Source organism: Nansenia antarctica (assembly GCF_963989245.1).
Source record: "Nansenia antarctica genome assembly, chromosome: 18".
NCBI classification, from domain to species: Eukaryota; Metazoa; Chordata; class Actinopteri; order Argentiniformes; family Microstomatidae; genus Nansenia; species Nansenia antarctica.
The window spans coordinates 16022120-16094208 of NC_137691.1; the positions used below are offsets into that span (position 1 = coordinate 16022120).

The 72089-nt window shown below is 44.7% G+C and overlaps 4 protein-coding genes and 2 long non-coding RNA genes across 8 annotated transcripts; 1 reads left to right on the plus strand and 5 right to left on the minus strand.

Annotated features, from left to right (window-relative positions):
- Positions 1-4109: 4109 nt before the first annotated feature.
- Positions 4110-10540, plus strand: LOC308173266 (elastase-1-like; the record flags this gene model as incomplete). Its single annotated transcript, XM_080548268.1, has 7 exons — positions 4110-4149; positions 4625-4725; positions 6293-6393; positions 7363-7488; positions 8021-8157; positions 9280-9422; positions 10197-10540. 7 exons carry the CDS (start codon positions 4110-4112, stop codon positions 10371-10373), a joined length of 825 nt encoding a protein of 274 aa, XP_080404394.1. The 3' UTR covers positions 10374-10540.
- A 451-nt stretch (positions 10541-10991) lies between these two features.
- On the minus strand, positions 10992-32236 carry LOC308173609 (glutaminase liver isoform, mitochondrial-like). Of its 3 annotated transcripts, XM_080548639.1 has the most exons (18): positions 31902-32236; positions 31324-31423; positions 30613-30737; positions 28483-28612; positions 27731-27810; positions 26956-27119; positions 25610-25668; positions 19427-19459; positions 18707-18765; positions 18498-18564; positions 18090-18140; positions 17680-17856; positions 17063-17194; positions 16395-16487; positions 15461-15522; positions 14827-14903; positions 13957-14020; positions 10992-13488 (listed from the first exon to the last, which is right to left on the minus strand). In XM_080548639.1, the coding sequence occupies exons 1-18, from the start codon at positions 32138-32140 to the stop codon at positions 13338-13340; spliced, it is 1863 nt and encodes a 620-aa protein (XP_080404765.1). In that variant the 5' UTR covers positions 32141-32236; the 3' UTR covers positions 10992-13337. The 3 variants fall into 3 exon arrangements, with proteins under 3 accessions (XP_080404765.1, XP_080404766.1, XP_080404767.1); XM_080548640.1 differs by lacking the exons at positions 31324-31423; positions 31902-32236 and adding an exon at positions 30963-31192; XM_080548641.1 differs by lacking the exons at positions 27731-27810; positions 28483-28612; positions 30613-30737; positions 31324-31423; positions 31902-32236 and having other exon boundaries at positions 26952-27089.
- A 964-nt stretch (positions 32237-33200) lies between these two features.
- On the minus strand, positions 33201-36547 carry rdh5 (retinol dehydrogenase 5 (11-cis/9-cis); the record flags this gene model as incomplete). Its single annotated transcript, XM_080547985.1, has 4 exons — positions 33201-33421; positions 33728-33891; positions 34075-34333; positions 36199-36547. The coding sequence occupies 4 exons, from the start codon at positions 36545-36547 to the stop codon at positions 33201-33203; spliced, it is 993 nt and encodes a 330-aa protein (XP_080404111.1).
- Positions 36548-39028: 2481 nt separating this feature from the next.
- On the minus strand, positions 39029-44675 carry bloc1s1 (biogenesis of lysosomal organelles complex-1, subunit 1). The gene is made up of 4 exons (XM_080548748.1): positions 44517-44675; positions 43962-44034; positions 42647-42779; positions 39029-40113 (listed from the first exon to the last, which is right to left on the minus strand). Exons 1-4 carry the CDS (start codon positions 44575-44577, stop codon positions 40003-40005), a joined length of 378 nt encoding a protein of 125 aa, XP_080404874.1. The 5' UTR covers positions 44578-44675; the 3' UTR covers positions 39029-40002.
- Positions 44676-50175: 5500 nt separating this feature from the next.
- On the minus strand, positions 50176-52514 carry LOC308173260. Its single transcript, XR_013937881.1, has 3 exons — positions 52355-52514; positions 51770-51842; positions 50176-50255 (listed from the first exon to the last, which is right to left on the minus strand). It is a non-coding gene; the product is annotated as an uncharacterized lncRNA (long non-coding RNA).
- A 15069-nt stretch (positions 52515-67583) lies between these two features.
- On the minus strand, positions 67584-70467 carry LOC308173591. The gene is made up of 3 exons (XR_013937897.1): positions 70306-70467; positions 69719-69791; positions 67584-67971 (listed from the first exon to the last, which is right to left on the minus strand). It is a non-coding gene; the product is annotated as an uncharacterized lncRNA (long non-coding RNA).
- Between the last annotated feature and the right edge of the window lie 1622 nt (positions 70468-72089).

Genomic DNA, 72089 nt, shown 5'->3' on the forward strand with positions numbered 1-72089 from the left:
AAAGAGGGATCAGATGAGACAGTTTCAGACTCTGCTGTAATGAATTCCAAGAGGAAGGGGCTGCAAATGAGAACGCCCTTTTGCCTTTCATGGTCCGGACCAAGGGGATGGAGTATGTGATGATGTCCTGTGTGCGAAGGCCGTAGACGGATTGCTTGCGTGACAGGTGGTTAGAAAGGTAGGAGGGGAGCAGAGCAAGGATGGATTTGTAAATGAAAGTATACCAGTGAAGGGTTCGGCGGATAGAGATGTCTGCCTCCACTAGCCTCCCTTGGGAAACATGCCTTCTGCACTCAGAATTTACACATTGGCAAGAAAACCAAAATCAAACCTTTGATATGCTGTGACTGTCCGTGAACACGGTCCTGATAATGCTCTCTTCCTCCGTTCCTCTTCTAAGGTGACTCTGGCGGCCCCTCCGAACTGTCAGGTCGGAGGTCAAGTACGTCGTCCGTGGTCTGGTCTGGCCAGCTTCCTGTTTCAGCCTCTGGTTGGAATACCGAGCGGATACCCACTGTCTTCACCCACGCTCCTGCCTACATCAGCTGGATGATCAGTATTGTAGACACACTGTGCGTGGGGGCGGGGGATGGGGGGGGGGGGGTAGTATTGGGGGGGGCGTAGTATTGGGGGGGTGTAGTATTGGGGGGGGCATAGTATTGGGGGGGGCGTAGTATTGGGGGGAGGGTTAGTATTGGGGGAGGGTCAGTATTGGGGGGGGTTAGTATTGGGGGGAGGGTTAGTATTGGGGGGGTCAGTATTGGGGGTGGGCACGGTGGGTGGTTGAAGGATTGAGGATTGAAGTGAAGAGGAAGTCCTTGGAACTGGAGAAAACTTCTTCTGTCATAATATTGACAATATTTTGTATTTTCATAGTTTATGTTTTAGTATGTGCTGGATGCAGTTGTTGTTGTATTCCAGTACATTTCGTCGGTGTTGCACAGAATGTCTTCCCAACAACCTTGAGGCAATGTAAATAATGAATCAATAGCCAACTCTTTTCTTCATCTTACTGTTTCAGATCATGGGTTGAACATTATCTTTGCAGAGGCAGTAGTCCAGACTGCAGGATATTCCTCCAACTTCCCACAGCTTCCCCATTCTGACATCTTTGGTTGCTTTGTAATTCAGCAACAATAAACTGTATCAATCTACTCTGGGCTCAACCTTTTCACACATTTACCCTCACTTGTTTAATTCAGTTGGACAATCTTATCACGACTACAAGGAAACGTAGAGAGAGTTCTGTTATTTTATGATAACGGGAATTCATAGTATTCGCAGTGTCTACAGAGAGCAGAGCATGTCGTGCATAGTATCAATAGAATGAAGTCTAGACTGATAACATGAGAATGTGGAAGGCGGCAGACTTAGAGATTATCATTGTCTTACATCAGGTTTCGTCATCCTAGCGTGACCCAGATTCGTCTGAAGTACTGTCACATTATGCAAGGATTCGGATTCCAGAATCCACACAAAATACAACCTAGTTGAACACACAGTAGTCAGTGCAGCAACAGATCAGGCGTTCCATTCTAACAATGTTGCCTTTGGGAGGAGTGTTAGCCTTGTGTTTCACTAGCAGTAGCATCACATCGATATCTAGTAATCCATTTTACAAGCTCGTTGTCAATGTCAAGGAAGCTGAAGAATCAGTGGAGCGCAGCACTAACAGAGAGAGGAGTTAAATTATATATAATTTATAATTTCCCTGGGGGTGGAAAATAAACAGTTCCATACTAAAACTACGCTAGGGACACATGCAGCCATTTAAAATAGGCTCCCTTTCCCCCTCACAATACATGGAATTACAAGTAAGATGTTTTGGGACTTCACAAAGTTATCCTCTTTCACGAGGATTATGTACTGTAACTCTCATAAGAAGGTACTTTTGTTGTGGTAATGGTACTGGCTGCATACCATACTGTATATTACAGGTATTCCTCACATCCAGACTATTTCCTACAGATCTTCTATCAGTCTCTAGGGATGCGCTGTGGGCCGTGTTCTGCCTGGTGCTGACTACACACAACTGTCCTGAAGAGTTCCAGTGAGAGATCCCTTTCATCCTCATGTCATTACAATAAGCCCCCCCCCTTCCCCCCGGCCAACCGAAGCATGCGCTGACCTCATTCACCTCACCTTCTTGTTCTATAAACTAAGGTATTTTATAACATATAAAAGTATCGAGTGAGTCCAAGTTACACAAATATGAGTGATATGAAATAAACATATGGTACTCTGTGTTCATTAAGGAGACTACAGTTTGAGTATGAGAGTAAAACACAACGTGTACAGTAGATGCTGGTCTGAGGAAAGCGTGAGACTGAAACAGCAGCTGTGTGTGAGCAGTGTGTGTTCTGTGTGGCAAGTTTTATAGTCCTAGTTGAGCCCCCTTTCTCCCCTCTATGTTTCAACCTGGGATGTAGCCTGTGTGTCTTGTTCTGATATACTCCATACACTCTCGATGAGTCAGCATCGCTTCAGCAGAACTGTGCTACACACACACTCACACACACACACACACACACACACACACACACACATACTGTACACACAAATACACACACACACACATTACATGATCCTGGTTCCTCTCACAAAATGAATGTGAAAAAGAATAGCTAGGTAGACAGCACAGGTTAGACGGTACATTCTCACATCTCGTTCTCCACACCTTGAGATTTGATTTGATTTGATATGATTTCATAGTCATCCTAGTTGAGAATCTGTTTCCCCTTTCCATTTGTCAAGCTGGGCTGTAGTGCGTTCTAATGTACTCCATGCAGTCTGAGTCAGCATCGCCTCAGCAGATCAGAGATCCACACATGAATGTATAACTGTAGATTAAATACTGTAGAGCAGTTTATTTATTTATTTTGATTTATTTGTTTTGTATTATTTTATTCAAATTTTTCACTAAAATTACAATGTCACACGATATGGCCACACAATAATGTTATAAAACAGATTATTATGATAATACAGTTATTTACTTGATAGATTAACAACTTAAGAACAACTTTGCTTGACTCAGTGGCGTGGGTGAGTACTCCTCCTTGGTGCTGTTTCCTCTACACGCATTGCAGTTTAGATTAGAAGGATATGATTCATATTTCGAAAGAACACTTATGGAATTATATAGTGAACAAAAAGTGTTAAACAAACCAGAATATGCTTTATATTTGAAATTCTTCAAAGTAGCCACCTTTTGCTTTTGTAGTGGTTTTCTCCCACATATTCTAAAGAAGAGAATGTTGGGCAGTGTTCACAGTTTCTTTTCCATTGACACACACACACACACACACACACACACACACACACACACACACACACACACACACACAACAAGCTGATTGAGACAATACCAAGAGTGTCCAAAGCTATCATCAAAGCTAAAGGTGGCTACTTTGAAGAATTTAAAATATAAAACATATCCTGGTTTGTTTAACACTTTTTTGTTTACTACATAATTCCATATGTGTTCTTTCATCATGTTGATGTCTTCAGGATTAATCTACAATGTAGATTTTTTTTTTTTTAAATAAAGAAGAACCATTGAATGAGAAGGTGTGTCCAAACGTTTGACAGGTACTGTACATTCCTACTGTATAGCCTAACACACACAGGAGGTTAAAGGTCGACCTGGGTCACAGTAGATAAGTGTGAGAGGAAACACACCTGACTTACACATTCTACCACCTTCTTACGCACTACGGGCCGTGCTCTGCCTCGCGTCGACTACACACAGCTGTCCTAAAGAGTTCCAGTGGGAGAGCTGTCATTCATGTCAAGTGTATTCCCAACCGACAGTATAGCCTAACCCCCACCCACCTGATGATAACGCTTGGCCTTGGTCTCAGTAGATAAGTGTGAGAGAAAACACACCTGGGTAACAGGTAAAGGAACCCTCAGCTACTGTAGCGTTACACAACATACATATTACACCACAGAGAGGGAGTGGCTAAGAGGGGCCAAGCCTCCTCGGCTACACGCCTTTGACTAAGATGGACCAGCCTCCCCTGCTTACAGGCCTAGACTATATAAACCAGGCCGAGATGCATCATCACCAACAGCCTCCTGTCACTCTGCCGCCCAAAACTACAGACATGCTGAGGATTCTCCTACTGACGGCCCTCGCGGCTCTGGGTAAGCTCTGTTCTGTTCTGTTCTGGTCTGCTCTGTTCTGTCTCTGCCATTCCTCAGGTTCATCCCTCAGACAGAGATTTGGAAGAGACCTTTCTTGAGGGCAGCAGACATTGTCATAAGTGACAATGGCGGGTAGGACTTTAGAAAATGTCATGCAGATTTTTTTACTCCAAAAAAGGAAGAAGCTATACTTATTGTAATCCTAGTTCACTCACTAGGCTGGCTGGATGGCTGGAGCGCTCACTCAGTCATAATGTGATATGTTATTTTAGGAGATACCTTTAGCAGAAATGACTTAGAGTACAGTGCATACTTTTTTCTTCTGATGGTTCCCACGGGAATCGAACCCTCATGCACGACCACTCACTGACCTGCTTTTGTCGCTGTCTGTCTGTATGGTGTGTCTGTATGGTGTGTCTGTATGGTGTGTCTGTATGGTGTGTCTGTATGGTGTGTCTGTATGGTGTGTCCGTAGCGCTCGCCGAGGTGGATGCTCAGCCTCGCTACCTAGAGGACATGGAGGAGACGAGAGTCGTAGGCGGCCAAGTGGCCACACCCAACTCCTGGCGTTGGCAGGTAAGACCAGATCAAACCAGATCAAACCCTTTCACTGTTTCACACACAGGGCCCAACATCTATGGTCTGATCATCACATAGAGACAGTTTCTGGGATCTAGATCATGCTCCTGGACTGAGAAGCATGATGAGGAGGATGATGATGATGACGATGATGATTCGGTTCGATTGTCATTTCCACAGTTCATACATTTCCCAAAAGCAGTATCCGCACACTCAAATCTGTGTACAAATCGTCGTTTATTTGCGAGCTTTCGGTCATAGACCGACCGAAAGCTCGATTTCTTTTTTCTTCCCAGATCTGAGTGTGCGGATGCTGCTTTTTTGCACTCTATTTGATAGCTCCAGCACCTCAGCTGTACGTCTGAACACGGATGAGCGGTGGTATTTTCACTATTTTCACAGCTCATTCATTCATTGACATAAAGAGAGCAGCAAACACATAACCTAGACTTGACATTTACAGGCTTCCATACTTTCATACTCTCAAGACTAACAGATAAATAGGTGACAGAGACAGCACATGACACAGTGATAGGTAGGGAGTCTATTCAGCTGTTGAAGATGTTGTTGTTGTTGTTGTTCAGCGAAGGCTGGCGGAGGTAGAAATCGGAGGACGGGCTCATTGTAATGCACTGAATGGAATAAGGACCAGAGACAGAGAGAGAGAGAGAGGGGGGGGGGGTGAGAGAGAGGGGGAGAGGGAGAGAGAGAGACAGAGACAGAGACAGAGAGGGAGAGTGTGTTTGATTGCTCATACTGTTCTATGCATTAAAATGAGTCTCTCCTCCATTTTCGACCTCCACCAGCCTTCACTGAACCTAGTGTCTCTCTTAGTGTACAGTACGCTACCTCTGGATCCAAGAAGATATTATGAATAGATGCATATGCATAGATTCAGTACTGTATGCATATGAGCAGGGGTGAGAATTTAATGAGTTCATTAGAGGAACCCTGGGTGGTTCTGGGGCAAATTGAATGTGGGAATTGGAATGATTCATTCATTCATTAAAATGTAAATAGTATTTACATTTTTAATACGAGGACACCCGCGCCTATTTCACCTACTCTTAGCGCCACCTCGGGGGGCAAGTGTCCATAGTCTTTAGAATGGGAAGCTGCTACTTACACACAAAGACCACTAGTTGGCGTGTCTTGTAAATTAGCCTGCCTCCTACACAGAAAATGCACTGCAAAATAGCTTTATACTAGCTTATCCTGAGAAAATAATCCTGAGAAAATGTAAGGATACTGGGTGGTAGAACGCACATATCTAGGAAATGTCATGAAAGGAGGGTCCTGAAATTTGATCGAGAGCAAAGGTAAACATTTTCTTTTTACTGTTTTGGTCAAATGACCCCACCCATGGCTGTTCTAATGTTAATGTTCACTGCAGGAACCGGGTTCTCATGTGTTTCCCCCTATTTCCACCGCTGCATATGAGATACTCCTGGATGAGGTAGCCAATGGCATTACAAGAACCCGCATTAGCTGCCAAGCTAGTTCTTGTTTGGGACATGGTTGAGTTCAGGATAAACAGGCGTGTTCCCTCCTCTGCTCTGCTCAGGTCTCTCTCCAGTACAAGTCTGGCAGCTCCTTCTACCACACCTGCGGAGGCAGTCTGATCAGGAGAGGATGGGTGATGACGGCTGCTCACTGCGTGGACAGGTAACGGCGACAGTAGGGGAGAGACTAAGCCCCGACACCTAGTGGAAGCTGTTTAATACTAGGATGTTTTGACGTATCCCTGGTGTGAAACAGTGACCCTGAACGGCTGTTGGGGCGACGAGAGACCTGCAGGCGTGGGAGATTTGCGTGATACAGGATTAGTGGCGGTGGTGTGAATGAATTGATGTTGTTGGTTTAGTGAAGGAGGAATGTGTGACGTGACTGACAGGCAGACATGAATGAAGACTTACACAGAGGAAATAATTTCCTGTTTTGGTTAGGACAAAAAAAATGACTGTTCACCGATGTGTGTGTATGTGTGTGTGTGCGTGTGTGTGTGTGTGTGTGTGTGTGTGAATGAATGATATTTATTGTCATTGTAATGGGTACAACAACATTTAAATGCAAACCCCAGGTGCTAACAATCAACTCAGGCATAAATCGGGGGGAATATAAATAGGGGGATAAGTGATCGGTAGGAATCTGAGAATGTGTCTATTATGTAAACTTATATACTTACACTTATGGCCTATTCACAGGGGAGTATATAGACCTGTGTACTTTTATAATATATAAACATATGAACTAGTAACTTATATACATATTATAACCCTAACCCTAAACATATTGCATATTTTATAGAACATTGCACTATTCCCTTGTGTGTGTGTGTGTGTGTGTGTGTTTGCATGTGCTTCCATGTGCTTCTGTGTATGTGTGTGTGTATGTATGTGTGCATGCATGTGCGTGTATATGTGGGCGTGTATGTGTGTATGTGTGTGTGTGTGTGTGTGTTTGCATGTGCGTCTGTTTGCTTCCGTTTGTGTGTGTGTGTGTGTGTGTGTGTGTGTGTGTGTGTGTGTTTGCTTGTGCATCTGTGTGCTTCCGTGTGTGTGTGTATGTGTGCGTGCATGCATGTGCACTTCTGTGTGTATATGTGTGTGTGTGCGTGTGTATGTGTGTGTACAGGCAGAGGACGTGGCGTGTGGTCCTCGGGGATCACAACATCTCTCAGAATGAGGGGAAGGAGCAGTACATCTCCGTCAGCAAGGTGTACGTCCACTCCAACTGGAACTCCAACAGCATTGGGAGCGGGTCAGTGGAAGAAACATCCCATTTAGCTGTGTTTAACTAACCAGTTAGTTGATTCGTTTACAGTATAATCAATCAACTGGAATCATCTAATTCATCAGCGGGATCATTAATTAATCAGTCAATTGATTAATGCACAATGATTAATCAATTAACAATCGCATGTATGGGCCGGTCAGTGGAAAAACCTGTAATGTTTGGTGAGTTAACTGATTAGCCAAGGTCATTGTATGTTTTTCCCAATATTCCCCTAAAAGGAGGTTATAGAGAACGCTCCCTGTCTAATAGACCTCGAGCCTAATTACAATCCATTTTCACAATTTGCTATGCCTGATTAATCACATTTGTCTATTAAAAAAACGTGAACCTCTGAATTAAGTCTGTTCCCTTGAGTGGATGACAAATTAATGCCAAAAAATATCGCTTTAATTATTATATTCTTCTCCTCAAGGTCTGTGGGAGCCAGAGGAGGGTTATTATTTTGGGTGTATCATCCTCATCTCATTTGAATGTCATCTCTATAACCGCTCCTCAGGTACGACATCGCCCTGCTGCGTCTGTCTTCGGAGGCCAGCCTCAACTCCTACGTCCAGCTGGCCTCTCTGCCCCCCTCGGGTCAGGTCCTGCCTCACAACAACCGCTGCTTCATCACCGGCTGGGGACGCACCCAGAGTGAGACACATACTAACTTCTACTGGACTACAGCTTTAGTTTTTTGTTTATTTAACCTAGATTTAACCAGGAGATTAAAATCTATTTTTTCGAGGGAGACCTGGCCAAGAAAGCAGTACAGATACAGATAAGTTACAAAATTGGCGAATGAAACATAATACTGTAATAACAGACAAGAGATAGCAGATAAATATTATTTAAAAAAACACAATTTCCAATCAGAGCTTTGAACTCACTCAGGGAGACAAGGTTATTAAGCTTCAGTGTGTTCTGGAGGTTATTCCATGAACAGGGTGCAAAATAGTACTATATAGTACAATATAGCAATATAGTACACTAGAATGCTGCATCTACTCAACTCTGGAGTAGTACCCAGAATGCCTCACCTACTGTACTATAGTACCCGGGATGCTACACCTACTGAACTACACTCTCCAAACACTTTATTAGCAACACTATACTAATAATGGGTAGGGCCTCCCTTTGCTGTCAAAACAGCCTCAATTATTTGTGGCATTGATTCCGGAAGATGAAACATTCCTTTGAGATTCTGATCCATGGTGACATGATTGCATCATGCAGTTCCTGCAGATCTTTCAAGTTGTGAATCTCTGTTCTACTACATACCAAAGGTGTTCTATTGGATTCAGATCCAGTGACTGGGAAGGCCACTGAAAATTACTGAACTCATTATCATATTCATGGAACCTGTTTGAGACGACCTTTGCTTTATGACATGGTGCATTATCATGCTGGAAGTAGCCATTAGAGTAAACTGTGGCCACGAAGGGATGCACATGGTCAGCAACAATACCCAAATAGGTTGTGGCATTCAAGCGATGATTTATTGGTATTAACGGGCCCAAAGTGTGCCAAGAAAATAATCCCCCACAATATTACACCACTTGAATGAATCAGGTACGGGTGTTCCTAATAAAGTGTTCAGTAAATGTATAGTATTATTAGTTATATACAGTTATAAACACAAGTGGATACAATCCTTTAAATGAACTGTGATTACACACTAAAACAGTACTGACCCATAAAGGGAGTGGGTAGTACTGCAGGTCATTTAATGATCCGAAAAGACCCATGACAAACCTATAATTTCCTTCCTTCCAGCTGGGGGTCAGCTGTCTGCCAACCTGAAGGAGGCCTACCTGCCCGTGGTCGACCACAAGACCTGCTCCCAGGGCGGCTGGTGGGGCAGCTACGTCAAGAACACCATGGTCTGCGCCGGTGGCGGCAGTCTCTCTGGGTGTCAGGTAAGCCTTTAACCACCCCCCTCCGTCGGGCTGCTCACTGATCGAATGACTTTACTTTGTAGAATACAGTTTTCCTCAACCGTTTTGAGTACAACAACAGACACATTGTTACACACACACACACACACACACACACACACACACACACACACACACACACCCTATGAGTGAGTGAGTGAACGCATCGAGTTCTATGGTCATACTTTGCCCCCTGGTGGAGGTTAGGGATGATTAACACTAGAACAGCCGTGCCTTTTTACCTATTATTATAAGAGCCGCCTCGGGGGTGAAATGACAATAGTCTTTACAATGCTAAGCTGCTACTTACACACATTGACCACTGGTTGACCGTCTTGTAAATTAGCTTGCCTCCTACACAGAAAAACTGCAAAATAGCTTCATACTAGCTTATCCTGATGTGATTTAGAAAATGTAAGGATACTGGGTGGTAGAACGCACATATCTAGGAAAAGTCATGAAAGGAGGGTTCTGAAATTTGATGGAGTGCAAAGATATAGAACTCTTTTTTTACTCACAGGTTGGCGTCAGTGTTAAACAGGAATCAGCAGTCTGAGAGTGATTACAGTGAAATGTTCCCTAAGACACTGGATGGGTTGATTCTAAGGGGATGACATTAGAACTTACTTATGGTTAAAGTTGGGGTTAGGCTAGTTCTCACCACTGTGTACCCCCCCCTACTCCCCTCCTGTGCAAGGTTAGGGTTAGGCTAGTTCTCACCACAGTGTACCCACCCTCTACTCCCCTTCTGTGCAGGGTGACTCCGGTGGCCCCCTGAACTGCGAGGTGGGTGGGAAGTACTACGTCCACGGGGTGACCAGCTTTGTGTCCGGCTCCGGCTGTAACACCCAGAGGAAGCCCACTGTCTTCACCCGCGTGTCTGCCTACATCAGCTGGATGAACGGGGTCAGTACACAGCCCTGGGGCTCCTGAGAGCCAGAGCCCCCCTGTTAACAGGTTTCCTTTCCAGTGAATGAAGGCCTACTACTAACTGAACAGCTCCTAAAGGTCTGCTGTATTAAGACTGGTATATGTGTGAATTCCTAACTGATGTGGTGTCATCCAAATAATCTAAAAGGATATGTGTGTGTGTGTGTGTGTGTGTGCGTTCAACGGTCATCTTGTGCTCTGCTCAGTAGTAATCGCTCATGTACCTGTTGCTAATCAAAGCTCTCCTCCTATCACAGATCATGGGTTGAGAAGCAGCCAATCAGACTGCAGCGGTGGCTGTCTCACGCCAACAGAGACTGACTGCTCTCCTCTCCACATAGGATCAATTGTTTCAACTTTTTTAAACGTTATAATAAACATGTTTCAATGAACCAGTGTCTACCGACTATAGTTTGATGTTATGCCTAACACCATTGCTATACATTTGAAATTTGAAAATCCAATTTCAGATTTATTTGATTTTTTCCATTATTTTCTGAGTGGGGCAGTCCCACTCATATATTTAATTGTATTGGATAGATATAGTGGAGATAGACAGGAAAGAAAGGAGGAGAGGGTATAGGCCAGATTTGAACCCATGCCAACATGGGCGTGTGTGGACTGTAGACCACAGTGCTAGACCACTGGACCACCCCATATAAGATTATTATCACAACACAATCACCATGTGAGGGAAAAAATATATAGTGCACAGTGAATGAAAACAAAACAAAATGTAATTTTGGACAATCTCTTCAAACAATTTCGACATATTCAGAGTCATAACATAAAAAATCACTTAAGTGAATTTGAAGTAATGAAGAATAACTTAAACGGTACACACAATCTTAGGTAGAGAATCTCTTATCATAAAATATTCAGGGAAAAAAGGAAACATACTTTCTTATTTACATTTGAGCGATACAGTATTTACAGTAAGTAAGCAGACGTCCCCTAGAAAGATGAACAGTCAGCTGTAATGTACAGTAATGTACAGTTTCCCATCACACTCCTCGATCAAGAGTTTGGCCGCTGAGGTGACTGAATCCTACTGGCACATAAAGCACGTCATTAGAATCATACTTAACCGCAAATATGGATCTTTGGTTGCCGATTAAACAAAACCCCCATAAAGTCAGAGGTGTCCAGAGACTTAGGACAACTCTCAGGGGGGGAGTATTCCATCAATGTCGTTAAAGGACTTTTTGATAAGTCTCACGAGCCTTATAAGCCTGGTTACAGTAAGATGACTGTATGCATCTCTTGTGGATGTTAGTTCAGAGCTATGGGGGCATTCAATATAGCCTAATGCTTGTTTATTTATTTTATTTTATTGAAATCCCGTCATTTATATATACATACATATATATTCCCCCCCCCCATTGGCAATAGGTGTTTGGTTGATGGGTGGGTGGATACATAGGGAAAAAGAAAAAATAGAAGGACCTTCATTCCTTATTTGTGTACCCATAAGTGTTGTACTGTGTTCCACTTCCTTCTAATAATACATTATTTTAAAAAGTCTGGATTTTTGTATAAATAAGCGAGATTTTCCGTTAGCGATGTTGATGGAATACCCCCCAGGTCTTCCCTTGGTCCTTGTGTCCTCTATCCTCGCCTCCTCCCAAACCCATTGGAGTATAATAGTGTTGTGTTCCTCCCCTCAGACCTTCTCCTCCAATGGGCTTTGAGAAAGACATGAGGACGTGAGGAGGAACCAGGGAAAGGCTTTTGAGATGTGACTTTATAGTGTGTTGTAGTCCCCTTGACTGAGTCAATACAGCATCATGAGGATCTAAATTAAGTTTTGTTGCAAAACGCGATCTCCTCCATTTAAAATATATATATAAAAATATATATCAACTTTCTCTATAGAAAACTTGACTGCTGTCATGACATGTATGTTTGCATGCTGTATGTATGATACATTTTGAAAGGACAGTAAGATGTGTTACTTACATAATAATAATATTCTTGAAATTGTAATGAATCTTGATTATTACAGTTTTGTATGGTAAATGTAACATTTACAACCAGTGGCGGACTCAGGCTGTTTGAAGGGAAAGGGCGAAAAGGAAAAAAGGGCACCTACTGCACAACATGGGACCCCATCAGTGCACATGGTCAAGTTTAGACCATTGGAAGGGCAGCCAATAGGGCACATCCTCAAATTTTGACACCCAAAAGGGCATTTTAGTGCAACGTTTTTCAACTGTGGGCGCACATGGTCAAGTTTAGACCATTGGAGGGGCACCAATAGGGCACATCCTCTAATTTTCGCCACTCAAAATGGCATTTTTGCCACTCAAAAGGGCACTTAAGGAGACGTTTTTCAACGGTGGGGGCACCAGGAGGGGCGGTCGCCCCCCCTGCCCCCCCCCTGAGTCCGCCAGTGTTTACAACCATTTATCCAATGTAATGCATCACCTAAGCACAGCGAAGTCAGAGCTTCCCTAATGTGATCCACATAATCACCCACATCATCGAGGTGAACAGTTAAGTTGTTTTCGTCCATCCACCTAATTTCATGACATCAATCAATCTTTTTTGTCTCGCTTTACTGCGAGCAGATACATAGAATTTCTCCCACGGACCACACAGAAGCATCCTGGGAGTTTGAATTCCCCCCTGTCTACTGTCGGTGAAGAGGAGGGTGTAAATACTGTATGAGAGAAAAGCTCAGGAAAATGTCATAAGACATGCACACTGTACATCTTTGTACATCCATACTGTACATCAAGGCCTTGTTTCCTTACATACGGCAAGGGATCGAAACCTAACCGAGGGTCAGACACGTCATCCGACCCTGAACTAATGCCACATCTCAACCAAACTCCCATTCCCAATCTGGCTCCGAATGCGGCATTAGTTTGGGGTTTATGACGTAACTGATCCTTCCGTCAGTTTAGATCCCTGTGGTAGTAGTGGTGGTGGTGGTGGTGGTGGTGGTGGTACGGTGGTGACAGCTCACACCATGCTCTCCACAGTCTCCAGCTTGGGGGGCTCTACCTCCGGCACCCTCTCGATCTCGTTGCACAGCAGCTGGTACTCCTGGAGGAGCTTCACCACCTCGTCGTGGCCAAACTGCATAGCGTCATCCAGGGGAACGCTGCCCCACCTGGGGAGAGGAGAGGGGGAAGGGGGGAGGGAGGAGAGGAGGAGAGGAGAGGAGAGGAGAGGAAAAGAGAGGGGGAAGGGGGGAGGGATGAGAGGAGAGGATGGGGAGAGGAGAGGGGAAAGGGGGGAGGGATGAGAGGAGGAGAGGAGAGGATGGGGAGAGGAGAGGGGAAAGGAGGGAGGGATGAGATGAGGAAAGGAGAGGATGGAGTATAGTATAGGTAGTATCGTACCGTAAAAAGGTACACACTTGTTTTCCTACGACTGCAAATAAGATATTCTCTCAATGGAAAAATATTGTATATTATCCACTTCCACAAAGGAGGACAGAGTGAAGGAGCATCTGACAACTGACAACGGAAAGAACGAGGGAGCGAGAGAGAGAAATGGAATTGACAGTGAATGAAAGCGTTCAAGGTGAGGTAGTGAGAGAGCGGGGGGGATGGTGGAAGACGGGGTTTTCTCTTACCTGTCTTTCACAAAAGGGTTGACTTTGCAGACGGCAGTCAGGAAGCGAACAACCTCCACATGACCTGAACACAACCACAAAATCACTTTATAGACTCTGATGAATGAACACAAACAGAATAATCGCTACGAACACCTCAGAACCAGATTAAACCTGCTCCTGGGTTACTAAAAACAACTTTCAATCTGAGATAGAAGACAACATGGAAAACGACCCTCAGTGAGATCAAAATGATTGTTGGAACCATGTTTTGTTTGAACCTACATACTGTACCTACCGGGGAAATGTAAAGTAAACAATATCATATTCGTAAATTCTGAGGTAAAACAGTTGAACTAAGCTCATGAAGTGATATTCTTTTTTTTTTGAGTGGGGGCAGTCCCACTCATATTTTTATTTTTATTTTTATTGTGATAGAGACAGCAGAGATTTGACAGGAAGGATGGGTGAGAGAGAGAGAGGAGGGATGACATGCAGGATATGTCGGCGGTTATGGAACCCTGCGGTTTACGTGGTCAACGCTTAGTCCGCTACGCCACCTAAGCGCCCTGAAGTGATATTCTTAAAGAAATATCAATGGCTAGATATCGTTATCTTTACTCATTTTACATGACTGTACCAGTCAAAAGTTTGGACACACTCCCAGGGGAAGTGTGGGGACGTGTGGGGAGGTGTGGTGGAAGTGTGTCCAAACTTTTGACCGGTACTGTACATGTTTGGAACCTTTCAAATGAGTAACGATATAATAGCCATCTGTATGTACCAATCCCAGACTGCCCCTTTAATAACAAAATATTAATACAAATGTAAGAGTTTGAAAAAGTAGGCCACGATAAGAACCACCCAGAGCAGCCAAGCGGGCCTCCTCACCCTCTGCAGAAGCCACGTGAAGAGCTGTCCTGGAGTCATAGTCCTTCACCTCCATGTCCATGGACGACAGGGCAAACCTGCCAGCACAAGAGGAGAGGACAGGATCAAACAGACCTCACATCATATCAACCCCCCCCCCCCTCCCCCTACCCCCATTCACTCCTCTGGTGCTACTCCAGATTTCAGAGAAGGAGGGGGGGGTGAAATGTGAAAGGCACAAACGCAGTATGTGTGTTGAAACTAAAAACAAGAACTAAAAGCATTTTGTGACGTTAGAATTATAAGGTTCTATCTCCATTTTTGTCAAAATTTAGTTTTTTACATAATCTGATCCATTAGGTGTTTATTAATGCCTGTGTGGTGTTATTTTTAAAATGTTGATTTTTTTGGGTTAGTACCGGTAATTAATAAAAATACAAAGGTTCCATCTCACAAAACATAATGGAATGTAAAAACTCAATATCTCAGAACTACCCTAAACGGAGATAGAACCTTATCATTCTAAGCTCACGATTTGATTTGGAGTAGTACTGTGTTCGACCCCTACGGGGCCCGTCATCACAGCAGCAGACATTCAGAGCAGCACATGTATGTAAACAGGCAGACAGTGGACGGGTCTGGAACAGTACTGTACCTCCTCAGGGCGGACACGTCCCCGCTGTAGGCTGCAAACATCAGGTTCACCACAGACTTGTTCTGCAAATACACCACACCACACACACACACATACATACACCACACACAGTAGCGTTCGATCATGTCATTGAACATAAGCTTCTTCTAGAAAAACTGGTATGTCATGGTTTTAAACCCTCAAGATGGTACTCAGACACAAATACACCACACACACAAATACATCATAGACACACCACAGACACACCACAGACACACACACACACACCATACACACACCACAGACACAAATACACCACAGACACAAATACACCACACACAAATACACATTCACCAGACACAAATACACACACACAGACACAAATACAAGCTGCTTAGGCCCACTAATGTACTCTGTTTTTTACTAATGATCTACCTCAAGTATTAAGGGCCAATCCCAATTCACCCCTACGGCTTGATATGCAAACTTAAGTATGTATGTGGACGACACTACAGTATATGCATCAGCAAAAACAGCAGAGGAACTGACAGTCATCCTAAACAGGGAGCTAAGCTCCATTGGAAAGTGGATCCATGAAAACAAGATGGTACTCAGACACAAATACACCACACACACAAATACATCATAGACACACCACAGACACACACACCACACACACGCCACAGACACACCACAGACACGAATACACCACACACACAAATACAAATTCACCAGACACAAATACACCACACACACACATACAAATTCACCACAGACAGACAGACACACACACACACACAGACACAAATACAACAAAAAGACACCAGACACAATTACACCACAGACACAAAATACTATGTTTTGACTGAGGAACCGTCCTTTCTAGTTCGGACTTTAACAAGAACAAAACCCTCCGTCCTGTTGCTTTAGCCACGCAACACCACCAGTCACTAACCATGTCATCCCTGTACTGCCTGCGAGGGTCCTGCTTCTTAACAAAGTGTCTCAGGTTGTCATAGTTGTGGAAGTTAAACCAGGACACCAGCTCCTGACGGGGAGAGCAAGACAACAAGTCGTGACGTTAGAATTATAAGGTTCTATCTCCATTTTTGTCAAAATTTAGTTTTTTACATAATCTGATCCATTAGGTGTTTATTAATGCCTGTGTGGTGTAATTTTTAAAATGTTGAAATTTTTTAGCTAGTACTTAATAAAATACAAAGGTTCCATCTCACAAAACATAATGGAATGTAAAAACTTTGACGCTCAATATCTCTGAACTGCCCTAAACAGAGATAGAACCTTATCTACCTAAGCTAACGTGTTGAGAAGATTATATGAATCTGATAAGTTATACGGGTGTCTATGTAAGTGAGTCCCCCGGTATAACATCGGTTGCAACAACGTTACGTAGTGTATGTTCACTCAGAAGATTATGTTCAAAGACATGTCTAATTTCATCCTCTATATTATAACATCAAAAACTAATTATCGGATGGCCATAACATTACGCAGTGTACTTTCCCTCTAAAACTTTTTTCGTAATTTAGTCATTTAACAGTTATAGTATGTCAAATTATTTAAAAAACGAAACAAAAATGATTGTTCGACCCTGCATCTCACCTGACAGAAGTCTATCCCCCGGACACTGTTCCCCACCCTGTCTAAGGGAGGAGACCAACACATCACCCCCATGACGTTGGGGACCACCAGCAGCACGGCCCCCGACACCCCCGACTTGGCCGGCAAGCCCACCTAGGACAGGGGGGAGAAGGGTGAGAACAGAGGGAGAGAACCAGAGAGATCCAGCCGTGAAGCGACGTGGGTTGAAACAGGATATATGATGCACTTGATGAACATAGTAATGGCTAATAATATGGCTCAGTTCAATATGTGGTTCCTTTTGCATATTGTGCTTTTATGAATGAGCGAATTACTTCTATAGGACCATACCATACAGGGTGGTTTCCTCTAACACAGTCCTGGAACAAACACAAGAGGCTTTTCAGTCCAGGGGGGGTACACGTTGCTAAAGGAAAATCCAGGCTTATTTTGATCAATCTCGCAAGACTTCTGAAACACAAGCCTGGATATTCCTTTAGCGACAAATATCCCCCAGGACTATAAGCTTAGACTGGCTCAGAGAATCCGGCCGTCAACTTCAGTGTGTGTGTGTGTGTGTGTGTGTGTGTGTTTGTGTGTGTGTGTGTGTGTGTGTGTGTGTGTGTGCGGTGACTCACGTGGAAGGCCATCTGGCCGGAGAAGTCGTACATGCCACAGGAGTGCATCAGACTCAGGGTGTTCCTCACCGCCTCAGCGCTCAGGACCACCTCTCCTGTGATTGGACAGATTCCCCCGTTGGCCAGCGTGGCGGCCATGACGCTCCCAGACTCACAGGTCACCTCGATGGAGCACAGCTGAGGTGGGGGACGGGGGGACGGGGGTTTAGGGTCGAAGGGCGGGGTCAGAGGTCAGATAGGGGAGATATAAGGCCCTTTCTCAAATGTTAGAAACTCGATACCATCGCGTTCGACACCGTTCCTCATTTCCGTTCCATGCATCGAAATGAGCCCACCCTCTGATTTCTACCTCCACCGGCCTCCTACGCTAGGACAAAAACAGCCAAACATCATATCAACGTGTAGTTCACCTGGAAATAGAAGTCCAGCGCATCAATCATGTCTGCTCCACCAGGAAAACACTGGAGATGGAGATCAAATAGGGACAATTATTAATATCACACAGGTACACAATTGTCTTGATAATCGACTGCTCTACATAATGAAACACTTTTACATTTTGCATGATTTACATTTAAGACTTTTAATTGACCATTCAGATCAATCAAAGATTTCAGAGCGCTCTACGACGTTGAAACCAGAACGCTCTGAAATCAGAGCAGATTTTTGGAGTGAATTTACGAACGCAAAAACCCCCCCCCAAAATTTGAAATTACATTTCTTCATTGCCTTCTTCTGTACTACATCAAAGCCAAAATAAGCCCCTTTCTCTCTCTTTCTTACTCTATCTCCCCCCCCCTCACTCCATCTCTACTGACCTTCTTCTCCTTGAGGTAGTATCCGATTGCAAAATTCCTATCGCCTGTTTCTTTTTCTGACTGGAACCTGAGACGACACACACAGAAACCCAAAAGCCTCGATCAATACAAACATAAATAATGCAGCAAACATTGCAGGGAAACTGACACTGCTTCAGCACTTTAGAACTGCCGATAAACGAGAAGGGGGACACGTCGTACACACTTACGTGGCGTTGCTGAAGCCCACATACTCTCCACCCGCCATCTTCTTCACAAAGTCCATCACCTGAGAGGAGAGGGGGAGAGGGGAAGAGGGGGAGAGGGGGATTCATAACACGGACTCATTTACTGATGCTCAGTATTTAGATTAGATTAGATTCAACTTTATTGCTATCGCAGAGTACAAGTACTAGACAACGAAAGGCAGTTTAGCATCCAACCAAAAGTGCAAATAGTGATATAAGGGCACGATATAAACGGTAGTGGTAGAACAAGAATGGTAGTGTATACAGTATGTGCAGAGGTAGTATTGTAACCATCGGTTTAGTTATGGGCTATATACAGTTATGAGCTATGTACAGTTAGGTAGCTAGTACAGTGAGGTAGTTTATGTACAGTATCTAATGTGCAGAAGTATAAAAGAAGCTCTATCAGGAGACATGTGCGATGTGCAATATACAGTATGAGCAAAGATAGTCATGTAAACATCAGTAGAGCAAAGTGGAGCAGTGGAGTATATAGCAGTGGAGGCTGGTGGAGGTAGAAACAGAGCATGACCTCCAATTTCCTTTTACCACCACCAGCCTTCACCGGTACGCCGTCTGTCAGAGTAAAAGTGTCCTGTCTGACTCTGTGTGGCTGGTACGGTGTACTGTATTTCAGGGATGGTAACAAAGTAGAGGTGAAGTGAATGACAACACACACTCGTGTGATGATGATCTACTCACATAGTCAAACTTCTCTGCCTTGTTCGCTCCGGGCTGGTGAGACAAAGCGACAGGGAAAAACAAACCAGGTAAAGAAAAGGTCACACAGTACCAACGTGCATTTATATTAGTGTGCCACTAGGGGGCGCGCACTCTTCTAACAGGACTACAGGATACAATACTGTAAATCAAGGGCTATCCATTTGACTGTCAATCATTACACATCATGTTGAAAGCCTGACCTCAGCTGACACAAGGTGGTGAAAGAGAGGACAGGAGGGTTGCAGCACAGAGAGAGGGTCAAGATCATAATCACGTTGTTAAACTCAGACATGTTTTATGGGCATTAGATATTAGATATTAGATATTAGATATTAGATATTAGATATTAGATATTAGATAATAGATATTAGATATTAGATAATAGATATATTAGATAATATAAAAACAATTTAAAAGGTTGATTAATCTGCCGATATTTTACTGCCATAGTTCTATTATGTATGCAGATAAGAGGAATTAGCCAATTAATAGGGCTCTTTGTTGAGGGTGTGTGTGTGTGTGTGTGTGTGTGTGTGTGTGTGTGAAATGTCCTTATCTGAATACATATGTAGGACTAGGGTTGTAAAGTATCGGTAAATCAATCGACTGATGTTTTATTTCGTACATGTTTTCCTATTAGCTGATTAATCTGCCGACACATTACAGCCCCTCGTCCTACTTGTGTATTCAGATAAGAGCTTCCTGAAGAGCAAGGTTACCTCCACTAGCACTTGACTTAGACACAGCACCAACAAGCCTTTATCCTCTGTTCTCTATAGTATCAGTTAACCTTGCCTCTGTCTGTCTTCTCTCTGTGAGAGATAGCGCAGACACACACACACACACACACACACACACACAGACACACACAGACACACACACACACACACACACACACACACACAACAAAAAGCCCCATTAATTGGCTAAACTGGTGCTTCCCCCTTTGCATGGGGAGAGTGAACACACAAGGGTCAGAGAGAGAGAGAGAGAGAGAGAGAGAGAGAGAGAGAGAGAGAGAGAGACAGAGACAGAGAGAGAGACAGAGACAGCGAGACAGAGAGAGAGACAGAGCGAGAGACAGAGAGAGAGAGAGACAGAGAGAGAGAGAGAGACAGAGACAGAGAGAGAGACAGAGACAGAGAGAGAGAGAGAGACAGAGACAGAGAGACAGAGACAGAGACAGAGAGAGAGAGACAGAGACAGAGAGAGAGACAGAGACAGAGAGAGAGACAGAGAGAGAGAGAGACAGAGACAGAGAGAGAGAGAGAGAGAGACAGAGACAGAGAGAGACAGAGACAGAGAGAGATTAGGCTCACTATTCTGTATTGTCTATTCTGTATTGTACACGTGACCACAGTCTCCCCCCGTCAGCAGCCTGTTTCAAGGACAAGGTCCACTAAGTCAGTTATGGGGGCAAAGGTCACCTGGATTTTGATGTTGTCCCAAAACTTGGGTTACCTGCCAAACATTAAGTCCAATGGACTTAGTTGGTCTAAGCAGTGGTGACATGCATTCACACTGTGGACCGTTTTGGTTTTTGAATCAGACAAAAATGCCAGCTGCTAGCTCTAAAATCTCCTGTCATAAACAAAAAATCATAATATTAATATATATATATATATATTATATTATACTTATATTATATATATATATATAAAACTACATATACACTGTGACATTTAAAAAAAAAACTTTACATAGGGCAATGAAGTTGGCTAGACAAATCTATTTTTCTGATATCATTTCTGAAAACAAAGGTTACCCCAAAGTGCTTTTTTCAACCATTGATCGCCCTTCAGTGGTGAGTCATTTTCAACAATTAGATGTAATGAATTTGCTACATTCTTTCAAGAAGAAGATTTCCATTATAAGATCAGAAATAACATTTGAGAATTCAAAATCTAATTTGGTACACCCAGATGAATTAAGTACGCCTATTGCTGTCATGGATTAATTTGAGCTCATCAACCTCCCATACTTTAAAAACAGTTGTTCCACAAATGAAAGCCTCAACATGCTCACTTGATCCAATCCCAACATGGTTCTTCAAAAGTGTTTTTTACTGTTTAACTGACTTAGAAATTGTATTAGAAATTGTGAACTGCTCTCTATCAACTGGCATCTTTCCCACTCCCCTAAAATAAAACCACTACTTAATAAAGGAAAGTAAGATAATTCTGTTCTCTGAGATTTCAGACCAATATCTAACCTTTCATTTCTAAGTAAAATCCTTGAGAAAGTGATTTTCAGACAACTTACTGATTTTCTTAGAAAAAACATTTTATTTGAGAAGTTTCAATCAGGTTTCCGTTCTAACCACAGTACTGAGACTGCATTAGTAAAGGTTGTAAACGATCTCGACTTATCATAGACTTATCATAGACTTATCATAGATGCTGGTGGTGTATCAGTTCTGGTCTTGTTAGATTTGAGTGCTGCTTTTGATACAGTAGATCACAGTATTCTAATACATCGTTTAGAAAACTGTGTTGGTCTCTCAGGACTTCTTCTAAATCTTATCTAGCTGGTAGGCATTTCTCTGTTGTCCTGGGAGACTCTGTTTCTGATCATGTTGACATGTGGGGTCCCTCAGGGGTCTATTATTGGTCCCTTGCTCTTCTCCCTGTACACGATCCCATTAGGTGGAATCATCAGATTACATGGTGTACATTTTCATAGTTATGCTGATGATACTCAGCTGTACATATCAGTATATCAGTATTGCATGATAATTCAAATGCACTCAGCTCGCTGGAGAATTGTCTCCGAGATATACAACTTTGGATGTCCAAACATTTTCTACAACTAAATCAGGACAAAACTGAGATTCTTGTCATTGGACCAAAACCCCAAAAAGGCAAATTGTCGAATACCATGGGAACCTTGCTTTCAAACTGCAAACATGAAGCTAAGAATCTAGGTGTGATTATAGATTCTGACTTACAGTTTTTTACGGTCGCTAAGTCACAGTGTTCAATATTGAAGCCACAGTTTCACAACTCTTCATACAGTCTGCATTAGTAACACTCATGTTGGCCAATGACTTCATTCATGTCTTAAAAGAAGCTTGTTCAACCACACACTGGCAACAATGTTCACTCAGAAGCATACACTGTCATTCATAACATTCTGACTTACAAAACACTAACAACAGGGAGCATTACATAGTTTGAATGATTTTCACAAGAATGAATATTTCATTATAAAAATGGTTTGATTTATAGTAATCATAGACAGAATAGTTGACTGTACAACTGTAAAGTATTAGGCAACAAGAATGAATCAGAAATGCCGCAATTTGCTTCTATCCTTTATTCTATCTTTTGCTTCTATCCTTTATTCTATGTTTTATCCTTTTTTTTTCAGTATCTTTGCAGAAAATAAGTTACGGTATATTTACTTCAAAGTACACTACATTTACTTGTGTAAAATAAAAAGTTAAAAATAAAGTGGAAGATGCAAAGTTCAAATTAAAAAGAAAAACAGAAATTCCAGGGCTACAATACAATAGCAATCACACCAAAAATGTCTCACTCCTGAGGGTTTTGGTCCACCCTCTGGTCTGCATCTGGTCACATCTAATGTCTTCCCTGGCAATGCATCTAGTCTATTTCATTTCATTGTATATATTCAGCTAATATTTTCTAGACATGTCAATATGATTACTGCAAATAGTGAAAATACCACCGCTCATCCCTTATCAGACTTTGCTGAGGTTCTGGAACTGAGGAGTATCAACAGAGTGAAAAATAACAGCATCTGCACACTCAAACACTGTGCAAAAAAACAGTGTATTGCGAGCTTTCTGTCATATATGATAGGAATATGATTACTGCAAAAATGCACCAAATCATTCTGTTTTGAATGTGTTCTTCAGAGTTTTGAACACAGTATGTTAGCAATGAAAAAATGTGTTGCAAATACTGTACATAGCATTTTGCAGGTGGGGGAGTTTGAATGAGAGAAGTGTTATGGGTTTTGGAGAACGTAGTCATTGAATGCATTTTGTATGAAAGCAATGCACAAATCACAGAGAAAGAGTCACAGTTTTGTTCACATGGGTTTCTGCTCTGCTGACTGTATGAAGAGTTGTGAATCTGTGGTTTCAGTATTGAACACTGTGACTTAGCGACCGTAAAAAACTGTAAGCTTTGAGCCTCACATTAATTAAATATATCACTAGAAATGCTTTTTATCATCTACGGAATATTGCAAAAGTTAGACATTGTCTCCGGCAAGCTGATGCAGAAGTGTTACTGCATGCTTTTGTTATTACCCGTTTGGACTATTGTAGCGGTCTCCTTTCTGGTCTTCCAAAGAAAGCTATTAGTCAGCTGAAATTAGTCCAAAATGCTACAAGAGTTAGCTAGCGAGAGTTTTAACCAAAACAAGAGTTTTAACCAAAACAAGAGTTTTAACCAAAACAAGAGTTTTAACCAAAACAAGCAGACGAGCTCATATAACTCCTATTTTAGAGACTCTATACTGGCTTCCTGTTAAGTTCAGAATAGATTTCAAGATCCTTCTGCTTGTTTATAAAGCTTTCACTGGCACAGCACCAGAATATCTGAAAGACCTTTTGCTAGCATATCAGCCCAATAGAGCTCTCAGGTCTTCTGACTCTGGTTTTCTCTGTGTACCACATGTACAAAAGAAGAGATTTGGTGAGGCTGCATTCTCATTTTATCCACCCAAATTGTGGAATGCACTGCCAGTTTACATTAGGGATGCAACCTCAGCAAATATGTTCAAGTCAAGACTAAAAACCCATCTTTTTAATATTGCCTTTAAATGACTAAATCATTTAATTATGATTATATAATGATTGGAGCACTTTGAGCTGGAACATTTGCATGAAAAGTGCTATACAAATAAAAGGTTATTATTATTATTATTATTATTATTATTATTATTATATATATACAAAATATCTTCCTTCTTCTAACATGACCAATGGCCCCAGGCCTGAGCATAGATTACTTTTTCCTGCTATGACTGGTGGATAGATGATTCACTTACTTAGTCAAATGTGAGTCGCTTTGGAATAATCTGCTAAATGCCAAAAATGTAAACGTACACTCATTTTAAGGGACAAGCTCCTGCTTGTTCCAAGCCGAAGGGGGTAGAGAAGCTTTGCACAGAGCATTATTCCCAAGTTCTGTACAGGCCTCAGGCAGTCAACAGACCACAGTCATGTGAGCATAGGCACTAGTTGTCATTAAATGACTTGACTGCTAGACAGTATTGTCACAGAAGTGAAATGGGAGCTGTCTCACTATAGACTCGTAAATAAAAGAAAAAAAAGAAAAACGTACTAATGAATTAATCTCAGAACAGCTAAGGAAGGCCAGCCCACCGTCATATAGAGGGAACAGGCTCCATACAGCCCACCCTCATATAGAGGGTACAGGCTCCATATAGACGTGTGTGGAGATGACCCACACATGACCCTCCGCTAGATGAGGAGATCATCGCTAACCCCTCCCACCGCGGTCACCACCGCGTCCAGAGTCTCCCATCTGGACAAAAGGTTCTGGTCCAAAACCCTCGCGCCACCTGAACAGTTTCTTCCCTGTGGCAGTGGGCCTCACAAACAAGCCCCCCGGCCTCTCATTGACCCCCCCCCCCCGTCACACGCATACACACACTCACACAAACGCATACATACACACACACACACACACACACACAACATAATCTATATCAGTTTGACATACTCTAATTTACAGTCTTATTGCTCTACCACCCTTTCTGTCATTGTCTTTTTTCAACTATTTGTGCTTTTATAGTGTTGTTTATTACATTGTTTATTTTATTTTATTATATTGCTGTCTGTGTCTTTATGTCTTATGCACCAACCACACCAAGTCAATCTCCTGTATGTGCGAATATACTTGGCAATAAAAAATAATTCTGATTCTGATATAGTAGTACAACAAATACAATCGGTGCATCAGTAAGTCATGTTGTGAAAAGTGCACTACAGTGACACACAGCAGTCAGGTTATGTTGACTGCGGTGTCAGTGACATGACACAGTGACGTGAGCGGACTACTGAGTGAGGTCGTTCGGCGGGCTAATTCAGCGTCACCGGGGCAAGGCCGAGCGTGGCCGTCTGTTTACTAAACCGACTTCGGTGTCAAGGTAAGCCGTGTTTACCTTGATAAGAGAACTGATGACAATGGCTCCCGCGTTCACCATGGGGTTGTGGGGTTTGTCTGAGGGGGGAAAGAAAACAAAGTTTGGTTGGTTGGTTGTCGTGTGTGAAGCTTGTAATTGGTTCAGGACAGCGTGACGGATCAGCTGATTCACCTGAACGCAGAAACATCACACGTTCAGGAGAGGCTTTACAAGCAGCCGAGGTTGCAACAGTCCACCAGGGTTAAAATGGTGTGACGCCACTGGGCTATGAGAGTAATACTTGTCGTTCGTTCGTTCGTCCCACCCACCCACCCACCCACCCCCAGCCCCCACCCACTCGGTCAATCCATACTAAGCCTACCTCGGGGCTTGACAGGCTCCTTGCCGTATTAGTATTTAGTTTTTATATCATTAAACTTAAGGCAGGGGGCTATACAGAGCAGAGTCATCAAATTAGGCCAAAGTTAAACGTATTACCATTTTCATTCAAGTTATGATTAAATTGACGTGTCCTGACTGAAATGTTGTTAATACATTAGACTCGAGGAAGCCGGACGGATGCTTCAATGTTTTGAGAGGTGACTCAGTCTTCCTAGAAATGAGATCATGTCTGACAGGGGATGAAGCCCATCACATCGACTTGAACTCGAGGAACAATAATATTAATTATATTATTATATTAATAATAAATTATAATATAAAGCTTTACTGAAATGGACTGAATCTTTCCTCAGAAGAAAGCCGTAGTACAATGAGCTCCCGAGACAGAGAGAGAGTGGTGGAGGGTAGATGCTAAGTGGGATCCTTGGGATGACCGTACCCTAAAAACAAAAAAATAACCCTAACCCTCATGATATCTTGCTTTGAATGTCCTGGTCTGTCCTGATGCAGTCTGTCCCAAACTGCCAATTTAAGTCCATTCCTACAACTCCCAATATTCCTACAACTCCCAAGATTCCCCTCCCCCTCCCATGCGAGACCCTTCTGTTGAACAGCGCACGTGTGCTGCTCTGTGGGAGTCACTGGAGCACAGGGTCAGGGTGCATAAACTCTCCGACTATATTTTAACACGGTATGACAGTTGTCTAGGAAGTAAAACACAGACCTCACGTTTCGCTAGCTACGACGCAGCTGCCCCCTGAAACGGTGATACTGTAGCTCGAGGGCGGTATGCATTATGAACTGACCTCGCGTTACGCGTGCATTATGGATATCGGGCAAACGTCCCCTTTAACCATCACCGTAGTAAACGTTTAAATTCTCAACTTCAACGGGGCGACATCAGAGTCGGTCTTCCCCGAGGATCTCACTCAGCGTTTGACCCAGAGGCAGAGAGAGAGGAGGAATGGAGTTCCCTTACCAACCTTCCTCATCCAAATACAGCTTGTTGAACTTCAGGCCGCTGGGCTCCATCCCTACGTAGCGGTGGACCTTCTCTGTCCCGCCCTCGTGGACGGCGATGGCGTACTCCAGAGGCTTCACGCACGACTGCAGGCAGAACGGCATCTTGGTGTCCCCTACTGAATGTCTGCACAGGGGAGGAGAGGGAGGTGAGAGAGGAAGGGTAAGGAGAGGGAGGTGGGAAAGGGAGAGGAGGAGAGGGGGGGTGGGGGAGGGAGAGGAGGAGGGGGGGGGGAGGGGGGGGGGAGAGGGAGAGGAGGAGAGGATGAGAGGGAGGTGAGAGAGGGAGGGGAGGAGAGGAGGAGAGGGGGGTGGGAGAGGGAGAGGAGGAGAGGGGGGTAGGAGAGGGAGAGGGAGAGGAGGAGAGTGGGGTGGGAGAGGGAGAGGAGGACAGGTGGGGTGGGAGAGGGAGAGGAGGACAGGGGGGGTGGGAGAGGGAGAGGGGGACAGGGGGGGTGGCAGAGGGATGGCCGATACATTTGAGAGTGTACACGGTACATTTCTCCAGCCCCATCCCGCTGTTAACCCCGAACCGCTTGGGTTTTTGTTTGAATCCCAGATTGCCCCTTTAAGCCACAAACACACAGGAGTGCGTTTTTCCATAACGCTTCCTAAGCGCTAGGATCTGACGCCCCTCCGAGTGAGGATTTGACACCCTCCGAGTGAGGATTTGACACCCTCCGAGTGAGGATTTGACGCCCTCCCGGTGTGTTTAACCTGCAGGCCGGCTCCACTCACCTCTGTCCGTCCACTGTGCACAAAGACACGCCCCAGAGCTCAGGACTGAACTTGGCCAGGTGGGGAATGTAATCTGCTACCTGCATCCAGAGAGAGAGAGAAAGTCAGCTAGGAGGAGGCAGATGGAGACAGTAGAGACAGACAGAGAGAGTCAGCTAGGAGGAGGCAGATGGAGACAGTAGAGACAGACAGAGAGAGTCAGCTAGGAGGAGGCAGAGAGAGACAGAAGAGACAGACAGAGAGAGTCAGCTAGGAGAAGGCAGATAGACAGTATGTGTGTTAGAGAGAGAGTCAGCTAGGAAGAGGCAGATAGACAGTATGTGTGTGAGAGAGAGTCAGCTAGGAGGAGACAGACAGAGAAAGAGAGTGAGCTAGGTGGAGGCAGATAGAGACAGAAGAGAAAGAGAAAGAGACAGCTAGGATGAGGCAGATAAAGAGTATGTGAGAGAGAGAGTCATCTAAGAGGAGACAGAGAGAAAGAGAGAGTCAGCTAGGAGGAGACAGAGAGACAAAGAGAGTCAGCTAGGAGGAGGCAGATAGAGACAGAAGAGACAGAGAAAGAGAAAGAGACAGCTAGGAGGAGGCAGACAGAGACTGAGAGAGAGAGAGAGAGAGAGTCAGCTAGGAGGAGGCAGACAGAGACCGAGAGAGAGAGAGAGAGAGAGAGAGAGAGAGAGAGAGAGAGAGAGAGAGAGAGAGAGAGAGAGAGAGAGAGAGACAGCAGTTGGACGGGGGGGGGCAAAGAAACATACTTGTCCTTGCTCTTGCTTTTGAACGCTGTCGAAGATCTGGTCTATTTTATGTACAAATTTATCAAACTCTGGAATAATGAACTTCTTTCTGAAGGCCTGGATCAGCAGGACGATGTTACCACCAACACACCTGGGGATTGGTCAACAACACAGAGATGTTACCACTAACACACCTGGGGATTGGTCAACAACACAGAGATGTTACCACTAACACACCTGACACCTGGCCAACACTGACATGAACAACACTCAAACCAAGAGTCATCGAAGATATTTGCTAGGAAATGAATTGCAGCAGAAATCAAGATGAACTGAATGATTCAATATGCTATGAAAGACAATTCGTCATAGACTGCAGAATGTAAACATAAGACATCCTTTTTGGTGAGAGGAACATTAAGATTGCTAGGAGAGTACATTTACATGACATTTTTGGCATTTAGCAGACACCTTATTCCAAAGCGACTTACAACAAATACATTTGACTAAGTAAGTGAATCATCTATCCACCAGTCATAGCAGGAAAAGTAATCTATGCTTGAATCTTGGAATCTGGCTTCCCCCTCCCCCCCGCCCCCAAGTCTGCTCAGGACTGAATATGCACTGGACCCTTGAAAAACTCTGCACTGCACTTTATATATATATATATGGCACTATCCAATGCACTGTCTGTCCTGTGTTGTCCTGTTTTTGCTGAATCTGAATCTGAATCTGAATCTATGCTCAGGTCAGGGGCCATTGGCAGTCGTCGTGCTAGAATGACTCTTTCTTTACGTTTTTCGTTCTTTACCTTTACCTTGGAGGTTACCTTGGGCTATTTCACCATTAATTAACAACCAGTCCAACCTAGTGTCTCAAGTTGTTTACATTTGACAGATATGTGAACTTTCATATCATATTGGCTTTTCCCAATAACCGGCCTTTCCGCTATTCAGACAGGCTATCAGCTATGGATAGGTGATTTTTATCTATTGTAAAATGAATAGACTCTGAGTCCGCTAAGGAGTAAAACGCTCTACGAACAGAGGCTGACCGAGGTTATAGGCTATGCCTCAGCTTTTCACTCTCAGCCAAGGCCTCTGGCAGGAAGTACAGCCATGTGCTAGAGGGTGATAGTGTGTGTGTGCGCACAGAAGAATGGAATTTGCATTCTCCCCCGTCAAGCTCGACTTTTTTTCCTAACCGACGACTAATAGGGATCGCATACTGTAACACACAGTGGACCAATTTCACTGTAGGCTACAGAGTAGGGGCGCCCCTCTCAAAGGATAGACGGGCATGTGTGTGTGTGTGTGTGTGTGTGTGTGTGAGTGTGTGTGTGTGTGTGTGTGTGTGTATTACCCTGAGGACCAAAAGCAGCTGCCAGCCATCAATCTAACCAGAGCCCTATAGCTAGAGCAAGGCAAGACTAAACAACGCCACTGCCTTGGAAGGTTCATCGTACGTTCACGCTGTAGGAGAAACACACGATGCTCTCGGCTATAACAGCATAACGCCGTCGAGTCTCATTCTTAGACATATACCGATACTTCACAACCCGACAAGACGGTGTGAGAGAGGCATAGAAAGTAAGTGTGTGTGTTAGAGAAAGAGAGAGAGAGAGAGAGAGAGAGAGAGAGAGAGAGAGAGAGAGAGAGAGAGAGAGAGAGAGAGAGAGATAGGAAGATCCAAAAGACCCTTGGCAAACAGGAATGCTGAGAGGGCAAACTAAATATAGCCTGGTCCGGTCCCATCATGGCACCCCCCGCAGTAAAAGGAGACAGAAATGTGGGTGAGCGTGTGTGAGACCACAAGGACAGGGATTCTATCTGACCACGACACTGACACTACTAAGCCCAGATCTAGGATCGGTTATTAGTTGACCCTCCCTAAACTCGAACCTTAAAAGGTACACTCTGGGATATGACGTCACGCCTCTGAAAACAAGAGCAACTTCTTTCGACAAAGATACCATGACGAGAGTGTCCGTTTGTTTCACTGCGTTCACGCTATGACGCAAGATGGCAGAGTGTACAGGAGGTGCGTCGTACGATGACGTCATATCCCAGAGTCTGCCTTTGATGACCCTCAGTGGGGAAAACACAACCCCCCCCCCCACACACACACACACACAGACCAGGACTGACTTACTTCCGGAAGAGCTCTCGGTCCATCATGACCTCACCCCCGGCGGCTTCCCGTACGTATCGCCGTAGCTTGACCATACACTCCTTGAGGCGGGGGTCGGAGGTCAGAAGACCCGTGCTCCTCAGGGCCTACAGGGGGTTAGGATCAGGAGACATGTTAGCCAAACCAAAACAGTCAACTACACTACTACTGGCCTAGTAGCCTAGTCATTCAACAGCTGTGTGTGTGTGTCTGTATGTGACGTGTTGGAAGAGACAGTTGTATTGGAACCAGGCTAGCTTTAAGCTATCTTTTGCCTGAGGCCTATTTACAGAAAATGATCTTGTGGGACAAGTTTGTAATTTCTTACTTACTCCTGTGGACACTGGAAACAGTAGTGTGTCAGTGCAAGAACAGCCCGTTCCATTGGTGGCTCAGGTCTCAGATAGCCCTTTGCACTCAAGAGTAAGTATAGCTCAAGTGGTGACAGCTAAAGTTTTTTGCGCTAGACCAACAATGCAGAACATCTCATAACATGCAGCATGGTAAATGTCTCAAGACACCTAATGTAAATGTTTATACTGTATCTGCGTGAGGGGCACAGTGGTGTGTGCGTGCGTGTGTGTGTGTGTGTGTGTGTGTGTGTGTGTGTGTGTGCGAGCGCGCGTGTGTGTGTGTGTGCGTGTGCACTTGTGCGTGCGTGTGTGCGTGTGTGTGACTAACGCCTGTACTCACAGAAATAAAGTGAGAGACCGGGACATTATCCTGCCCCTCTGTGATGGTGTAGAACAGCATATCTTCCACTCCTGAGAAGAGTCCCTTCCCCTTCACACTCCTACAGCAATACAAGGGGGGGGGTACAGCTGGGCTTAGAACAACACAGACAGACTTCTAGTTGAATTGTCATTGAATTCCTAATCATCGACAGACCAGTGCTTCGAAAACAAGCAGCAGAAAAGTTATTTCCACATGAAAGACCACAGGCTTACCAAACCAAATAAGCGTGCCAACAGACTAAAGAACGTGCCAATAATAATATGGCCTACTAATGCAATAGATACAATGTACCTTGAGTTGATACCTCCCTATAATATGAGGACGAGGACATTTAATGTCCCCAATGAACCATTTAGACAGCTGCAATAACTATTGGGAGTCATTATAAGACCATGATAAGTGTGTCCCCCCCCCCCCCCAAAGAGCCATTGCTTTTTGGTCAGGCTGCATTTGTAAATAAGAATTTGTTCTTACATGTTTGCCTGGTTAAATAAAGGTTAAATAAATTAAATTTAAAAAAATGATAATAAACTTACATTTCTTTGAAATGCGTGTTGTCCATGTCTGCGGGGGGACGCCGGTGGAGGCTGGCTGAACTAGTGTTGAGACTTCTTCTTTGCGATGGTTGTACGTGACGAAAACCCAACGAGGCGACATGAGACCGACCCAGTACAACTTTCTTAGGGTCTTTCCCCAACAAGCGCTCCTTAGCTGCGGAGTTCGTCAAGAAGCGCAATATTTTCAAACAGTGCATGGCGTCACTCCTATTACGCATGGAATAAATGAACGATAGTAGACAAAAGACTCAGAGACTTCGATATGTCTTTTACTATTATGTGTCGTAGTAGTCCACCACTAGTCCACGTAGTAGTCCACCACTTTCGAAGTAAGGTTAACTTGGAATGAGAAAGGAATCCCGTTATCTTTCATTCGAAGTTTAGAAGTGCGTCGACAGAGCCACGACGACGCCAGGATCTGACGCGTATTGGTCAGCGCAGTAAACCAATGAGAAAGGCATAAAGCCATGTGCCACTTTCAGGTGATGATTAACGACGCTAAAACGGTGCCAAAAAACCTCTTTCACACAGAAGGGGCTTTCCAATTCCATGGAATGTACCTGGTAAGGGACATGTGTGAATGAACAATATTTACAACAATGTGTATCCTGGTCTGGATCATGTGTGATTCCATGATTGACCTTGTGTGATTCAAAGATACAGGTCATTCAAACCAACTCCTCTAACCTGTGTTAGTGATATTCAATCACTTCACTATGATGCAACCCACACTAATATTAACTAGTCTAACTTGACTTATAACTAGGGATGTAATGATTGCATTTATAGGCAAGTAGGCTTTATGAATAATGTGTTTCTTTCCTGGCAAATACTGTAGTCAAACAGCCATGTGTAAGAAATAATGTGTACGCTCAGTTTAGTGAAAATGCGTTGAAATGACAATAGCGTATTGCAGATACACACCCAGACCCACCCAAATGTCTGTAATCATTATGTTTTACTTTATTATTTGTGTTCATATAATGGACATCAGTTCTTTCAATAAGAACACCCTTATTGAATGTCAAGTTCATCAGTGCATTCCAACAAACAAAAATAGGATTATAAAATCCACATTCATTTAGCCTATAGATAGATTAAATAGAGTTAAGAATATTGCTCCACCCTAAGCAACATAAATATTGGTAAAAAAAAAAAAAAACGAAGGCACAGTAGAGTGGCACACAAACAGAACAACAGTTCAAATGTACAGTTCTGATTCCATATTCTGATACACCTTGAACTTTGACCTTCTAATTGAATGGACCTGGCTGGTCGCTACACACTCTTAGCAGGGCGCGGCATCACCAGCTTCAGGGCGATGTCGGTGACGAAGGAGGGCATGTAAGAGAGGGGGATCCACGCTAGCTTAGCGTCCCAGCCGGCGCTGTAGCGGGTACGAGGATGGGCAGCGGTCAGGGCGTGCTCCATGCAGCTGGTCACTTTACTCAGGTCAGAGTCACAGATAGCGTTCATGATCAAACGCTGGATACTGATATCTACATACGTTGGGAGGGGAATGAAAAGGCAACGGCAAGGCACGTTTATTTGTACAGCACATTTCATACAAGGGGCAATTCAAAGTGCTTTACATACAGCATTAAAAACAAATATTGATATTGTCAGGAAATTGGTTTTGTACAGTGGAAGAGAGGGTATAGGGACTGCTTGTAACATATACAAGGAACTGGTGTTTTTTCAGTTGTGTCAGTTGCGTTACAAATAAGTCATCCTTTCACTCTGCTGGGTATGCAGTATGTATCTAAGATAAAAATGGTTCTAAAACAATAACTGTCTATACTTACACTTATCCAGGTATTTGTCTCCATAGCTGGCCTGTACCTCGGGTGTCAGCTGGTTCCATAGGCGATGCAGCTCTCTCTCTATGGGCTCTAGACTGGTCACGGCGGTCTTGAAGAAGCCTGGTTCAATGATGCACACCTTGATCCCAAAATAGTGGATATCCCTCCTGAAAAAAAAGCAGATAACAGGGCTTGACAGGTTTTTGACAGGTTTTTTTTCTTGACAGGTTTTTCTTTTTTGACAGGGCTTGATAGATGATAGTATACTATTGTACAGTATATCATTGACAGTTGCTTTTTGAAGGATAGAGGACGCCAGTTGAATCGAGTTGAGACAGGCCCCTCTGTACCTTAGGCAGTCAGAGAAGGACTCGATGGCGAACTTGGAGATACAGTATCCACCGCCGTTAGCCGCCACCCTGCCCAGCACAGACGCCACGTTGACGATGCGGCCTCGGCCCTGCTTGATGAGCGGCAGGAAGGTGACGGTCATGGCGATCACCCCTGTCATGTTGACCCTCAGGGTGCTGTCAAAGTCCTCCACTTTCATCCACTCTGACGGCCCCATAGGGAGGGAGCGCCCGGCGTTGTTCACGATGCCCCATAGTCCTTTGCAACATTAGATAAGGACGGACGAGTCATCTTTATGTTTTATTTCAGAAATTCAGTTACCTTTGAATTCATTTCATTTTCAGTGCATCTATAATAGGCCTATTTGTGGGTTCGAACGAACCACATTTGTGTGATGAGTAAATAGTAGCCTTAGCCTATGACCTGAAGATGTTTCGACTGTCCTTACCTGTTTATCTTATGATTGTTTTTTGACGCTTTGTAACAATGTAACACTGTAAACATGTGTTTGTTCATGCCAATAAAGCCAATTGAAGATTGAGAGAGAGACAGAGAGACCGAGAGAGAGAGAGGCCATTTTCAGTTCTCAGCCCCCAAAGGATTTCCTCTGTGGTTAATTAGTGAAGTGCGTTGCCATTTCCTAGCTTTCCTTAGTGCTGCGGATGAACCTGGCTGCAGAATCAAACCCTTCTCAGGAGATCTGAGGTCTTTCATGGATGTAGAGCGTTGCGCTAACAACGCTTAGTTTGTGGGCTCGATTTCCGCTGGGACCATATATTCAGAAAAATGTATGCACATAATGTAAGTCACTTTGGATAAAAGTGTCAGCTAAACGGCATATATTAACTCTTCTTATCCACCTCATTTTTCTGGTTTTCTGCTCGAAATGACAGTGAATAAGAGTCAGTGCTTGAAGAGTCCACAGTGAATATAGAATATCTCCACAATCACAAGGGCCTTCATAATGATATTGTTATCAAATGAAAGCTAACACCTGTGGGGTGGCTGTAGAAGTGTCAGAATCAAAATCTATGTTACTGTGTCAGAGCAAATAGAGCTAGAACATTATACAACATCTCAAATTCAGTCTCCGCCTAAGTAAACAACAGCTTTTACAGTGAATATCACCTTGGAAACCTGATAACGAAGCCAAAATCATCTAGGAATCAGTACTCCAGGGTCTTATTAGTACTTGTGCCAAAGTCGATGCTAGTAATGTGAGCAAATGCAACTTTGTACCTGTTTTAGTACAGGTATGTTTAGGCGGACACCTATATGTTTAGGCCATTTGGAGATATTTTGGCACCATCTTTGACCTTTGACCTTTCTCATGTATCAGATTTTTTTATTTTATTTTTTTGGGGGGGGGGGATATTTTTGGGTTGGCCGACCAATGGTATGGAAATTCAGCATTGAAACCGGACATGACACATTCTCCAGTTGGAGAAAACTGGATGTGACTTAGGCCGTGTTGACCGTCTCGGGGAAAAAATGGTGGCATCGTATAGCATGCAAAATTGTGAAAAAAATGTGATATCGATGAAGAGAATTGATCGAGGTAAACTCTTTATATCACTTCGGATGCCGATGGGGGTCCGTTGGCTCCAATGAGGTTAAGACGTAAATGAGTGCCCTGGTTAATGCCTCGGCTTTATTTCGGCAGGCTAACACGCAGGTGACTTTGGCTCAAACCCAGTAAGTTACATATACATCAGCAGCTGCCAAAGTAACCTGTCCCTGTGGTCTGGAATTTGTCTTGGTGACAGCTCCTAAAAGGACAACACTCACATACACATACAGTATTCAATGTATTCAATTGAATGGGAAAGTGTGTCCAAACTTTTGACTGGTCCATCATACATACATCATACTACATCATCATAAAAAATAAAAGAAAAAGGATATCCTTATAGAAAAAACCTAAAGCTCGGTAGTCTCTCATGAGGGGCTCACCCGGGCTATATTTCTGGACACCCCTCCGTGGCTTCTGGAAGTGTGTCCAGAAATATAGCCCGGGTGAGCCCCTGAACCAGGTCTCGGGGTGGTAAAAGGGTAGCCCCTCGGCCCCGAGCCTGGTGGAGTGGAGAGGAAACATCAACCCATACGCCGAAGAAGTCTCTCACCCTTATCTCCGACCTCATTCTTAGTCCACTCCATGGCTTTCTGGATGCTGTCCAGACTGGTCACGTCCAGCAGGACTGTCTTCAGGCGCGACCCCGCCGCCCTCTTCAGGTCGTCCGCCCCTTTCTCGGTCAAGCATCCGGCTAGCACCTTGAACCCTCGGCGGTCTAGATTCCTGCACAGTAGGTTCCCGAACCCGGAGTCACAGCCGGTCACAAAGACGTACTTCTCTTTGATGTTGTCCGTCACCAGGCTGTCCCTGTACAGCCACACCAGCACCCACAGCACTGCCAAGGTGGTGGCGCCATAGCAACACATGTGCTCCCTCCTGCAGATCAGAACGCGGATCATTCGGTTAATTGGCTAGTTGATGAATTGATTAGGCATCAAATTAGCCATTTTGATTCGCATCATCTCTAATGGCCCGAAACCTAACTTGAAAGATGTAATGCACGCGTAAATTGAAGGATCTTGAGTTAGGATTCAAAATACATACAGTAGTAGAAATTTGGTCAATCTTACCCTAAAAACTCATACACCATATCCATGTTGTGTTTTGATGGATGATTCTGGATGGTGAATCCCTGTCAGAGCTGAGGTTGCTGAAAAACATTTGAATGTTTGAACGTGTTAATGTCACCAGTACAATGCAAAGATGATGCTGTTCTTCAGGACCTGTGTCATTATGAAATAATGTCATTATAAACTCCTACAAAGCAGTAGCTGACGAAACATTTAAATCTGGTCTTTCATCCAGTTAACATTTTGCAACATTGTGGAATGCAATTATTTTGACATCTTTAAATACGTTTTGGTGCTTTATTCTGTCGTCTTACATGACAACATGCTTAATGAGGCAATAGTCCTGAGAGCACATGAGCAATCTTTGGATAATGCTCTTATGAAACAAAGAGAGGTATTGGCAAGAGCATAGGGGGCCCATTTAGAGGGCCCTGTTTTGTAGCAGAAATGCAGTACCGCTGTCCAAACTCAGTAAGCCTCTCGCCACAAACCTATTAGCTTTCAGAATGTTAGTAGGAGGAAGGAAGAGTGATGCCGCGTCCTTGGGTTTGTGAAAGGCACTATATAAATTAAAGTTATTATTATTATTATGCCTTGAAAACACACAGAAGGGTCTCAAATTATGGAAACGAGGAGCCACGGACCAATGGGAAATCTGGGTAACTAATATACTGTAGTGCACACCAACTGGGACACTGGCACCTCTGCAACTATATTTTAAAATCCATATCACAAATTGTTAAGCACAACTTAACCATTTCATTGATCACTTTCAAACATGAATTAGCGATTATATATATTAATATGAAAGGTTGAGACAGATTTTTTAAATTCAAGGGTGACTGTTGTTATTCTTCTGATGTTGTTAATTTTTTACCTTTTGATTAGCATTTTATCATTTATTCTCTGTGGGAAATAAAACCTACACATGCTAAACACTTTATGACCGTTAAATAATGAAAAAGAAGATGCATTACATATGAACAATGAAACAAGGACTATGCAACCACATAACTATATACCCGTATAACAATACATGACATGATTGTCTCTATCTTTCATTTGATTATGACACATTTCGTTTTTTGAAAATGCATTAGAAGAAAAATATATTTGTTGACATACAATAACATATTCTGAATGCAGTGATTTATGATATAATATGAACCTACCGTTTGCCCTTTTTAAACGTGATTGAGGTCGCCACGCTGTCGCTCCACTTCCCTCTCCCTCTCTGACTGTTTGATGCCTGTTGCCTCTGAGTGTGACCAGCTATGAAAGACTTTATCCCCCTCAGTCGATCCCTTAAGACAAGTCCTCAATGTCTAATCTGCGTGTGAGTGTGTGTGTGTGTGTGTGTGTGTGTGTGTGTGTGTGTGTGTGTGTGAGTGTGTGTGAGTGTGTGTGTGTGTTGTTGCGTATGTGCAATGAGTGCATTGGGAGATGTGGAATTACGACATACATAGGGGGACATCATGATAAATAAATAATTCTCCTATGATGGTTCTCTTAAAGAGGGTTAAATAAACACACTATAATCCTATGTGGGGAGACCTTGTGTGCCCTTCTGAAACATGTGTAGATAATCTGGTTTACATGCAAGTCATTGAACAGTTACATGTATTTAAAAAAATGTTTAAATCTACTTGCAAAGCATCTTTTGCATGTTGACGTATATCCATGATGTGAAACAAGCACCCCAGGTACAAGTTAATTGATTGACAATCCACCCTGGTCAATAAGGTCACCAGTTAGGCTTGACTTTGTTGTTCATGACTGTGACTACATAGAAAGAAATCACAATCTACCACAACATGATTGTTTCACTAAAACAGTTAGTTATCTGTATCAGAACTAACTCTGATTCTGCCTACATTGGATATTATTTCACACGTGTATGTAGATTATAAATCCCAAAATAGCACACTATATAGAATTTGATCAATCCCTTCTATAATCTGTCTACGCAAATCTGCGTATGGAACACTCCAATAATCCAACGCCAACGTCATTAGGCTGAGTGAACTGGGAGGGCAGGGTTACCAAACAGGAATGTAGTGAAGTGGCTGAGCTCCACTAACACGTGCCTTATTGTGACATTACTTTCTGTCACGGATTTACTACCGTCTTGTGATTCGTTTAATGTGTTATGGACGATTTTGCAACCGGGAGTACTCTTGGCCAAAAAGGGTTCCAGCCACAAATAACATCCCAAATGAACGTGTTAGACAGAAAGGTAGGCCTATACGGTACAGTACAGTCCATCATTACTTGATATCTTAATCAAAACATCATCATTTTTCAAACATTTGAAAATGTTTTAATTGAAACAAAGCCACATTACATTAAAACACCATACAGGGTTAAAAGAAAGATTAACATTTTGTTTCTCATACACAAGATTAATGGTTAAACAACCGGATTAACAAAGACATGATCATCAAAGGAATTCGAGCAACTTGATTGTTGAGATGACTGGTGTTGAAGAAGCGTACCAGTAACATTCAGACGGGAGCGGCAGCCAGTCAGCCCTTAAACCAATTAAAAGCAAATCAATCCTATTCCTTCACGCTACCGTTTCACATACAAGCCTCTTTTGTTCAGTAACAAGGGGTCTGCTCCGAGCGTTTCTCGTTAATCAAACTTTCAAAGTCGTGCATTGGAAGAGATAGACCCCCTTCATAATTTGTCACTAAATTCACACGGACGAAATCGAAGCACCGGATTATCGATGCTTGCGACCCACAGGTGGCTATTTCACAAACTAACCTTTTCTAATAGTGCTACACCAATGATTCTCTCTCATGGTTGACATGCTTCATTCAGATCCCACTGGATCGTTCTTTAATTGTGAATGAAAAACTAATCTATGGAAAAGATGGGGGCTTTATACTCCTATATAAAGGCTTGAGGGTTTTTAATACATTTCCACTCTGCAGTTGACACTGACAGTATATTTTGGTACAGAATAGGCTAGCCACATGCTAAAGAATGTCTGAGTTTTAAATAAAACAACATTGCAGATAAGCCATTTAGGTAATAGTTCTTAAATAAGATTTGCTTTCCGATAGACATGCCTAACTACAAGCTGCTCAACGCTGGTTAAGCCCACTAGGAAAGGGGCAGTAGACTCTTGTATCCTTGGTCGTCTCTTGAAGTCTTCTCGAGGGGAATCCTCTGTGATGGCTCTGGTATCCGAGGTTAGTTGGCGCATCACTCTTCCAAACGCAAGAGTCTCGACTACGTACACGGCTGCCAGCCCCTAGCAGTCCATTAGTGTCGGGCTACGAGGAAGCTGACTGTAGCTGACCCTTGTGTACGTACTCCAGAGCTGTGGCGATGGTCCTCATGTCCATCTCGATGCTCCGCGCCCAGTTCTCCACATCTCCGATTTCCTGTTCGACAAAGCGAAAAAAGATCCGACAGGAGGGGTTAGAACTCGGCACCTCGGCGCACGAAAACCTGACCCTGTCCCCCTCTCCTCCCCTGAGGATATTCTAAAACGGGTCACATCAAAGCGGGGCAAACCACCAGCCCTCTCGATCATATCCCCTCCCCTCTTTCTCCGATCCATTTCCAAAAACCTCCTTCCGTTCCATACCACCATAATCAATCATCCTCTCTATCCAGAGGATCTGTCCCAGTTGCCTTTAAGACAGCCAGAGTCGGGGCGCTTAGGTGGCGTAGTGGATTAAGCGCTGACCATGTACCGCAGGGATCCCGGTTCGATTCCGGCCGCGGACATATCCTGCATGTCATCCCTTCTCTCTCTCTCACCCATCCTTCCTGTCATAATCTCTACTGTGTCTGTCATTAAAAGGAAAAATCTGTGTGGGACTGCCCCACTCAGAAAAAAAAAGAAGAAAAAAGACAGCCAGAGTCAAGCCTCTCCTCGAGAAACCAATTGCTCTCCCTCTATACCAAATCTCTTGGCTTGGTAATTTCCCTCACATGGTTTCTCCTAACACAGCTTCGCAGATGACACTCAACTCTTTTTCTCCCCCCCCTCTGACTCACACGTGGCAACACGTGTCTCTGTGTGTCTTGCAGATATTTCTGCTTCAATGTCAAGCCAACCACCTCAAGCTCAACCATAACAAGACCGAGCTACTATTCCTCCCTGGAAAAGCCTGCCCTCTCCAAGACTGCTCCGTCACAGTAGAGTCGAGAACTCTACTGTGACCTCCTCCCAGACAAGTCAAGAATCTCGGGGTGATCCTTGACAACCACTTATCCTGTGCGGCGAACATCACAGCGACAGCACGCTCGTGTAGAATCTTCCTCTACGACATCAGAAAGATACGTCCATTCCTCACAAGAGAAGCAGCACAACTCTTGGTCCAGACACTTGTGATCACCCGCCTTGACTACTGCAACGCACTCTTGGCCGGGCTCCCCGCCTCTGCCATCTCAGCTTATCCAGAATGCTGCCACCCGTCTGGTGTTTCATCTCCCCAAGTTCTCCCATGTCACCCCCCTCCTTTACACCCTTCACTGGCTCCCGGTAGCAGCATCAAATTCAAGACCCTGGTGCTCACCTACCGGGGGGCCAAAGGGAACAGCCCCTCCTTACTTGCAAGCAATGGTCAGCCCCCAGAACCCTGCCCGATCACTCCGCTCTACCACCGTCTAGCACCTCGCCGCCTCTACATGAATGAGCTTCCACCTGCTGTCAGGACTGCAGAGCCACTACCTGTTTCCCGCCGTAGACTGAAGACCCATCTCTTCAGACTACATCTCGGCTGTCCCTCCTAAAGACCTCTTCACTCCTACTACCCCCGTGTACAGTTTCTCCACTGTAAAAAATAATCAAATAAATAAAGTGTAGTTGTAATTCTTCCTTATTCTAGCATTGTGACTACCAATAGCCCCTGGTCCTAGCATAGACTTGTTTTTCTTATGATCGTTGATGTACAGATGATTCACTTACTTAGACAAATGTACTTGTTGTAAGTCGCTTTGGATAAATGAGAAATGTAAAAATGCCTATGAATAAGCATGTCAGGAATTTGACCTCTTTGGATATTCCTATTTTCTACCACAAGAGGGCGACGTACAGTATTCAACTTCATGAGTGGGCACCAGGCAGGCTATTTATAGTCACCATATGGCCAGAGCTGTATGTCATCCTCTCCATGACTCCTACTCAGTAAAGATGACTAAGCAAAGACCAGCTTTGAGTGAGATGACTCAGAGTTCTTTTGAAGGTAATGAGACAATCCAACACGACTTATCTCTGTTCATCCTTGTCATCCCCAAAGTCCCTCAGGGGAGCAAAAGTAGTCGCTCTTCTCAGTTGACAAAAACATAAACTGCATGGAATACCTCACAGGATATGCTGTTTGATATTTGACAACAAGGAGTTGGATTTCCATCCATACCGTAGTCACCTCTAAGTGAAGACAATGACAACAAAGGCACCTTTAGAGATTGGTTTACAACTGGGACTAGTCTTGGTAAACTAGTATCTCTGTGAGTCACTGATATCCATCCCATTGACCTGCCGCAGGGCTAAAGCGTTGAACACAAAAAGGTTGTGTTTGTCATGTTTTGATACGAGAGGAAAGTAATATACTCCATGTGACTCCAACTGAAGAACACACACCCTGAGTGTCCCTCATTCACCATAGAATCATAGAGAGACTTCAAAGCCATATATCTACAACAATATCTATACCTATGCACATAGGTCAGCTTGGCTCTGTAGAGTGAATAAGGGTTTAGTTGTCTACACATTTATTTTATTTTTTAATAATATTCTATCACGACGACTGCCAGTGGCCTGAACTTACTTTTCCTGCTACGACTGGAGGGTTGATGATACACTGTCTTAGTCAAATGTATTGATTGTAAATCCCATTGGAATAAGGCGTCTGCTAAATGCCAAAAATGTAACATGTAAAATGTAAGTTGTTTAGCATACTGCACCTTTAGGGCCTGGTTGAAGCCCTCCACCATACCGATCCACTGAGCCGTCTGCTTGGCAAACTGGCTGGCCTGCACCTGTAGGGTCTTCACCTCGTGGTCGAGCTTCCGTTGGTTCACATAAGCCTGGGAAACACTGAGAGGAGACACACGGCAGCTGTGAACAACTTCCATGACTTTTAAGAGAGGGTGACTGAGTTGGTGAGGTAAGAAACATCAGCTAAAATGTATACAGCATGTTTAACTAGCCCTGAATAGTGGAATCGTGCCAGGCCTAGATATTAAGACACCTGCTTCGTCTATGTGGGAGTGTGGCGGTCAAATTCCATTTTGTGTTTAGTTTATTGGATATAAATAGTGCAGAGAGTCAGGAAAGTGAGGGTATGACAGTATGGGCCAGATTTAAACCCATGCTGACAGACCACTGCTAGACCACTTGACCAGACCTCTGAAGGCTTCACTGTGAGTATCACTCATCTAAAGTCAATCAGATAACAGCACACCTATTTATTACGTCATCCACAAGGGTAGCCTAAATAATAATAATAATAATAATAATAATAATAATAATAGTAGTAACCTTGTCTCGGACGGTGACCTTATGACAGCAATGAAAGTGTAATGTCTGTCAGAGTGGAATTCTAAATCTCAATGGCAAAGGTTGCCAGCCACCAGGTATCCTCGTTCCATAAGGGGAAAACACTATATGTAGCGTTGTAACGGCATAACAAAACAATAGCAGTCGAGTCCACTCGTCTTCCTTAAGCTGATTTACTACTACTAAGGATTAAATATAATATATAGGCTAGTATTGCCAGTGTACATTTAAGCAATATCACACGAGAGGGATGTCCCAGTCGGTACTCGGCCTGCGGCCTCGTACCTACGACCGAATCACAGCCGTGCTGATATTCAGTATAACAGCAAAAATAAACTAAAAATAGTTCCGCAACTGAACTTCAAATGGACTGTTGCCTAGTCACCTGAACACAAACATGTAGTCTAATTAACGGTCAATTAGTAGAACATCTGTGCGGCGGAGTGATAGGCCTACATATAGTTAAAAGTCCCAGTGCTGTTATACTGTATATCGTAACTCATGGAATGCCTCTTGTCCTATCAAATGACTTGGTCGGAACTAACTGTTGTATAATGTGTACTATTCGGTAACATGTTCTAGTTTGAACTAATTGTATAAGACTGAGTCCAGATGAGACAATCTGATCTGTGTTGAACAGCTGCATAAGTAGTAGGGTTGGGAGGACTGAACAACAACAGCAGCAACACCCTGGTCCCCCTGTCGTCCTGCCACACGTACCCAACATTGAGGTGGTCCACCAGAGCTTCTGTCAGACAGGTGGCAGCTGTTATTGCCTCACGTCTGCGTCTCTCTGTGCAGGGCGAATCAGAGCACAACACACAGACACAGACACACACACACACACACACACACAGTGCATGGAAGTTAAACACTTTGTATCATGGAGTCATATATTGTACACACACGTTGCTGCCATTTCAAAACAAGGGTGCATTCGTAAATTCGCTCATAAAGGGACCAAGTAATTCGATTGGACAAGAGGCATCACACGAGTGCTGATCAGATTTCCACAGCGTGTTTACGAACACACCCCAAGACACAACATGTCAAAGCTCAGTAGCCCCAACACAACCCCACGGAGCAGTATCATGCCAACGAACAATATTAAACACATCATGTTTGCTACATGTATGCCAACCCTAAACCATAAACACGGCGACACCTTCAGGCAGAAACATGGAGGATAATCAGACAGTTTGACAGACGGTTTGTTTTTAGCATATCTGGCTAGCTGCTAGCACACAGAACCAGAGTTTCTCTCCTCTCACCGACCTTGCAGTTCTTTTCGCTCGTTCTGTTTCACCTGGTGCTCCTTTAATAAACGAGACAGCATGTTGGCGTGTTGCTTAATGTGTTCTTAGTTGAGTTAATGTTTTAATGTCTGTTCATTTAGTATGCGCTACGATGAGCCAAGCTAACTGGCAGCAGGAAGAACAGCAGCAGTCTCGTCACATGACTGCAACTCTCGCGTGATTTGAAAGGTTTGAACGTTCGAAAGGTTTGAACGTTCGAAATGATGTAACGTTCGAAAGGTTTAAATATCCTAAAAGTCGTTATAATTCCGTTAGCTTCTCCGTGGTCTAGTGGTTACGTCGGAGGACACTAGTGGTTCTGGCTATTAGGTCGCAGTCGCACTGGGAATTCGAGTGCGACCTGTACGTCAGAACCTTGATCTGGACCGTTGATCCATAACAATAAAGCTAGAACACCACCCAGCACGTCGAGAAGCTACGTTTTTATATTTATTGACCGTGAACTGTCTTCTTAAAGCTACTTTATTGTGTGTTGTCAGCCATGCCATCTCAAGGTCGCCGGTTCGAATCCAGCCGCGGACAGAACGAGCCTGTCATCCCTGCTCTCTCTCACCCATCTTTCCTGTCAATATCTACTGCCTCTATCCCATTAAAGCAGAAATGCCTTAAACATTGCGTACATAGTTACTAACTGACGCTAGGAGTTAGAGCTATAGTCCTGATAGGTCATAGCTGGGCTAGCATTAATTTAATTTTAATTTTAACTTTGCCATTTAGCAGACGTTTTAATCCAAAGCGATTTACAATTACGAATTACAGGGACACTCCCCCTGGAGTAACTGAAGGCTAAGTGCCTTACTCAAGGGCACACTAGTAGTGGTGTGGTTTCAGGCGGGATTTGAACTCACAACCTTCCGATCACAAGTCCAACTCACTACCACTAGACCACCACTACCCCCGCAATAACGTCAGCAGAGTTTACCAGCGGTAAATAAGTCGCATAATATAGGCTATAAGACCCTGAGTAATTCCCTATTCTTTAGAGAAATAATACCTACATATGTGAACTAATTGATAGGCTAGCTCCAATCCCTCAATGACCCGGACCCCCTGGGACTCAAATTAAAATATGGAAAGATATCGGCCTACTGTAGTGACTACATTATGGGTTCATGTTCTCCTCTTACTGTTGGTGGTGTAGTGGGAGGGAACCAGTTCTGGCACTAGGGGCAGAGGGGAGGATTATTAACGTCGCAACTTCCTGTTTAGAAACGACAGTTTTGGTGATCTATTTTCTGGTCCTGTACTGAGAGTACAAGTTGTTATTTTGATTAAACAGTTATCATTACGTTGCCTACGTCTTTCCTTTTTCCTCCGGCACTACACTGGTGACCCCGACGTGATCACCGCAGGCGAACGGGCTCTGTGAGCGTTTCCATCGATCCATGAAGGCCGCCCTTCGAGCCAGCCTCACGGACAGCGACTGGCTTGACAAGCTGCCGTGGGTCATGCTGGGGCTCAGGACAGCGCCTAAGGAGGACCTCCGGTCGTCGTCCGCTGAGCTGGTGTTTGGACAGCCGCTGCGGGTCCCCGGTGACTTCATTCCCAAGTCAACGGAGCCCTGGTCCGCCGCCGCTCAGCGCGCCTCCCTGCTGGACAGCGCCAGGACCTTCGTCCCGGTCCCGACTACGCAGCATGGTGTCCCTACTTCGAGGGTGCCCCCGGAGCTGCACTCAGCGAGGTTCGTTTTCATTCGTCATGATGGCCACAGGACTCCACTACGTCCTCCTTATGACGGGCCTTTCCGTGTCATCGAGGCCGGAGCCAAGAACTTCATGGTTGACATGGGGGGTAGGCCTGAGTGTGTGTCCGTTGATCGCCTCAAACCGGCCCACTTGGACCTTGAACTGCCCCTGGACTTGGCCCTGCCACCGCGCAGAGGCCGGCCTCCAGTCCTACCTCCCCTGCCGCGCCCTGGCCATTCCCCCCTCCGACCCCGACAACCCCCCGCAGCTCGCGAGCCCCCGGTCGTCACTGCCCCCCGTCCTTCCCTGCAGGAGGACGTGATGGGCGATGTCACACCTCCTCCCGCACCTCCTGACTTTACCTACGATCGTAGGGGCCGGGCCATACGCCCTCCTCGCCGTGAGGATTTCCAATATTGAGGTGAACACTGGGGGGGCTGGTGTAGTGACTACATTATGGGTTCATGTTCTCCTCTTACTGTTGGTGGTGTAGTGGGAGGGAACCAGTTCTGGCACTAGGGGCAGAGGGGAGGATTATTAACGTCGCAACTTCCTGTTTAGAAACGACAGTTTTGGTGATCTATTTTCTGGTCCTGTACTGAGAGTACAAGTTGTTATTTTGATTAAACAGTTATCATTACGTTGCCTACGTCTTTCCTTTTTCCTCCGGCACTACACTACATAGATGCACAATATCAAGCTTATGGGTCGCAAATGGGTTACAATGGTCCTGGACAAATCGTCTGCTAAATGACATAACCTTAGGCGACATTTGCACTTGAACAAAATAAATCAAATAGCCTACGAAACATGCATTGATTTATAGGCCATGCCGTTGATAGATATACATGTATTTACAACTATATACGATTCAATGCGTGAATCTCAGTCGGGGAGTTCATTTGTATTTCTATCATGCTTTTCATTTCGTTTTGTTCTGTGTTTAGAACAACAAAATATGGTGTCTGGAAAGTCAACCTATGCTTAACTCTGGGTGAAATAGGCTATGTTTGCTTTGTTTTGATATAAGGCGTTCGTGGATGTTTTGACAACATTATTATGAATATAAATAATACAATGAATATTAGCCTATTACAATCATGAAAATCAGAATGATGTTCATGTTTCTATAAGAATCTCCCTTCATCTACAGAAAGAGGAGGTAACCTACATGCTGGGAGTAATGACTGTATTTTGAAGTTACAAACATAAGGCGGAGTTATTTAAACATGTAATTGTATACAGGCCCCATATGGCAAATTAGATTATTGTCCATATTAATTATTATCCAAAAATATGGTGATGATGATGGTGATGATGATGATGATGGTGATGATGGTGATGATGGTGATGATGAGGATGGTGATGATGATGGTGATGATGATGATGGTGATGATGATGATGATGATGATGATGATGGTGATGATGATGATGGTGATGATGATGATGGTGATGATGATGATGATGATGATGATAGTGATGGTGATGGTGATGATGATGATGATGATGATGATGGTGATGATGATGATGGTGATGATGATGGTGATGATGATGATGGTGATGATGGTGATGATGATGATGGTGATGATGATGATGATTGTTGGGCGACTATTAAAAACAAAGTTTGTCGCCGAGAGGCTAAGTAGGGGAAAAATACCTGCCCGACGCGCTGGCTGTCAATGAATCACTGTTCCCGAAAAGTAAGTTTGGTATATTTATTGTATATAAAAACAAAGGGTGAAACGGTATCACAAAACATTAACAACAGCGTTCCAAGATATTCCAACAGTGACTTGTTGAAGCGGTCAGCAAAAGTAGGACTTCCCAACTCACCCCCTCTCCTGCCATTCACACAATTCCGACAGGTGAACAGCTGATTTCAATACTACCACTGACGCACCACCAACACCACGTGATTCGAATCCCTGCACGTGACCCACAATCCAACAGCGAACAACAAACAACAGACAACAGTACAACCCATACCTGGCGCCTACATTCCGGCCCCTAATTCTTACAATTACTACACATAAATAATTAACAATACATTACAATTTTCTTTGCAATTTCTTTTGCGCAAGGAGTTCATAGTCCGTTAGTCCATTGTAGATCTTGATCCGATCTTCTTGAGTCGAGTCAAGTCAAGTCTAGGACAGAGGTTACTAGCACTTATCCTTTAGGAGTGAACCAAGTCATGTCAAAAGATTAGCCTTCACAGCTCCGCCGACTCCTGAAGAAGGCAAATCTTGGTCACAGGCCTGCAGAGACAGCTGGTCCGGGTCTTAATCCGGACTTGTCGCACAAGTCCTCTTCTATCTGGAATTGTTTCGGTGATCCTCCCAATGATCCAGGAATTCCGAGGTGCAGAATCATCCACTATGAGCACTATGTCCCCGGGGATGAAATTCCGCTTGGCCTTTGTCCATTTCTGTCGTTCCTGTAATTGTGGCAAGTACACCCTAATCCACCTTTTCCAAAACAGATCAGACATGTATTGGACTTGCTTCCATCTCCGGCGTGCATAGCTGTCCTCCTTGTGAAACAGACCAGGTGGTAAGCAGGGTTTGGCTTTGAGAAGCAGAAGGTGATTGGGTGTTAATGCTTCCAAATCATTTGGATCTGTGGATTCCTTGGTGAGGGGTCTACTATTGAGAATTGATTCCACTTCGCAGAGTACTGTATGGAGTCCCTCCTCATCCAGACTTTGTGTCCTCAAAGTGGAATTAAGAATCTTTCTAATGGAACGAATTAATCTCTCCCATGCTCCGCCGTGATGTGATCCGGTAGGAGGGTTAAAGGTCCACTTGATTCCCTTCAACGAGAGCACATCATTGATTTGTTCCAGGTTCCATCCTTCAATTGCTCGTTTCAGCTCACGCTCTGCCAAAGTCAAATGTTATTATCCCACTAGGAGAAATTTGGTTGCAGCCAGGTATTCAAAACACACTCAATCCATCATAAATACAACATGACACATGACATACCACACAGGACACAGAGACAACAATACAGTACAGTGCAAGATCACTTCATGTGAAGACAAAGGACGAGCAAATTGCTATGTGCAGAAAGCACTCAGTGCAATCCTTTGTGGAAACTCAGCCTGATAATTGCAGTGTCAAAAAAGAGTCTTTGAATTTAATAAATGAATTCAGATAGAGGTAGAGTGGGAATAGAGGCACCATTGCACTTCCCAACACTTGTGATGGACCTGCACTTCATAAATACCTGCATTTATGCACAATGATTAGCCTACTTGAAAAGATTGTGATTATTGTATCACTGACTTTAGACAACTCCACTTATTGTGCATAGGTCACTCTAGAAAAGAGTGTTGAATGATTAAGGTGGACATGTAAAATGTCATCATGAAAACAAATGTTCACCTGATGAAATGCTGATTGCCAGTTATGAACTTGTAAGAGTCTCTAGGCACAGAGGGAGGTCGACACAGAGGAACAGTTGCAGAATAGGTATTTATTGTCTACAGCACGGCTCAGCAACGTCACTGACGTTCTGAGCCCGTTGTTCAAAATAACAAAGAATAAATAATAAGTCCAGCGTGCGGCCGTCACTGCCGTCACGCCCGCTGCGTCCCCTTTCGGGACTTGGTCCGCTGGCTGACTCTCGGCGACACGCCCCCCCTCGGGACCCGTTCGCTCCCCGGCAGAGCCCTCGCTCTCTCTCCGCTGCTCTCCCTTTCGGGACCCGCTCCGTCTGCCCGGCTCCCCGCACCTCACCCCCTTTCGGGATCTCGTGCGTCCTCGCCGCGGCTCTCTCTCTCTCTCTCTCTCTCTCTCTCTCTCTCTCTCTCTCTCTCTCTCTCTCTCTCTCTCTCTCTCTCTCTCTCTCTCTCTCTCTCTCTCTCTCTCTCTCTCTCTCTCTCTCTCTCTCTCTCTCTCTCTCTCTCTCTCTCTCTCTCTCTCTCTCTCTCTCTCTCTCTCTCTCTCTCTCTCTCTCTCTCTCTCCCAGTGCGTCTCCGTGCGGCAGGTACTTCCTGCCCTTCTCATCTCCTGAGGGAACAAACACACACAGGTTAAATAGACCAGTGGGATAACGAGTCTGATCACTGACACCTGTCCGTAATCAGCCCATTATTCCCCCCCCAACGGCAGTCTGGCTCCCTCTGCAGGCCAGAACGCGCCATGCTCCCCACACACCCCCACCGCCAGTTCGAGGCCGGGGACACCACCGGCCAATAGCCTACTCCCCCCCCCCCATCACGGGAGAGGAAGTCGGCCACGACCATCTGCGCCCCCAGCCTATGAACCACCGTGAAGTTGAAGGGTCCCATCGAATGCTACTTGGCACAGCTCAGTCCATTGGACCGGATCCGGGGCCCCCTTCCGGGTGAGGTTGGTAAAGGGGCTGGCCAGCTCCGAGAACCCCGGCACAAACTGCCGGTAGTAGCTGGCCAGTCCCAGGAACCGCCTCACGTCCTTCCGGGTCCTGGGCCACGGGGCGGCGGTGATCGCAGTGGTTTTGTCCATCAATGTCATCTAAGTACGCCGCAGCATACGCAGAGTGCGGCCGCAGAATACGTGAGGGTGAGGGTATGACAGTATGGGCCAGATTTAAACCCATGCTGACAGACCACTGCTAGACCACTTGACCACTCCAGGCCTCTGAAGGCTTCACTGTGAGTATATAGAGTAGCCTAAATAATAATAATAATAATAATAATAATAATAATAGTAACCTTGTCTCGGACGGTGACCTTATGACAGCAATGAAAGTGTAATGTCTGTCAGAGTGGAATTCTAAATCTCAATGGCAAAGGTTGCCAGCCACCAGGTATCCTCGTTCCATAAGAGGAAAACACTATACGTAGCGTTGTAACGGCATAACAAAACAATAGCAGTCGAGTCCACTCGTCTTCCTTAAGCTGATTTACTACTACTAAGGATTAAATATAATATATAGGCTAGTATTGCCAGTGTACATTTAAGCAATATCACACGAGAGGGAGTGTGTTATACTGAATATCAGCATGGCTGTGATCGTCTTCGGTACTCGGCCGCAGTATAACAGCACGACCTCGAGTGTGATATTGCTTTCATACAACAGTTCTACAGCGCGATTTATTAGTTAACAGTAATAAGCGACAACAGATTATGATTTGTTTGTTTATTTAATCATAAAAATAAACAAAAAATAGTTCCGCAACTGAACTTCAAATGGACTGTTGCCTAGTAACCTGAACACAAACAATGTAGTCTAATTAGCGGTCATTTAGTAGAACATCTGTGCGGCGGAGTGATACATATAGTTAAAAGTCCCAGTGCTGTTATACTGTATATCGTAACTCATGGAATGCCTCTTGTCCAATCAAATGACTTGGTCGGAACTAACTGTTGTATAATGTGTACTATTCGGTAACATGTTCTAGTTTGAACTAATTGTATAAGACTGAGTCCAGATGAGACAATCTGATCTGTGTTGAACAGCTGCATAAGTAGTAGGGTTGGGAGGACTGAACAACAACAGCAGCAACACCCTGGTCCCCCTGTCGTCCTGCCACACGTACCCAACATTGAGGTGGTCCACCAGAGCTTCTGTCAGACAGGTGGCAGCTGTTATTGCCTCACGTCTGCGTCTCTCTGTGCAGGGCGAATCAAAGCACAACACACAGACACAGACACAGACACACACACACACACACACACACACACACACACACACACACACACACAGTGCATGGAAGTTAAACACTTTGTATCATGGAGTCATATATTGTACACACACGTTGCTGCCATTTCAAAACAAGGGTGCATTCGTAAATTCGCTCATAAAGGGACCAAGTAATTCGATTGGACAAGAGGCATCACACGAGTGCTGATCAGATTTCCACAGCGTGTTTACGAACACACCCCAAGACACAACATGTCAAAGCTCAGTAGCCCCAACACAACCCCATGGAGCAGTATCATGCCAACGAACAATATTAAACACATCATGTTTGCTACATGTATGCCAACCCTAAACCATAAACACGGCGACACCTTCAGGCAGAAACATGGAGGATAATCAGACAGTTTGACAGCCGGTTTGTTTTTAGCATATCTGGCTAGCTGCTAGCACACAGAACCTGAGTTTCTCTCCTCTCACCGACCTTGCAGTTCTTTTCGCTCGTTCTGTTTCACCTGGTGCTCCTTTAATAAACGAGACAGCATGTTGGCGTGTTGCTTAATGTGTTCTTAGTTGAGTTAATGTTTTAATGTCTGTTCATTTAGTATGCGCTACGATGAGCCAAGCTAACTGGCAGCAGGAAGAACAGCAGCAGTCTCGTCACATGACTGCAACTCTCGCGTGATTTGAAAGGTTTGAACGTTCGAAATGATGTAACGTTCGAAAGGTTTAAATATCCTAAAAGTCGTTATAATTCCGTTAGCTTCTCCGTGGTCTAGTGGTTACGTCGGGGGACACTAGTGGTTCTGGCCTATTAAGGTCGCAGTCGCACTGGGAGATCGAGTGCGACCTGTACGTCAGAACCTTGATCTGGACCGTTGATCCATAACAATAAAGCTAGATCACCACCCAGCACCCGAGAAGCTACGTTTTTATATTTATTGACCGTGAACTGTCTTCTTAAAGCTACGTTATTGTGTGTTGTCAGCCATGTCATCTCAAGGTCGCCGGTTCGAATCCAGCCGCGGACAGAACGAGCCTGTCATCCCTGCTCTCTCTCACCCATCTTTCCTGTCAATATCTACTGCCTCTATCCCATTAAAGCAGAAATGCCTTAAACATTGCGTACATAGTTACTAACTGACGCTAGGAGTTAGAGCTATAGTCCTGATAGGTCATAGCTGGGCTAGCATTAATTTAATTTTAATTTTAACTTTGCCATTTAGCAGACGTTTTAATCCAAAGCGATTTACAATTACGAATTACAGGGACACTCCCCCTGGAGTAACTGAAGGCTAAGTGCCTTACTCAAGGGCACACTAGTAGTGGTGTGGTTTCAGGCGGGATTTGAACTCACAACCTTCCGATCACAAGTCCAACTCACTACCACTAGACCACTACACCACCACTACCCCCGCATTAACGTCAGCAGAGTTTACCAGCGGTAAATAAGTCGCATAATATAGGCTATAAGACCCTGAGTAATTCCCTATTCTTTAGAGAAATAATACCTACCGGTACATATGTGAACTAATTGATAGGCTAGCTCCAATCCCTCAATGACCCGGACCCCCTGGGACTCAAATTAAAATATGGAAAGATATCGGCCTACATAGATGCACAATATCAAGCTTATGGGTCGCAAATGGGTTACAATGGTCCTGGACAAATCGTCTGCTAAATGACTGTAACCCCTTAGGCGACATTTGCACTTGAACAAAATAAATCAAATAGCCTACGAAACATGCATTGATTTATAGGCCATGCCGTTGATAGATATACATGTATTTACAACTATATACGATTCAATGCGTGAATCTCAGTCGGGGAGTTCATTTGTATTTCTATCATGCTTTTCATTTCGTTTTGTTCTGTGTTTAGAACAACAAAATATGGTGTCTGGAAAGTCAACCTATGCTTAACTCTGGGTGAAATAGGCTATGTTTGCTTTGTTTTGATATAAGGCGTTCGTGGATGTTTTGACAACATTATTATGAATATAAATAATACAATGAATATTAGCCTATTACAATCATGAAAATCAGAATGATGTTCATGTTTCTATAAGAATCTCCCTTCATCTACAGAAAGAGGAGGTAACCTACATGCTGGGAGTAATGACTGTATTTTGAAGTTACAAACATAAGGCTTGGAGTTATTTAAACATGTAATTGTATACAGGCCCCATATGGCAAATTAGATTATTGTCCATATTAATTATTATCCAAAAATATGGTGATGATGATGGTGATGATGGTGATGATGAGGATGATGATGGTGATGATGATGATGGTGATGATGATGATGATGATGATGGTGATGATGATGATGATGATGATGATGATAGTGATGGTGATGGTGATGATGATGGTGATGATGATGATGATGGTGATGATGATGGTGATGATGATGATGGTGATGATGATGGTGATGATGGTGATGATGATGATGATTGTTGGGCGACTATTAAAAACAAAGTTTGTCGCCGAGAGGCTAAGTAGGGGAAAACAACCTGCCCGACGCGCTGGCTGTCAATGAATCACTGTTCCCGAAAAGTAAGTTTGGTATATTTATTGTATATAAAAACAAAGGGTGAAACGGTATCACAAAACATTAAAAACAGCGTCCCAAGATATTCCAACAGTGACTTGTTGAAGCGGTCAGCAAAAGTAGGACTTCCCAACTCACCCCCTCTCCTGCCATTCACACAATTCCGACAGGTGAACAGCTGATTTCAATACTACCACTGACGCACCACCAACACCACGTGACTCGAATCCCTGCATGTTACGCTTGCCTGGCTCAGGACAAGGTGACAAAAAGGGAGACGACACATGGAGAACAATAATAGGAGATTTATTAAAGAATAATATGTTAAATGGAAATAATGATAAAGTAAATAGTAACAACAAACAAAAAGGCTGCTGGTCGACAAGGAAGAGACCGAGTCCATCAATTTGACCCTCTCTTAAAGTTCCTGGGACAATCAGGATGATCACCCCCACCTGTGCCCATCTGGAACCAAAAGAGAAGGTCAACAGGTGTATGGCGCCCACTGGTGGTACCAGTGTGGATCGTCACATCCCCCCCCTTAAAACAGAGGCCTACTAAAAAGGTCTCTGTAAATTTGTTTCCCAGATTACAAATAATACAAATAATAACAATAGTTTATGGCAAAGAAAACGGTGATCTCTGCCACACACAGCCTAAACGTCAAATCCCAACCTCCCCTACAACCTGCCCACCCTCCAGCAATTCCTGGTACCTGGAAAAGCTCTATTTAAGGAGGGAGGAGCAAGAGAAAGAGAGATTAAGGACAAGAGTTTTAGACCGGCAGCATTGATTCACCTGGTAAGGCGCTGGCTCGGACTCTGCAAAGTATGCAAAAAGGTCAGGGGGTTATGATCTGAACAAACAACCACTGGATGAGACCCCCCCCTTCCCACATAAACATCAAAGTGCTGCAGAGCCCAAACCAGTGCCAAACAGAAACCAAACAGTTCTCAAACAATAACACATAACTCAGCCAATGTCTCATGGTCTTAAGCCGAGGACGCAAAACACCGTCTCCAGGCCCACTCACATCCTCCTCCCCCCCTGCTGCCACCACAGGAGTGGACGGAGATGGAGACACCCCATGCACTGTGGTCTGTGTAGACCCTCTACGGCTAAGGGCATCGATCAAATAATTCTGTCTGGACACCTGTCGTACAACAGAGTAGGGACCAGTAAATTTTGCCTGGAAAACTGGGTCACTCACAGAACAATCATTATGAGGAAGCCATTGACGAACCAACACATCCTCCAAGAGAAAACAACCACTTTCAGAGCTCTCCAGCTCATTCTTAGGCTGAATCCCACTGAGCAGTAGCTTTAGCTCAGGATCCTCCTGTTGGGCTAAAATCAACTCACTCCGAGACAAAGGCGGCGGCAGGTCAGGAAACTGAAAAACAGAATTGTCAGGAGTGAACTTATCAGACTCTTTACCATCATCAATTTTAGGGTCCATGCAACTCATAGCACGAGTCATGGCGCAGGCAGTAAAAACCTCAGGAAACTCCTTCACACTTAGGTCGGGTCCTGTTGGTCGTGTAAACCCAGAACTAACTACCAGAGGTGGGGGCACATCACTCCACACTCTTCCTCCAGCCAGGTTATTTCCTAAAATGACTGCCACACCCACCACAGGCAGAGAGGGTCGAACACCAATGGTCACTACCCCCTGGACCAGATCAGAGCAAAGCTCAATTTCATGCAAGGGGACAGACAAAGTCTGCATCCCCATCCCTCTAATCAAAACGCTGGTCCCCACACTTGACTCCTGAGAGAATGTTAAAACCGATTCCAATATAAACGATTCTGAAGCCCCTGTATCACGAAGTATCTGGACAGGCACTTTCTGTGGGCTTCCCACCAGAGAAACGAAACCTGTAGTAATAAACGGGCCAAAATCAGGATCCTCCTCGCTAATCTGTATGGAGGCAGAGCCCTGTAGTGCCCCCGCCAACTCAGTAGCCGCAGGTGGGCTGGATACTGAGGATGCCATCACCCCTGGTTTAAAGGGAGACCCCTCGGCAACCCCAGACACTCTTCCTCCTACTCCACCAGCATGCGCTGCAAGAACCGACGGTCTAACAGAGCCCCCCTTCCCACTGTAGTTTTTTTTTCCTTTTAGGACAGGACACTCCTGTTTCCAGTGACCCTTCCCAAGGCAATAATTGCATGTCGAGTTAGGATCTACTCTACTCTGACCGCCATGCTCCGACCTTGAAAAAGGGACAGAATAGCCAGGACCTCCGTTTGGGAATTTAGCACGATTTACCAATAGGTTAGTCACGGTCGGATTTTGTCTACGGCTCCCCTCGCTACGAAAATGATGTTCACCAAACTGACTCTTATTAGTCAGTACAAATTCATCTGCCAACACCGCGGCTTGATCTGCTGTTTTTACCTTGTGTTCATTTACATAAGTGGCAATGCGATCAGGGACAATGGTTTTAAACTGTTCCAAAATAATCAAATTTGACAGATCCTCCAGAGTATTCACCTCTACCGCCACGCACCAACGATTGAAATGGCTGGTTAGTTCTCTTACAACCTCAACATGAGTTTGTTTGTCATGTTTCTTCCATTTTCTAAACCGCTGTCTGTAAGCTTCAGGAACAAGTTCATAAGCCCTAAGGATAGCGGCCTTAACTGTATCATAATCTTTCCTCTCTCTACCATTAAGAGCAATATAAGCTTCCTGAGCTCGGCCAATAAGCACACTCTGTAGTAATGCGGTACGGTCTGAAGTAGACCAGTCCCTATCGTCGGCAACACTCTCAAACAGTGAAAAGAATACATCAGGATCTTTTTCATTAAACTTTGGCAACAGTCTAACCATGACAGACATATTATCCCTCTTAGAATTACTCGAATCGCCACCTCCACCGTCAGATAACTTTCCCTCAGTAATCAACCTAAGGCGCTCCCGTTCATGAGCCAATTTATCCAACTCCAATTCCCTGTCCCTCGCACGCTCTTGTGCCTGAAACTCACGCTCTCGCGTCTGCTCTCGCGTCTGAAATTCACGCTCTTGCATCTGAAATTCACGCTCTCGCGTCTGTGATTCCATCTGTAATGCTAACAATTCCTTCTGTTGATCAAATGTTAACTCAGTGGACCCAGATGCAACCCCAACGGATATTTTAGGGACAGACAATTTACCCTTTAGTATGCCCCTATTAATTAACGTAGTCTGTAAAGCCTCCACTACGTCCTGTTTCTTTGCTCGGCCTTTCACCACCTCAAGCTTAACCTCATAATGTTCCACAACCTTCCACAGTTGTTCCTTCGTTAACTGTAACAATCCATCGACCGACGGAGCTGCCACAAACTCCTCAAAAACATCCATAACTCAATATAATCAAATAACCAATATTAACCAACCCTAACAAACGGGAATCTCCCCTCCTATTACAAACTCCTCCTATAAACTACTCCCATATCAGCCATAATCTTCAGCCCATTTAAAGCGAGTAACTGTGCACACATACAAAACAGAAAAGTAACTAACATACTTCGTAAGAGCTGCCCCGCATCTAACTCAGTAATGACTGACTAACCACTCAGCTAGTCTTCAGTGCGTTCACATGCAACTCTTCCACCAAGCAAATGCCTGGTGGCGCCCCCGCGTTCAACACACCAAAAATAACAAACGAAAACAATAAACAAGCGTTAAGCGCTTCTACTTCTAGCACGGGGGTTCACGTATAGCTCTGATGGTATCTAAACCACCCGCCCTACCTATCCTTCTCTGCTTTGCATAGAACACAGCACTCACCAAACTCCAGCCGAAGATCACAGCCAATACCAAGAGTTACGTCCTTGTCAGCACAGTCGGACGGCCAGCTCCCCCTCGTCACCAGCACCCAAACCAACGTACCAAATATACTAAACAATACATTACATCCAATCCAACCAAAACCCAATAACTATAAACAATAACCATGCGGGTCTCCCAATATAGAGTTGGACAAATCCAACAATCCAATCCCGAATATCAACTATGAAAAGGGAGAGAATATTGCTCTCACCAAATTCACTCCCGGACGAGCACCCAATTTGTTACGCTTGCCTGGCTCAGGACAAGGTGACAAAAAGGGAGACGACACATGGAGAACAATAATAGGAGATTTATTAAAGAATAATATGTTAAATGGAAATAATGATAAAGTAAATAGTAACAACAAACAAAAAGGCTGCTGGTCGACAAGGAAGAGACCGAGTCCATCAATTTGACCCTCTCTTAAAGTTCCTGGGACAATCAGGATGATCACCCCCACCTGTGCCCATCTGGAACCAAAAGAGAAGGTCAACAGGTGTATGGCGCCCACTGGTGGTACCAGTGTGGATCGTCACACTGCACGTGACCCACAATCCAACAGCGAACAACAAACAACAGACAACAGTACAACCCATACCTGGCGCCTACATTCCGGCCCCTAATTATTACAATTACTACACATAAATAATTAACAATACATTACAATTTTCTTTGCAATTTCTTTTGCGCAAGGAGTTCATAGTCCGTTAGTCCATTGTAGATCTTGATCCGATCTTCTTGAGTCGAGTCAAGTCAAGTCTAGGACAGAGGTTACTAGCACTTATCCTTTAGGAGTGAACCAAGTCATGTCAAAAGATTAGCCTTCACAGCTCCGTCGACTCCTGAAGAAGGCAAATCTTGGTCACAGGCCTGCAGAGACAGCTGGTCCGGGTCTTAATCCGGACTTGTCGCACAAGTCCTCTTCTATCTGGAATTGTTTCGGTGATCCTCCCAATGATCCAGGAATTCCGAGGTGCAGAATCATCCACTATGAGCACTATGTCCCCGGGGATGAAATTCCGCTTGGCCTTTGTCCATTTCTGTCGTTCCTGTAATTGTGGCAAGTACTCCCTAATCCACCTTTTCCAAAACAGATCAGACATGTATTGGACTTGCTTCCATCTCCGGCGTGCATAGCTGTCCTCCTTGTGAAACAGACCAGGTGGTAAGCAGGGTTTGGCTTTGAGAAGCAGAAGGTGATTGGGTGTTAATGCTTCCAAATCATTTGGATCTGTGGATTCCTTGGTGAGGGGTCTACTATTGAGAATTGATTCCACTTCGCAGAGTACTGTATGGAGTCCCTCCTCATCCAGACTTTGTGTCCTCAAAGTGGAATTAAGAATCTTTCTAATGGAACGAATTAATCTCTCCCATGCTCCGCCGTGATGTGATCCGGTAGGAGGGTTAAAGGTCCACTTGATTCCCTTCAACGAGAGCACATCATTGATTTGTTCCAGGTTCCATCCTTCAATTGCTCGTTTCAGCTCACGCTCTGCACCGATGAAGTTGGTGCCATTGTCGGAGCGTAGCTCTTTGATCTGTCTTCTTCTCACAATGAAGCGCCGCAAGGCGTTAATAAATGAATCTGTGTCCAGAGATGAGGCGACTTCAAGGTGTACTGCTCTCATTGTCAAACATGTGAAGATCACTCCATATCTTTTCACGAGACTCCTACCACGCTTGATGTCAAAGGGACCAAAATAGTCTACTCCGACATAACTGAAGGGAGGTTCTTCTGCTGAAACTCTGTCACCAGGCAAGTCTGCCATTTGCTGTTGACCTGCAGCTCCATGTAACCGACGACAGACTACACACTTGGATATGATCTTCCTTATGGCAACACTGGCAGCAGGAATCCAGTAGCGCTGGCGCAGCCTTGACAACATGTGGTTCCTACCACCATGGCCAACCTCTTGATGAATCTGTCGTAGGATGAGGTCTGAGATATGGAGATCTTTAGCAATTATGGCTGGATGTTTAGACTCTTCGGGCATGGCAGCCTTACTAAGTCGTCCTCCGACTCTCAACACACCATCTTCCAGTATTGGGTTGAGCTTGTAAATGTGACTGTTTCCTTTCACGCACTCTCCCTTTTGGAGGCAAGAGAACTCTTCAGAGAACCTTCTCCTTTGACATAACTTGATTATCTCCAGTTCAGCTTCTTTGATCTCTTCCAACGAGAGACAACCACGACAGAGCTTATTATGCATCTCCTTGTTGAGAACATCTTTGTGTCGAGTTGCATTTGACGCAGACTGAGCAAGACTTGCCGTGACTTCTCTCCTCTTTCTGTTATTCAAAAATACGTTTCTGAGCCTCAGGATCCATCCCATCACTCTTGTGAGACGTGTCCAAGATGAGCTGCGGTTGATCAAACCCGTCACAGCATCATTCTCCTCTTGTTCCACAGAAACAATGGCAGCTGACCCCTTGACCTCCGGGTCTCCAGATGGAAGTTCTCCCAAGTTGTCTGGGTTGACAGGCCAAGCTTCCTCTGTTTGCCTGAGAAATGAAGGACCAGATATCCATGTTTCGTTTTTGAGGAATAGCTCCGCCTTCACGCCTCTGGAGGCAAGGTCCGCAGGATTGTGCGCAGTACTCACGTACCTCCACTGTGATGCATCAGACATCTTGAGAATCTCTGTGACTCTGTTCGCTACAAAGATGCGAAACCTTGATGTTTCGTTCTTGATGTATTTCAGTACAGCGGTACTGTCTGACCAGAAAACAGAGTCTTGCAGCTGCAGTCTTAACTCTTTCCTCCACAGTTTATCCATGCGAACTGCCACAACTGCTGCGGTCAACTCCATACGTGGGATTGTCACAGGCTTTAAAGGTGCCACCCTGGATTTTCCCATTATGAAGGCGCTGTGTGTCTGAGAATGGTCATTGTGCAACAACAGATAAGTGACAGTACCATATCCCTCCTCACTTGCGTCAGCAAAATGATGCAGCTGGGCGCTGGTTACTTCTCCAAAGTTAGGGGGTTTTAAACATCATCTGATGCTGAAGCCCTCCAAAAGATGTAGTTATTTGACCCAGTCAACCCACTCCTGCACAACAGACGCTGGTATGACGTCGTCCCATCCTAGCCCTTTCCGGCACAGGTCTTGAAGGATCTTTTTAGCTGTGAAAACCACAGGGGCCACAATTCCCAGAGGGTCATAGAAAGAGCTGACGGTAGAAAGGATTCCTCTACGGGTCAATGGTCTGTCCTGAAAGGTTACACTGAACCTAAAGGTATCAGACTGGATACACCAACGCACCCCCAGTGCTCTCTCAACCGGTAGGATATCGTGGTCCAGATCCAGGTCTTTAACCTCCTTTGCTCTTTCATCCTCCGGTATTGCTGCCAGCACACGGCGACTGTTGCTTATCCATTTTGTTAAATGAAAGCCTCCCTTGGCACAGATGGTCCCCAAGTCCTGATGGAGGGATATGGCTTCCTGTTCTGAGGCTACAGAAGCGAGACAGTCGTCAACATAAAAACTATGCAGGATGGTCTCAAACACCTGTTGGCTGAAGAGCTGTTTGTTATCTTCGGCGCACTTCCGGAGAGCAAAATTAGCGCAGCTTGGGGATGATGTAGCCCCAAACAAATGGACAACCATCCTGTATTCCACCATACATTGACGGATGTCCCCATTTGGCCACCAGAGAAATCGGAGCAGGTCTGCATCTGTCTCCGGCACTCGAACTTGATGAAACATAGCCTCAATGTCGGACATCAGAACAATGGGCTCCTTCCTGAATCTGGTCAACACTCCAATCAATGTGCTTGTAAGGTCAGGTCCTTGCAGGAGATGTGCATTGAGCGATGCACCTTGAAATGATGCTCCACAATCGAAGACGACACAGATCTTTTTTTTCTTGGGATGGTATACCCCGTGATGAGGGATATACCAAACCTTGCCGTCACTGCGCTCCAGATCTGTGGTTGGCACCCTCTCTGCATATCCACTGGATATCAGGTCGTTCATGAAGGCAGCGTAGTCCTTGTGGAATGATGTGTCCCTGCTAAACCTCCTCTTCAGGTTGATGGTGCGTTGCTCTACAATTTTACGGTTGTTGGGAATGCTGATAATTGTGTTCTTTAAAGGCAAGGCCACGCTATAATGGCCATCAACAAGTTCCACAGTTTCGTTGGCCATTTCCAGAAACTTACGATCCTCCCTTGACAGCCCTAGCAGTTCATCCTGACTGTTTTCAGGGAAGTCTGTCTTGAACTGTTGGTTCCAGAGCTCGTCAAGTGTGACAGCAGAGATTCTATTGATGGTAACTACAGACTGCGTCACGGGACTATCACTGCCATCTCCCCCAAGTGGTCCGTTTACAGTCCATCCAAGCATCGTCTTGACTGCATAAGGCCCTCCATCCTCACTCCGGATGACTTCCAGGGGTTCCAAGGCTCTAGGAACATTCATGCCTATCAAAATCTCCACGTCTGCGTCTATCTGTGGCAGGTAGACATGTTTCAGATGAGGCCATTTTTCTAGGTCTTGCTGCCGTGGGATGTTGCTTCTATTAACCGGCATCTTATGTTGTGCAAAGATTTTTGGCATTTCACAGTACCAGTCACTGTCCAATCCAGCGACTTCCAAGTCAGATGCAATGCAACTGTCAACCACCTTCTCTTGGCCCATGGTGCGCAAAAGAATCCTTGTTTTTCTCCCAGAGAGATCCAGTTTATCCATCAGACCCATTGTGCAGAAGGACGCCGAACTTCCTGGGCCTAGAAAGGCGTAGGTTTCCACTGCCCTTTGACCTTTGCTTGATTTTACTTTCACTGGTACAATGGCAAGCTTACAGTTTTGGTCACCGGCCCCAGTGAGACCACTGGTTTGGACTTCAACTAAAGCACTGTCCACTGCTCTGTCCGAGTTGCTCCTGCTTTTCTCTGCCTCTGCTCCATTCTCCGTATAGTGGATGTGAAGTATGCTAGGGTGTCTTGAACCACATGTTTTGCAAGAGAGACGATTCCTGCACTCTTTGCTGATGTGTCTAGTGCACAAGCAGCCAAAGCAGACTCCATTCCTTTTCAGGAACTCCATCTTCTCACTATGAACTTTCCTCTCCAATAGAGTGCACGACTCCAGCGTGTGTCTGCCCTTGTTGCAGTAAAGGCAAGCCTTCTCAGGACCATCCTTAACCTTGTTTTCTGGTTGAGCCTCTCTTTCAACTGTCGTAACAGTCGTAGCAAAACTACTTCCTCTATCCTTTGAGCGAGGCATAGGTTTTGTTCTGCCACTTTCTTTGATTGCTACCATGGTTGGAGCATCTTGTATGTCTCCGAATACAGGGTCTGTAGCAATCTTCGCTTGACGGTCGATAAAAGTCACAATATCAGTGAACATAGCTCTTCGGCGATGCTTTTCCTGGATGTCACATGCCACTGTTCGCCACTTGTCCCTCAATTTGTAGGGCAACTTCTTGATCACAGTGAGCATATTCGCAGGTGTGTTCAAGTCACATAGATTATACACATCCTTCATGGCATTGCAACATCCACGCAAGAACAGGCTGTATGATTGTAAAGCCTTCCCATCCTCCGACTTAATTGATGGCCATGAAAATATTTTGTCCATGTAGGCGGATGCTATAACATGATTATTTCCAAAATGTTCATGGAGTAAAGCCTTTGCTATAGTGTATCCAGTGCCATCAGTCATGTGTTGGCAGCTTCTGACTAGCTGTTTTGGCTGCCCCCTGGTGTATTGCTCCAGATAATACAGGCAATCAACAGCATTGTCGGTCCTCCCTTCTATGGTCTGTTCAAATGACTGCATAAAAACATGGTATTGCAGAGGGTCGCCATCGAATACTTGGATGTCTCTTTTAGGCAGTGAAGCAAGACATTGTTGATGCACCAACATTGAAGTTATTTCGTTTTGTTTTTCCATTATAGACATAATGTTGTTCTGTTCACTGCTGCTGTTCCGGGAAAAGGGTTGTACATCTCTGTGAGGAGACAATGGAGGAGCTTCAGCCTTTGAGACCGTGCTCCGTGTCTTTCTGAGCGCTGAAGGGCCCTGGTGGAGATATTTGGCTCCATCAGATTGCCTTTGCTTTGGGCTTGAGCCTCCAAGGTGTTGATTTATATTTCCAGGTTGTCCTCTTCCATCCTTTCCATCTTTATGTGGCGTAAAAGTATCTGCATTAATGTTGAGGCCCTTTTCAAAGTAAGATTCCATGCCATCCAATTTCCGAGAAACAGTGCTCCGCACGCTTGACCTAGAGGCTCTTAAAACATTCACCTTTGCCACGGATGCGGCTATGTCTGCTTCAAGATGAAGTTGTTCCTTTCGTTTTCTTATTTGCTCCTCCTGTTCTTCAAGGACGTGCCTTCGTTTTCTTATTTGCTCCTCCTGTTCTTCAAGGACGTGCTTTTCCTTGAGCAACTTTTGCCGAGCAAGTAAAGCAGCTACTTCAGCCTCTGCTCTGAGACGTGCAGATGCAGTTGAGGAAACATTAGATCTTGAACGGTGGTTCCTGCTGCTTTGATTTGATACGCTGTCCCATGGTGCAATTTCATCCTGGGTGTCATGTTGAAGAATTTTATGAAACTGAGGCTTTTCTCCATTTTCAACATCCTCCTGTGCTCCATTTTTCTCATCTGAAGCCTCCTCATGCTGGGGCCTTTCCGTATTAGTCTCTGACGGAGGTTTGCTTGGAGGTCTTCTGATTACTGAGAACCAGGCTCTAACATCCTCAATAAATCCTTCATTGTGTTTATTGATTTTGGAGAACCAGTCATTTTGGGTTTTTTGTTCATCAGTTGGGATTAAGGGCATCAGAGAGTCATGCAATGCAATGGTATTTTCAGATAATTGTATCAAATCATCAAATTGTGCTTTAACCCCTGAAACATTTTCATCATCTTTCATAAGCTCTTTGAGAGACTATCAGAGCTTGTATTTGGTACACTTTCCTTTTACGCTCCTTCTGGATTGACTCGATTTTATTTGCCAGGGCCTTCTCAGTGATAATTATTTTCCGTTTCTCCTTTTCAAGTTTGCCAACAGTTGAACCAGCCTTTATTTCACTCATTTTGAATGCGCAAAAAAATGATCGCAATGAGAATCCAATGCGAAGCCAGCCACATCAACAGCCACAGCAATCATATAAAAAAGCAACGCATATTCAGCGCAGAGTCAAATCCACACACAACCGGGCCCAAAGGGCATCAAACGGCGGTCCAGACACCGCATAAACCCACACAGCGACAATCAACACACCGACACGACAACGCCAGTTTCCACTCAGCAGTAACCCGTTCAAACAAATCAATTTAACAGCAGAACGAAACAGGTTACATACCGCTGGTCACAATGCAATGTTGTCCGGCTGATGCGCTCTCAAGCGGTGAGCCCTGGGTCCCGTGTGTGTGGGATCAATCATTCAATAATTCAATAATCCACTCCGCGTCCGCGTGTGGCTTGTCGGGTCCTTCTGTGGCTCCAATCCGTCCAGGTTTTTCTCAGTTTTTGCTGACAATGTTGGGCGACTATTAAAAACAAAGTTTGTCGCCGAGAGGCTAAGTAGGGGAAAAATACCTGCCCGACGCGCTGGCTGTCAATGAATCACTGTTCCCGAAAAGTAAGTTTGGTATATTTATTGTATATAAAAACAAAGGGTGAAACGGTATCACAAAACATTAAAAACAGCGTTCCAAGATATTCCAACAGTGACTTGTTGAAGCGGTCAGCAAAAGTAGGACTTCCCAACTCACCCCCTCTCCTGCCATTCACACAATTCCGACAGGGGAACAGCTGATTTCAATACTACCACTGACGCACCACCAACACCACGTGACTCGAATCCCTGCACGTGACCCACAATCCAACAGCGAACAACAAACAACAGACAACAGTACAACCCATACCTGGCGCCTACATTCCGGCCCCTAATTATTACAATTACTACACATAAATAATTAACAATACATTACAATTTTCTTTGCAATTTCTTTTGCGCAAGGAGTTCATAGTCCGTTAGTCCATTGTAGATCTTGATCCGACCTTCTTGAGTCGAGTCAAGTCAAGTCTAGGACAGAGGTTACTAGCACTTATCCTTTAGGAGTGAACCAAGTCATGTCAAAAGATTAGCCTTCACAGCTCCGCCGACTCCTGAAGAAGGCAAATCTTGGTCACAGGCCTGCAGAGACAGCTGGTCCGGGTCTTAATCCGGACTTGTCGCACAAGTCCTCTTCTATCTGGAATTGTTTCGGTGATCCTCCCAATGATCCAGGAATTCCGAGGTGCAGAATCATCCACTATGAGCACTATGTCCCCGGGGATGAAATTCCGCTTGGCCTTTGTCCATTTCTGTCGTTCCTGTAATTGTGGCAAGTACTCCCTAATCCACCTTTTCCAAAACAGATCAGACATGTATTGGACTTGCTTCCATCTCCGGCATGCATAGCTGTCCTCCTTGTGAAACAGACCAGGTGGTAAGCAGGGTTTGGCTTTGAGAAGCAGAAGGTGATTGGGTGTTAATGCTTCCAAATCATTTGGATCTGTGGATTCCTTGGTGAGGGGTCTACTATTGAGAATTGATTCCACTTCGCAGAGTACTGTATGGAGTCCCTCCTCATCCAGACTTTGTGTCCTCAAAGTGGAATTAAGAATCTTTCTAATGGAACGAATTAATCTCTCCCATGCTCCGCCGTGATGTGATCCGGTAGGAGGGTTAAAGGTCCACTTGATTCCCTTCAACGAGAGCACATCATTGATTTGTTCCAGGTTCCATCCTTCAATTGCTCGTTTCAGCTCACGCTCTGCCAAAGTCAAATGTTATTATCCCACTAGGAGAAATTTGGTTGCAGCCAGGTATTCAAAACACACTCAATCCATCATAAATACAACATGACACATGACATACCACACAGGACACAGAGACAACAATACAGTACAGTGCAAGATCACTTCATGTGAAGACAAAGGACGAGCAAATTGCTATGTGCAGAAAGCACTCAGTGCAATCCTTTGTGGAAACTCAGCCTGATAATTGCTGTGTCAAAAAAGAGTCTTTGAATTTAATAAATGAATTCAGATAGAGGTAGAGTGGGAATAGAGGCACCATTGCACTTCCCAACACTTGTGATGGACCTGCACTTCATAAATACCTGCATTTATGCACAATGATTAGCCTACTTGCAAAGATTGTGATTATATGTATTTAGACAACTCCACTTATTGTGCAAAGGTCACTCTAGAAAAGAGTGTTGAATGATTAAGGTGGACATGTAAAATGTCATCATGAAAACAAATGTTCACCTGATGAAATGCTGATTGCCAGTTATGAACTTGTAAGAGTCTCTAGGCACAGAGGGAGGTCGACACAGAGGAACAGTTGCAGAATAGGTATTTATTGTCTACAGCACGGCTCAGCAACGTCACTGACGTTCTGAGCCCGTTGTTCAAAATAATAAATAATAAAGAATAAGTCCAGCGTGCGGCCGTCACTGCCGTCACGCCCGCTGCGTCCCCTTTCGGGACTTGGTCCGCTGGCCGACTCTCGGCGACACGCCCCCCCTCGGGACCCGTTCGCTCCCCGGCAGAGCCCTCGCTCTCTCTCCGCTGCTCTCCCTTTCGGGACCCGCTCCGTCTGCCCGGCTCCCCGCACCTCACCCCCTTTCGGGATCTCGTGCGTCCTCGCCGCGGCTCTCTCTCTCTCTCTCTCTCTCTCTCCCAGTGCGTCTCCGTGCGGCAGGTACTTCCTGCCCTTCTCATCTCCTGAGGGAACAAACACACACAGGTTAAATAGACCAGTGGGATAACGAGTCTGATCACTGACACCTGTCCGTAATCAGCCCATTATTCCCCCCCCAACGGCAGTCTGGCTCCCTCTGCAGGCCAGAACGCGCCATGCTCCCCACACACCCCCACCGCCAGTTCGAGGCCGGGGACACCACCGGCCGATAGCCTACTCCCCCCCCCCCCCATCACGGGAGAGGAAGTCGGCCACGACCATCTGCGCCCCCAGCCTATGAACCACCGTGAAGTTGAAGGGTTGCAACGCGAGGTACCACCGGGTGATCCTCGTGTTGGTATCCTTCATGCGGTGGAGCCACTGTAGGGGAGCATGGTCGGAGTAGAGGGTGAACGAGCGCCCCAGCAGGTAGTACCGGAGGGCGCCGACCGTCCACCGAATGACCAGACACTCCTTCTCCACCGTGCTGTACCTGCCCTCCCGCTCCGACAGCTTTCGGCTCAGGTACAGCACCGGACGGTCGGCTCCCTCCACCTGCTGGGTCAGCACCGCCCCCAGCCCTCTATCCGACGCGTCTGTCTGCAGAGAAAAATGAATGTTAAAGTTAGGAGCATACAAGACTGTCTCCCCACAGAGGGCGTTCTTAATCCCATCGAACGCTACTTGGCACAGCTCAGTCCATTGGACCGGATCCGGGGCCCCCTTCCGGGTGAGGTTGGTAAAGGGGCTGGCCAGCTCCGAGAACCCCGGCACAAACTGCCGGTAGTAGCTGGCCAGTCCCAGGAACCGCCTCACGTCCTTCCGGGTCCTGGGCCACGGGGCGGCGGTGATCGCAGTGGTTTTGTCCATCAATGTCATCTAAGTACGCCGCAGCATACGCAGAGTGCGGCCGCAGAATACGTGAGGGTGAGGGTATGACAGTATGGGCCAGATTTAAATCCATGCTGACAGACCACTGCTAGACCACTTGACCACTCCAGGCCTCTGAAGGCTTCACTGTGAGTATATAGAGTAGCCTAAATAATAATAATAATAATAATAATAATAATAATAATAGTAACCTTGTCTCGGACGGTGACCTTATGACAGCAATGAAAGTGTAATGTCTGTCAGAGTGGAATTCTACATCTCAATGGCAAAGGTTGCCAGCCACCAGGTATCCTCGTTCCATAAGGGGAAAACACTATACGTAGCGTTGTAACGGCATAACAAAACAATAGCAGTCGAGTCCACTCGTCTTCCTTAAGCTGATTTACTACTACTTACTACTACTACTACTACTACTAAGGATTAAATATAATATATAGGCTAGTATTGCCAGTGTACATTTAAGCAATATCACACGAGAGGGAGTGTGTTATACTGAATATCAGCACGGCTGTGATTCGGTCGTAGGTACGAGGCCGCAACTGAACTTCAAATGGACTGTTGCCTAGTAACCTGAACACAAACAATGTAGTCTAATTAGCGGTCATTTAGTAGAACATCTGTGCAGCGGAGTGATACATATAGTTAAAAGTCCCAGTGCTGTTATACTGTATATCGTAACTCATGGAATGCCTCTTGTCCAATCAAATGACTTGGTCGGAACTAACTGTTGTATAATGTGTACTATTCGGTAACATGTTCTAGTTTGAACTAATTGTATAAGACTGAGTCCAGATTAGACAATCTGATCTGTGTTGAACAGCTGCATAAGTAGTAGGGTTGGGAGGACTGAACAACAACAGCAGCAACACCCTGGTCCCCCTGTCGTCCTGCCACACGTACCCAACATTGAGGTGGTCCACCAGAGCTTCTGTCAGACAGGTGGCAGCTGTTATTGCCTCACGTCTGCGTCTCTCTGTGCAGGGCGAATCAAAGCACAACACACACACACAGACACAGACACAGACACACACACACACACACACACACACACACACACACACACACACAGTGCATGGAAGTTAAACACTTTGTATCATGGAGTCATATATTGTACACACACGTTGCTGCCATTTCAAAACAAGGGTGCATTCGTAAATTCGCTCATAAAGGGACCAAGTAATTCGATTGGACAAGAGGCATCACACGAGTGCTGATCAGATTTCCACAGCGTGTTTACGAACACACCCCAAGACACAACATGTCAAAGCTCAGTAGCCCCAACACAACCCCATGGAGCAGTATCATGCCAACGAACAATATTAAACACATCATGTTTGCTACATGTATGCCAACCCTAAACCATAAACACGGCGACACCTTCAGGCAGAAACATGGAGGATAATCAGACAGTTTGACAGCCGGTTTGTTTTTAGCATATCTGGCTAGCTGCTAGCACACAGAACCTGAGTTTCTCTCCTCTCACCGACCTTGCAGTTCTTTTCGCTCGTTCTGTTTCACCTGGTGCTCCTTTAATAAACGAGACAGCATGTTGGCGTGTTGCTTAATGTGTTCTTAGTTGAGTTAATGTTTTAATGTCTGTTCATTTAGTATGCGCTACGATGAGCCAAGCTAACTGGCAGCAGGAAGAACAGCAGCAGTCTCGTCACATGACTGCAACTCTCGCGTGATTTGAAAGGTTTGAACGTTCGAAAGGTTTGAACGTTCGAAATGATGTAACGTTCGAAAGGTTTAAATATCCTAAAAGTCGCTATAATTCCGTTAGCTTCTCCGTGGTCTAGTGGTTACGTCGGGGGACACTAGTGGTTCTGGCCTATTAAGGTCGCAGTCGCACTGGGAGATCGAGTGCGACCTGTACGTCAGAACCTTGATCTGGACCGTTGATCCATAACAATAAAGCTAGATCACCACCCAGCACCCGAGAAGCTACGTTTTTATATTTATTGACCGTGAACTGTCTTCTTAAAGCTACGTTATTGTGTGTTGTCAGCCATGTCATCTCAAGGTCGCCGGTTCGAATCCAGCCGCGGACAGAACGAGCCTGTCATCCCTGCTCTCTCTCACCCATCTTTCCTGTCAATATCTACTGCCTCTATCCCATTAAAGCAGAAATGCCTTAAACATTGCGTACATAGTTACTAACTGACGCTAGGAGTTAGAGCTATAGTCCTGATAGGTCATAGCTGGGCTAGCATTAATTTAATTTTAATTTTAACTTTGCCATTTAGCAGACGTTTTAATCCAAAGCGATTTACAATTACGAATTACAGGGACACTCCCCCTGGAGTAACTGAAGGCTAAGTGCCTTACTCAAGGGCACACTAGTAGTGGTGTGGTTTCAGGCGGGATTTGAACTCACAACCTTCCGATCACAAGTCCAACTCACTACCACTAGACCACTACACCACCACTACCCCCGCATTAACGTCAGCAGAGTTTACCAGCGGTAAATAAGTCGCATAATATAGGCTATAAGATCCTGAGTAATTCCCTATTCTTTAGAGAAATAATACCTACATATGTGAACTAATTGATAGGCTAGCTCCAATCCCTCAATGACCCGGACCCCCTGGGACTCAAATTAAAATATGGAAAGATATCGGCCTACATAGATGCACAATATCAAGCTTATGGGTCGCAAATGGGTTACAATGGTCCTGGACAAATCGTCTGCTAAATGACTGTAACCCCTTAGGCGACATTTGCACTTGAACAAAATAAATCAAATAGCCTACGAAACATGCATTGATTTATAGGCCATGCCGTTGATAGATATACATGTATTTACAACTATATACGATTCAATGCGTGAATCTCAGTCGGGGAGTTCATTTGTATTTCTATCATGCTTTTCATTTCGTTTTGTTCTGTGTTTAGAACAACAAAATATGGTGTCTGGAAAGTCAACCTATGCTTAACTCTGGGTGAAATAGGCTATGTTTGCTTTGTTTTGATATAAGGCGTTCGTGGATGTTTTGACAACATTATTATGAATATAAATAATACAATGAATATTAGCCTATTACAATCATGAAAATCAGAATGATGTTCATGTTTCTATAAGAATCTCCCTTCATCTACAGAAAGAGGAGGTAACCTACATGCTGGGAGTAATGACTGTATTTTGAAGTTACAAACATAAGGCTTGGAGTTATTTAAACATGTAATTGTATACAGGCCCCATATGGCAAATTAGATTATTGTCCATATTAATTATTATCCAAAAATATGGTGATGATGATGGTGATGATGG

Coding starts and splice junctions, on each gene's coding strand:
- LOC308173609 (XM_080548639.1), bottom strand. CDS start 32,140: ATGCGTAATAGGAGTGACGCCATGCACTGTTTGAAAATATTGCGCTTC. Junction 17,857..18,089: donor CGCTGGACTTCTATTTCCAG/GTGAACTACACG, acceptor CCCCCACCTCAG/CTGTGCTCCATCGAGGTGAC. Junction 13,489..13,956: donor AACCCTTTTGTGAAAGACAG/GTAAGAGAAAAC, acceptor TCCTCTCCCCAG/GTGGGGCAGCGTTCCCCTGG.
- bloc1s1 (XM_080548748.1), bottom strand. CDS start 44,577: ATGCTGTCTCGTTTATTAAAGGAGCACCAGGTGAAACAGAACGAGCGA. Junction 44,035..44,516: donor CGAGCGAAAAGAACTGCAAG/GTCGGTGAGAGG, acceptor CGCCCTGCACAG/AGAGACGCAGACGTGAGGCA. Junction 40,114..42,646: donor GCTTCAACCAGGCCCTAAAG/GTGCAGTATGCT, acceptor TTTGTCGAACAG/GAAATCGGAGATGTGGAGAA.